At 51.5% G+C, this 64387-nt stretch overlaps 5 protein-coding genes across 6 annotated transcripts in view; 2 read left to right on the top strand and 3 right to left on the bottom strand.

Annotated features, from left to right (window-relative positions):
• The first annotated feature begins 7333 nt into the window (after positions 1-7333).
• On the top strand, positions 7334-9414 carry H2BC26 (H2B clustered histone 26). The gene has a single exon (XM_044778092.2). It carries the CDS (start codon positions 8051-8053, stop codon positions 8429-8431), a length of 381 nt encoding a protein of 126 aa, XP_044634027.1. The 5' UTR covers positions 7334-8050; the 3' UTR covers positions 8432-9414.
• H2AC25 (H2A clustered histone 25) lies at positions 7347-7739 on the bottom strand. Its single transcript, XM_070517998.1, has one exon. It carries the CDS (start codon positions 7737-7739, stop codon positions 7347-7349), a length of 393 nt encoding a protein of 130 aa, XP_070374099.1.
• Positions 9415-12427: 3013 nt separating the features above from the next.
• On the bottom strand, positions 12428-13184 carry LOC106821823 (H2B.U histone 2). Its single transcript, XM_044778090.2, has one exon. The coding sequence runs from the start codon at positions 12854-12856 to the stop codon at positions 12476-12478; it is 381 nt and encodes a 126-aa protein (XP_044634025.2). The 5' UTR covers positions 12857-13184; the 3' UTR covers positions 12428-12475.
• A 9356-nt stretch (positions 13185-22540) lies between these two features.
• On the top strand, positions 22541-32094 carry RNF187 (ring finger protein 187). The gene is made up of 5 exons (XM_070517348.1): positions 22541-22551; positions 29070-29763; positions 30751-30843; positions 31054-31275; positions 31809-32094. Exons 1-5 carry the CDS (start codon positions 22541-22543, stop codon positions 31809-31811), a joined length of 1023 nt encoding a protein of 340 aa, XP_070373449.1. The 3' UTR covers positions 31812-32094.
• Positions 32095-63447: 31353 nt separating this feature from the next.
• The window catches only part of LOC106821828 (putative butyrophilin-like protein 10), a 9491-nt gene continuing 8551 nt past the window's right edge, over positions 63448-64387 (bottom strand). For both annotated transcript variants that reach the window (XM_070518194.1, XM_044778086.2), the window contains one exon: positions 63448-64204. In XM_070518194.1, the coding sequence (XP_070374295.1) occupies positions 63690-64204 (515 nt within the window). In that variant the 3' untranslated portion in view covers positions 63448-63689. The remainder of the gene's footprint in view (positions 64205-64387) is intronic.

The following is a 64387-nucleotide window of genomic DNA, read 5'->3' as shown; positions in this document are numbered from 1 at the left end:
GGTTCTGGGCACGGGGGCTGCCTTCAAGGGCTTGTGACCACATAGCTAAAGCTTTTCTGGCTAGAAATGTGACATCTAAAGATAGAATTTTACAAATAGGAGGATGGTGAGTGTATCACACACAGACGTGCGCCCCACTCCAGAGTGTTCATTAGCCGTCAGACTCGAGAACCTGAAGTCCGGCACACCTGTATGGGCGCCTGCTGGGCTGTGCCATTCTAAGCGCGCATGTCCTTGGGAATCAAGCCGGACAGGTTTTCTCCTCTGGTCGGGGAGACCTGAGAATCACCCCCAATATCCAGCGCTGGGAGAGGTGGAAATGGAGGGGTTCCACAGCAGTAGCGTGTCAGGCTCATCTGCCTGGGGGCAGCCTCGGACGCCTCTCAGTGGGGGACGCTGGAGGCTAAGGTGCCCTCCAAGCTCACCACAGTCATGGCGCAGAAGGGTTCACAGGCCCGTTAGAAAGCTCAAACCACGGGGTTTATTAAGTCGACTTAAACCTCGCAGCAGGTAGGAAAAGATGAGCGAGGTGACAAACTTAGGAAGGGTGTCAGGGGAGGAAAGGCAGCATGCCTGATCCTGATGCACGTGTTGGTGGTTCGGCAGCTCCCTGTTGCCTTGGCTCCCCGCTGATGGCAGGATGACTAGGACCCGGGCCAAGGCTGGGGGTGTGGGCCAATGCGCACCGGTGCAACCTCACAGCACAGGATGTCCTGTGCAGAGCCCAGCAGTGGCTGACTAAGACCTTATGGAAATTGAGTGCCTTGGGGGGGTCCTGAATGCTAAGTGCCTGTTGCATATACTGGCTGATCCTGAATATTTAGTGCTTTTTATATACTTACTGATCCTGAATATGTAACGCCTCTGGTACACTTAGCGAGCAGATCACTGAGTGTCCGGATGCCTCACATTGACCTGGGTCTTGGCCTTCCTACTCTTCTGTCTTAAGACCCACTTGCTCTTTTAAATTTATCTTCAAACATGATAGGAAACTCACCCCCCGACCACCGCCCTCCACCTTTTCTTCTTATCTTCTGTAGCAGAATTTAGTATTCTAAAACAATAGAACCAATGCCCACTCCCGGAGGTGGCTGCCGGGTGGAGGCCTGGAGAGAGTGATGGCCGAGGGGGCTCCGCATTGGCCCATTCAAGAACCGAGTGTGCTTCTTCCCTATGGAGTTTTCAGAGTCCCTTATGTGTTCTAGATTCTAGTCCTTATTTCAGATAGATGGTTTGCAAATATCTTCTTCCAATCTGTAGCTTGTCCTTTCATCCTCATCTCATGGGCTTTTGCCGAGCAAAAGCTTTTAATATTCATGAGATCAAGTTACCAGTGTTTCCTTTTACGAATCATGCTTTAGGGCTCGCTCAAGTCCAAGCGCTCTTTGCCTAGCCCTGGATTCTGAAGATTTTCTCCTATGTTTTTCCTAAAAGTTTTATAATTTTATGTTGTATATTTAAGTCCGTTATTTGAGTTAATTTTCACAAAGTGTGAGATTTAGCTCGAGGTTCATTTTCTGCGGACATCCCATTGTTCCAACACCACTTGTTAAAGGTTCTCCTTCCTCCGTTGAATTGCCTTTGCTCCCGTCAAAGATCAGTTGGGCAGATTCGTGTGGGTCTGTTACTGGGTCTCTGTTCTGTCCTGTTCATCCGTGTGTCTGTCCGTCTGCGATACCCACTGCCCTGACTTCTGAGGCTGTATAGCAAGGTTTAACGTCGGGTAGAGTGATTCTTCCCGCTTTATTCTTCTTCTTCAAGACCATTTTAGCTACTCTGGGGCCTGTGCCCTTCCACGTGAGTTTTAGAACAAGCTTGTCTGTGCCTACAAGAGGCCTTGCTGGACTGTGATAGGAATTCCGTTAAACCTGTGGGTCAGTGTGGGGAGAACGGGCATCTTTGCTATGTTGAGTCTTCCAATCCATGAACATGGTATGTTTCTCCATTTATTTAGATCATCTGTGATTTCTTTAACCATCATTTTGTAATTTTCAGCAGACAAATTCTGTACATGTTTTGTTAGATTTATACCAGTTTTATTTTCTTTGGAATGATTTGACATGGTATTGTGTTTTTAATTTTGGTTTTTACATGTTCATTGTTTATGTATAGAAATGTAATTGATGTTTGTGTTGATCTCATACCCTGACACCTCACTGAATTCACTTATTGGTTCTAGGAGTTGTTTCAGAGATTCCTTGGTATGTTCTATGTAGAAATCATATCATCTGCAAATAAAGATAGTTTCATTTTTTCTCTTCCAATCTATATGCCTCATCTTCCTTCCCTCTCCACTCTCCATGACCTCTCTCTCTCTCATTTTTCTTTTTTTCTTTTTTGCCTTATTGCAACAGCTAGAACTTCCAACACTGCATTGAATGAGTGGTGAGGTAGACATCATTTCCTTGTTCCTGATCTTAGAGGGAAAGTGTCCGATCTTTCACCATGAACTGTGTTCTCAGGTGCAGGATTTTGCACATGCTCTTTATCAGGTTGAGGGAATTCTCCTCTGTTTCTGGTTTGTCCAGATTATTTATTTTTAAACCATGAGTGGGTGTTGGATTTTCTCAAATGCTTCTTCTGCATCAATGGAGATGATTACATGATTCTCCTTTCCTTCTACCTGTTGATATGGCTGATTCCATTGACTGATTTTATTCTCAAGCAAGGGAATTAAGTTTTTGAGAATCTCACATACGTTTTAGTGTGGGCAGCGGGAGATTGGTAGGGAGGCTGCTGAAGTAGTTCAGGTAAGAAATGATGGTGCATGAGGTTCCCACGGCTGCTGTGACAAATCACCAAAGCTGGGGAGCCTAAAACAGCAGACATGTATCTCTCCCGAGTCAGGGGCCCAGAGGTCCAAGGTCAAGGTGTGGGCAGGCTGTGTGCACCCTCTGGAGGCTGCAGGGGAGGGTCTTTCCTGCCTCTCCCACCTCCCAGTGCTCCAGGTGTCCCTGGGCTTGTGACTGCGTCAATCTCTGCTTCTGCCATCACTTGGCTCTCTTGTGTCTTCTCTTATGAGGACTTGTCATTGGATTTAGGCCTGCACTAATCCAAGATGACCTCCTCTTCCCAAGATCCTTAATTTAGTTACACCTTCAAAGACCTTTTTTCCAAATGAGGTACAGTCACAGGTTCTGGGCATTAGAACGTGGATATGTTTCTTGGGGGGAAGGGGGAACCATCCTGCAGCCCATGACAAGTGTCATCCAGGACTAGGATGACGGCGGGTGTCACGGGGAGAGGGACCTGCCCTCCTGACTTCTGCCCACTTGCTGTTGGTCTCCCTGTGGGCAATCATGGGAAGGAACGGTTGAAGGAAAGCTTCCATTCATCTGTTTATTTTATTTACTTGAGTCACCAGTGCACGGTGGGACCACTTACCAGCTAGGGAAGACTGGGGAGGTGGCCGTGTGGGGGGTGTGCCCTGCACCCACAGTACAGTCAGGGACGTCGGAGCCTGGCACTCCAGGGGAGCCTGGCACTCCAGGAAGACGTCGCTGTGGATGACCTTGGACCTCACTAAAAGCCTGGCCTGGATGAGGGCAGAGCAGATGAAGCCTCCGATGGAGCCACGGACCCGAGGCAGAGGGCAGCGTGACCCTTGTGGTTGGTTCCTTGAATCCGGAGCAGAGGCTGTTCCCCATAGCATGTGGGAGGAGCGACAGTGTGCAGGCCAGGCCTCAGGGCTCCTGGGGATTCTTCGTCTTCTTGGGACCATGTAAGGAAGTCTGAATCAGTCATGGAAAGAGACTGTGAGGAGAAAGAGGCACCCAGATGTGTGAGAGAAGATGCCAGGTCAGCACCTTCTCAGGGACCTCCCACCCACCTGTGACTGATCTGCTGCTGACCCCCAGCTGACCAACTGACCCCCACTCTAACCAACTGCCCTATCAGCTGATCCATCCCTGAACTCCAGCTCACCCCAAATGCCCATGAGCCAGCCTTCAGCATATTCACTGACCACCAGCTTCCCTGGGGGCCCGCAGACCCATGATCCGGGATGTTTCAAGCTGATCCATCGTCCTGCAGGAGAGAACTGTAGGGACATGACCAAAGGAGGCCCACCCAGGGCTGGGGGAGCAGGGGACAGAGCAGAGGCGATGGGGGCGGCCTCAAGGCCCAAGGGCAGCGCCCACAGGGGAGGCTGGAGGAGAGAAGCACCAGGACCTGGTGTCCCTGGAGCCCTGAAGACCTGCTAGGGACAGAGCCGACCAGGAGAGAGGGAGGGAAGAAGGCAGGGAAGCGCACCGAGGTGAGGATGCAGTTGAGAGAGTTTGTTGCGCTGGCCTGGGAGGAAGCAGAGCCTTTCTGAGGCTTGGTGAGCAATAGGGGCACGAGGTTGATTCTGACGACCAGGGCAGGGCCTCCATGTGACAGGGCAGCATGGGGACAACAGCTCAGCCCAGCCCATACCGCACGGCACTCGGAACCGGTGACCCAGTCCTCCATGAGGAGTGTCACCTAATGCTCTAGCTCAGGGTCTCAGAGAGCACAGAACTGAGGGGATCCATTTGCTTTTTCACTTGGGAGATTCTCCAACATGTTGGAGAGCTTATGGGAACTGACGCAGTGGGGAGGAAAGACTAGACGTGGGGCAGGGGCTGGGGACAGACCCAAGCCCAGGAGAACGGAGTGTGGGATGTGCTGCAGTGGGCAAGGGAAAGACCACAGAGCTCCGCAGAAGCAGGCAGAGCGACACCTGGCGGCCAGCCAAAGGGACTCCACGCCTGTCTTCCCACGTGGTCTCAGAGGGATGCTGCTGTGGGGGAAGGCAGCCCGGTCTACCTCATCTTCCGCCTACTGGATAAAAGCGATGAAGCCACTGAGACTCCTCCTGCTCTTCCTCTTTTTGGTGTGTATCCGTGTATTAGATTGAGATTTCTCTTTAAGTCGAGGTGAAGTTCACATAACATAAAATCACCATTCTAAAGTGAAGAATTCAGTGTGGCGTTCAGAATGCTGTGCAACCATTCTCTCTCTCTGGTTCCAAAACATTATCACCCCAAAAGGAACCCTTGTACCTGTTAAGCAGTTACTGCTCATGTCCCCCCACCAGCCCCTGGCAACCACTAATCTGCTTTCTCTCTCTGGATTTGCCTATTCTGGACGTTTCGTATAATGGAGTCATAACATGCGGCCTTTTGTGTCTGGCTTCTTTCACTTAGCAGTGTTTTTGAGGTTTATCTATCTCGTAGGCTGTGTCAAGCTTCATTCCTTTTTGTGGCTGAATCATATTCCATCGTATGGATAGACCACATTTAGTCTATTGATCCACCTGTTATGGATGTTTGAGCTGTTTCTGCCTTGGGAGCTATGAAAAGGCTGCTGTGAGTGTGAGTGTACGAGCATCTGAGCCCTTGCCTTCAGGCCTCTGGGGTACAGACCTGGGAGTGGAATTGCTGGGCCACGTGGAGCTTTCTTCTTTAAGCACGAGTCTGACGGGCTTTCTCCCGCAGAGGCAGGCAACTCTGGACGCTGCATCGCTTTTCTGAACCTGATAACCCCTGACAGATGAGATTTTAGACAAGAGCCGTCCAATGCACTTTCTGCAATGATGGAGACCGACATCTGTGCAGTCCAATGTGACAGCCACTGACCACGTGTGGCTAATGCTCCTGAAAAACTGCATCTTTGGACTTAATTTTTTTGGGTACACTTATCAAGTTGAAAATTAAATATTTCCTGTGGTTATGGCTGTATAAGGGACAGCTGAGCCTAGAGGAGACCAATGAGGGGCTGCTCCCTCCTAACACCCAGGGTGAGGAATTAAAACTCTGAAGCTCCATGGTGGTACTTGGGTTACCTGAGCCCTCTACCCCTGAAAAACCTTTCTTCTTAAATACCAACTGAGGAATTTGAACACATACACTCATCTACCTCAGTATTAACGCAGACACAGATTTCAGGTGGAATTGAAGGCCGTCTCTGGAAACATAATGGCCGGATGTACAGAAGGCTCCATGATGTCTGCACAGTCCTCATAGTGCGGTCACTGAATGGAGCCCACTGGAAAATGTGGGTCCTGCTGTCTGCCTACACTGCAGGGAGACCCGCGTTTTCATCCACATGGACAGCGCAGTTCCTATCAAGTTTTGGTGCAAATAGTTTCACAGCGCTACGACATTTTCTAAGGCCCAGGAGATCCGTGGTTAGCTCCAGATGGTGTCCAAGGATCCCTGGTTTGAGTAGACTTAGTTTTCCTGTTATATTCCCGAACTGTCTTATTCGTCAGTATGTGTGGTTATAAGAAAAAATTAATGAAAATAGTAAGGATAACGATGACAAGAATAACTAACACATACTTAGCTCTTATTTTGTGCCAGGCGTTATTTTTTAAGGGATTACCATGGATTAACCATTTAATTTCTCCTTCCCCATGCAGCAGGTGTTGTTAAAGTTCTCATTTCTCAGCTGATTTTGCCAGGAGCATGTCTGCAACTCTCCAACCCTACTTTATAACAGAACATGGAGTTCACAATCATCTTAAAACCCTACATATATACTACTTAATCTGGTTCTGACAATATTCATTTGAAATTTACTGAATTCACAGTTTTCTTTATCAAAGTACAAGCTATTTTACTAATTTTATCAATTTAAGGAGCTCTTTAATGTTTGACAGACCCAAATCAAACATATTGAATTCCTTTAATGACGATCTTATTTACAACTGAATTTCCTTGAAAAGTTTACAATTCCTTTAAAAACATAGTTTGATTCTTTTTAAATATTGAAAACCTAGCACACAAACCCATCCCAAGACTTTGTAAGAATTTCCAACCCAATAAATTAGATCATTGAATTCCAATGGACCTCATGTTCTCTTCAAAGCTTTGCAATTTTGTCTCTCAAGCACTCATACATTTTAGCTGTACATCATTAGATTTATATACCGAAATTTCAAATGGCAAATTTTGTCAAGATTAGAAGTATTTACAATATTCCGTTAATCGCCCCGGTTGTTTCTGAAATACAAGATGCCTAAACGTAACCGAGTGATTTGAAGAGCCCAAGATAACCTGTCCCCGGCTATAATAAGGATACCTTCGGGATCAGTGGGATCAGAACCCCAGGAAAGATTTGGGGGTGTTTCAAGGAAGGAGTAGACACGTGTCGCAGGAGCGTTGCCTGGATCGAACGAACAGGCAGGCCGGCCCCCCTCCGCTTCGGCGCACGCCCATCACGGTGGGGCCGGGCTCCCCGTGCGCCCGGACTGCAGCCGGCGCACACAGGAGCGGGCTCAGCGCAGCTCTTTCCTCGAAGCTGTGGGTGGCTCTGAAAAGAGCCTTTGGTGTCACGGGTGCCCGGGGGCGCACGGCCGTTCCTGGCCGGCCGCCGCGACCTCACTTGCCCTTCGCCTTGTGGTGGCTCTCCGTCTTCTTGGGCAGCAGCACGGCCTGGATGTTGGGCAGGACGCCGCCCTGCGCGATGGTCACGCGGCCCAGCAGCTTGTTGAGCTCCTCGTCGTTGCGGATGGCCAGCTGCAGGTGGCGCGGGATGATGCGCGTCTTCTTGTTGTCGCGCGCCGCGTTGCCCGCCAGCTCCAGAATCTCGGCTGTCAGGTACTCGAGCACCGCCGCCAGGTAGACCGGCGCGCCGGCGCCCACGCGCTCCGAATAGTTGCCTTTACGGAGCAGCCGGTGCACGCGCCCCACGGGGAACTGCAAGCCCGCGCGCGAAGACCGCGACTTGGCTTTCGCGCGCGCTTTGCCGCCCTGCTTACCACGGCCCGACATTTTCGAGCAGCAAGCGAACAGAGAAAAGACCCAAAAACCAAAACGCGAAGTGACAAAATCAGCCGGCCCGTGAGCCCTTATATATGATCCGGAGGTAGGCGAGCCAGCACCGTCCCATTGGATGTCGACGGTAACCAATCAGAATAGGAAGCCGGCATCCCCTAATTTGCATATGCCTTTCCCAGTGATGACGTTACACTACACTTGACCCTATCAGAAATTAGACACTCCTAATCCTTCATTTGAATATAAGACTTATAAATAGAGTTGCTCAGAGGTTGGGCTCTTTTTATTTAGAGAGATTCGCCATCATGCCTGACCCGTCCAAATCGGCTCCCGCGCCGAAGAAGGGCTCTAAAAAGGCCGTCACCAAAGCGCAGAAGAAGGACGGCAAGAAGCGCAAGCGCAGTCGCAAGGAGAGCTACTCCATCTACGTGTACAAGGTGCTGAAGCAGGTCCACCCCGACACCGGCATCTCGTCCAAGGCCATGGGCATCATGAACTCGTTCGTCAACGACATTTTCGAGCGCATCGCCAGCGAGGCCTCCCGCCTGGCCCACTACAACAAGCGCTCGACCATCACGTCCCGCGAGGTGCAGACGGCCGTGCGCCTGCTGCTGCCCGGCGAGCTGGCCAAGCACGCCGTGTCCGAGGGCACCAAGGCCGTCACCAAGTACACCAGCTCCAAGTGAGGCGCGCCGCGCGCCCCGGAACCCAAAGGCTCTTTTCAGAGCCACCCACACGATCGAGAAAGGGTTCGAACACGATGGAATGTTGTGTAAGCCCGGTTTCGTAAGCGCACTAGCGGTTCCCGGATTAGCGGGAGGGGCCCCGGCGGAACCGTGTGCGCGCGCTCGGGTGTACGAGACAGAAAGGCAAGAACGCTGACTGCTCTCCATAGAGACCGGGGACAAAAACTGGGGCGACAATGGAGCACTTTGCGTCCGCCCAGCACTATTAACGCAACACCAGGCGAAGTAGCTGTCAGCTCAAAGGGTTTTTGGCGGATGGAAAGTGCATTTCCGGCGCTTGCGCGCGTGACTCCGTTCAAGGCCCGGAGTGTTTCCGCGTGGCGTGCGCCGTGTGGGTAAGGGGGCGCGGATCATCTACGCCAGAGAGACCTCGTACCACTGCCCCCACACCCGTGTCCCTGACGGGGGAGCCCGGAGGTGCACCAGAGGACGCGCCTGCTGAGGCCCCGGGTGTTGGCGCGCAGCTTCGGTGGTGGCGCCTGGCGCTGCATCCCTGCCTAGACTAGACATTTTTATTTTCGAGCAATGAACGTTTCCAAAAAAATGTTTACGTGGAGGGATCCTGCAATGGCAGGATGTTTTGAAACGGAAAAGGAAACGGAAGCTCGGTGAAAACGCAGCGCCTTGTGCGTGCAGCATGTAATAAGCCGCCCCCTGGTGTGGGTAGCTTTAAGTCTGGGCCGATTGGGGGGGTGATCAATTTACGAAAAGAAGAATTTCTTTTCCCCAAATGAATTAGCTTTTCCCCCGTTAAGCCACATAAGTTTTTTATGAAGCTGTAGTGACGCACATTTGTCTTTCTTTGAATTCATGGTGTTTATTGGGAAAGTCATCTTGGCTCAGGGAAAGCTCTTCGGAATGAAAACTCTTAGCTCTGGAAAGGACATTGCCTGCTTTTTTCTTGGCTTGTTTTTTGTTTGTAAGAGATCCCTAATAACCGCTTCCTTGAGCCGTTTTGTGAATTAGATGTATTGAGAGGTGTCATGGTCTCAGGCAAGGAACAGATGTTCAATAAAAGATAATCGTGCTTTTGCAAATCGTCTGTCCAAAGGAAGCTAGTCGCGTGCCAGGCTGGGTGGGCGCGGCTGCGGAGGAAACGTCCCCTGCCCCCAGCGTCTTCGGCAAGGCGGCTGGAAACCCCCATTCCTTTTCCCTCGTTGGGTCCGCTCTAAAAGAATTTTTTAAACTTTATTCAGACTTGGTATCTAAAATATTTTTATCGTTAATTGAAATAGTTGCAAGGATGCAAATCCCAATATAAGACGCTTTAAAAACAAAATGATCAGATTAATCTTGTAAAGGTATCTTTTGGAATATCAATTTACTACCATAATTTATAAAATACGTGATCACGTTTCTCGTTAACGATGAGGTATTTTAGATGATTTTTTTCTCCCTTAACTCATATTTCCATTCCACTATTGCCTTAGAATTTCATGCTAATATAAGATTTACTCTTTAGTTAAGTGTTTTATCTACCACTTTTCTTTACAAAAGAAGTATGTAAATTGAAATTTAAAAGTACTTGTAGGTAACAAAGTCAGTGTTTAAAAAATCCTGTGGACGGCACACAATTGTTGAAAGCAAAAGCTTTGATAGATAATTATCAAACGAAAAACTTTAGTGAAATCTGCCGATTTTAATGAAATGGGTGGTGGTCCCTCCCTGCCTTCCTGTCTGACTCCCTTAGTTCATGCATCCATGGGCGTTTACAGTGGTGGTGTGCTTACAAGGACAGCAGTATACAATGATAGCATGCTCTGTCTTTGTTTTGTTTTCTAGATCTACGCTCTGAAACATTTCCAAAAATGAGAATGTAGAAATGGAAATCTTGTCATAGCTGTTTTACTCAGTTCTTTGCCTTCCTAGTTATCCAAAAATTAAACAGTGATCTGTCATCAAAAGTCAGCAACCTTAATCCTCTCAAGATACATACTATTTTCTGAACTGTAGAATCCAGTTCTCTCCTCTATGAAGCAGGGGTCTGTTTGCTGGCTGGGTCCAAGCCCTGAGCCTCTTAAATTGGGAGTGAATATCTTAATGATCACTCGCCACGTGAAATTTGTCTCTCAGTTCCACGAGGTTCTCTGCCTTAACGAGCTTAAAACAAGTTTAATACAAGGAAACTGTCTCTAGCCGAGTGAGTGGAATAGATTGTGCTAGCGGAGGTGACAAGACTGCTTAGTACCAAAAATGAAATGACGTAAAATGAACGTTACAATTCCCAAATACAATAATATAAAAATAAGTTTTGTTGTGTAGTAATGCAAAACATTAATTTCTCAGTCCTTTTGACTTCTCTGGGACACAATTAGCTTGAAGTAAACAAAAAAAAACGTTGCCTCTATTTGCTGAACAGTGGCGTTGAGGCTGCACAGGCAGCCCCAGCCTGTTTTCTGGGACCGAAGCTGTTAAGGAAGAGGCAAGAAGGTGACACAGGCCCTGCCATTGAGATTTTATGATCAAGAAAATTGGGACATACACAGAACCCATGTCTATAATGTTACAACTGAAAAAGGTGTTCAGTTGAAGGTTAAATGAAGGCAGTTCACCAGGCATCTGAGAATAGAGACAAAGGTAACTAGGATGCATCACAATGGAAATATTGAGTCAGAAATAACTAAGGTAAATGGTTAAACTAAAGACCTGGAAGGAACTGGGGGGATATTTTGCAGGTATACAATCTGAAATGCATTTGAGAGACTGCACCCCACTTGACCTAGAAATTTCAAGCCAAATTATGGCCTAAACCAAAGACTATGAAAGGGAGAAAAACTGTCCTTTTAAGAAGTAACTGCAAGTGCTAGACGATGAATTTACTACGTTGACAGTAAGAGGTTAAACTGCCGAATGCGTGGCAGTCACTGCAGATGGTGCGCGCCCTGAGGCCGCGGAAGTGAAACAGCCCCTGCCCAGCTGTGGGAACCCAGCCTCCGATGCCGCTCCCAGAAGGCGTTTTGGCTCTTGGAGACTGGGCTGCTCTCGGAGGCGTCCTCAGTGGTTTGGGAGTCACCAGCACCGTGGGACACCGCCTGGTCCCCCGTCAGGCCTGCACGCCTCATTTATGATGGGTCATCCATTATGCATACTGTGGTATGACTCACTGTTTTAAAAAGGTGCTACGTTTGTTTTATTTTTCCCTCTCCCCAAAGCCCCCAGCACGTAGCTGTACGATGTTCTGGTCGTGCTGTGCGGAGCGTCACCTCGGCCCGGCCTGATTAGCCTGCCGCGACGGCACCCAGGATCCGAACCAAGGAAACCCCAGGCCGCCGAAGCAGAGCACGTGAACTTCGCTGCTCTGCCACAGGGCCGGCCCCCATTGACTAAAAGTGAGCTTAGAAAGTATATAGTTTCCGGGTAAAACATCACAATCTTCTGATCTGAGAGATTGTAGCTGAGAATGAGGGAGGAGACCGGTGTCTGCGCGGTGGCCGTCTTGATTTTTCAAGCAAGAACGCGTACTGCCCACGAGGGGCTGCTTAGACTCAATGCTGCTAAAACGCTTCTCGCAGGAAGCTCCCGCGGCCGCCCTGTGGCAAAGGCGAGGAGGACGCCCTAGGGGGCTGCGCGCCAACACCGGGGCCTCCCCGAGCACCACGGCCACACACGAGTCCCGACCCACGAGGGGACACGATAAGGGGGAGGCGGCACGAGGCCTTCCTGGAGAGGGCGCGCCGGCACCCGCACGGCGCTCGCCCCGCGCAGACCCGCAGGCCCCGTGTGGCGCACGCCCGCAAGCGCCGGGCCCGCGCCTTGTCCGGCTTCCGGCCGGGCCGAGGCTCACCCCGCGGGCCTCGCGGGTCGTACGCCGCTGGGTAAACCGCTTAGCTTGATCGCGGGACTCGCGTCCCCGTCACGCACGCCCGTCTCCCCCACAGCACCCACCCAACAGCCCGTCACAGCCAGACTACGTGGGACGCTCCTTTCTGAACAAGGGAGGTGGCTCTGAAAAGAGCCTTTGGGTTCCGGGGCGCGCGGCGCGCCTCACTTGGAGCTGGTGTACTTGGTGACGGCCTTGGTGCCCTCGGACACGGCGTGCTTGGCCAGCTCGCCGGGCAGCAGCAGGCGCACGGCCGTCTGCACCTCGCGGGACGTGATGGTCGAGCGCTTGTTGTAGTGCGCCAGGCGGGAGGCCTCGCTGGCGATGCGCTCGAAGATGTCGTTGACGAACGAGTTCATGATGCCCATGGCCTTGGACGAGATGCCGGTGTCGGGGTGGACCTGCTTCAGCACCTTGTACACGTAGATGGAGTAGCTCTCCTTGCGGCCGCGCTTACGTTTCTTGCCGTCCTTCTTCTGCGCCTTGCTAATAGCCTTTTTGGAGCCCTTTTTGGGCGCCGGCGCTGAACGGGAGGGCTCTGGCATAGTGACGGATAGACAGGGTGACGCAGCCTAACGGGAGCGAGACGAGTGGAACGTATCACGGGCACCACTATTTATCATCTCCATATTCAAATGAAGGCTCCAAAGCTGTACAATCCTATTGGATAGCCAGCCCGCGCGCCGCCGGGACCGCGAAAAGTTTATGTAAATAGTGGATCCCGGCTCTTCTTTCCTATTGGACAATAGTCCAACCAATCCGAAGGCGCGTCTGCTGCGCGCACGGAGTCAAGCAGAGCATCTTTGTTCAAACCCTTTGTTGTAACGGGAGAGGTGTCTTCGTTTATTCCTGTCTGGACGGATCGAAAACAGGAAATAAAAACCGGTTTTAAGCCCACGTCTCGGTCTTTTTTGGCTAGGAGGCAAATACAGGGGTCATTTCTTTCTGACGCCAAGAAGTAGGGAGGGAAAGTTGATGCTTATTCAGCAGAAGAATGGGATGGGAGATTCCAACTGCCTTAACCATTTATTTCCAATATTTTTTCCCCCAAAAGCCAAGGAGATAAATTTCTCTTAGATTCGAGAGTAAATGCCAAAGACTCGTTAGGAAGGAGAGAAACTTGTACTAAAAATATATTAAGGTGCTTATATTGGAAGGGTAGCAACGGGGCCGGCTTAACTGGAGGGAGGAATTGCGTGGGTTTCAAAGGAAACACTAATCCTTCTTATCCTTATTAATGCCTACGGGACAGAGCCCTCTGAGGTGACAGCCATATGCTGAGTGCTTGACATGGATGATCTCATGTAGTCTCATGTCTCCAAGGGTTCGATACTATTATTCCCTAAGTACTCTTCAGAACACAGGCTTATGGAACTGTTAAAAGAGAAACTAAGGTATATCAAACATTTTAAAAGCTTATTTGAGCAAAGTTTGATTCGAATGGGGCAGCATCCAATCTAATAGATAGAAAGGCGCTCTGAGAAGCCGTACAAAATGAGACTTTTATAGGCAGAAGGAAGCAGGAACAAGGAAGTTATACTAGGCAAAAAAGCAGGTTGCTTATTGCCAGGTTACTTTCCTTCAGGGAACAGCAGGGGTCTATCAGGCAGGTTACCTACCTAGTGCTGTGATTCCTGATTGACTGGTCAGGATTCCAATCTGGGAGAGCAGGAACTGTAATTAATAAGTCTTGGTTTGGTGACTTGGGGCCTTGCTTAAGTGATTCCGTTTGGGGACTGCTGTCTTGTTTTCAACAGAAGTCACCAGTTCCCAAGTTGTCTCCCCTATTAAGCTAATTCCTATGCACACAGGGTTAAATTCCCTTATTATTCTAACTCGCAAAGCAAATATAAGGTGTTGTGAACTCACATTTCTCACTTATTTCAGCATCACCTGGCAAGTTCATTAAAAATGCTGCATCTTGGGCCCTGCCTCAAACGTATTGAGTCAGAATCTGCATTTTTAAAAGATTGGTAGCCATGTCACGGTTTACGAAACTCTGGACTGGAGGTCATTCACCTGGCGGCTTGAACCAGCCAGAGCATTATCCAAACAGGCCAGGGAACAACAGCGCCCCCAAAAGACAAAATGGCTCACTGTGTTCAGGTCAGTTAGTAAGGTGCTTTCAAGATACCAAGACCAGCATACATTTGAAGAAGCTGAAACGGGCTACTTTTTTCCCTGGAAGGTTTGGGAATGAGGAAGATCAGGGAGGAGAGATGCGCCAGGGCCTCAACCCTTCAGATAGCCTGTGCTGGGCCCCCTCCCTCCTCTGCCCCTCCATTTCTGTAAAATGAGGATATCAATGCCTGCGTGATGGGGTGCTGAGAGTCAACGGGTGGGAAGCAGCTGGCAGGGTGCAGGCATGTATTTAGTGCTTCAGTCCTGTTGGCCCCCTTTTGTCCTCTCCTCAGAACTGACCCAGCAACAACCGGGGCTGCCTCAGCTGGGCTGCCTCTGTGCCCACGGCACATAAATACGGAGCATGAGCCTTTCTCTCTCCCACCAGAACATAGACTAAGCTGTAATCTCCAGGGCAAGAAATGTGTCTTCCATTTCTGAATCTCCAGGGTGAACACAGAGCTTGTCACATAGCAGAGGCCCAGTCAGTGTTTGTTGAATGAAGAAACCTGTACGCTGAGGCCGCGCCCTGTACATGCGAGTCCATCTTCTGAAGGCCATCGGGCATCTTGAGATTGCAGGTCCCCTGAGCCGCTTTGGACATGCTCAGCATTAGCCATTTTATCTGTTTACTTTAAAAATATGTAGTTTATCTAACAAACATTTCTATAGAGCTCGTTATGAACTAGGTAACCACTTAATAAGTACTTAACTCAATGTAGTGCTCATAACGGCCCTCCCAGGTGCGCGCTGTCAGCTCCATCTCAGACGAATAGCAAGGGCGGAGGCAAACGTGTCCCAAGGGAAGCAGCTGGTGAAGTGGGAGCTGGCGCTGGAAGTCTGGCCGCTTGGCACCAGCTCCACACTAACCACGACCTAGATTTTTTAACATTTGGATATTGAATCTCATTTAAAAGACAGACTAATATTTATCATGTGGTGTGTAGAAGAGAAACATTAACAAAATAAAAATGCATTGCTCTGTGTTTAAGTTTCTGAGGAAAAAAAAAAAGTCAGAAATCTTAAGATTTCTACCGAAGAAGAAAGATGAAAGTACTGGAGATGAAATTGTGCTCAACTCCACAATTGCTGATTCTGTTTCTTAAGAAAAGTCTTTGAATACAAGCACCTTCAGGAAATAGACAAAAGCTTTCTTCTGGATCATTTATTCAACCCGTTTTTGTAACCATTACTGTTTTTTTATACCGGAGACTTAATGACCAATGCATAAAAATGATTGATCTCGCTCCAGCAGCACCATTGGAAGCAGTCTGAAGCTTATCTTGCACAGGAGATCTTGATTTTACTCAAAGCAAAAGTCTCTCCTTTCGCCTGTAGATCTCCTTGGCATAGACCTCTCTGACCACAAGCTACCTTCTGTTCTTACAATTCGCCATGCTCAGCGTGGCTTTCTGTCTCAACTGAGGCTCACTGGCAGAAGATATTGAAGCTGTTAACACATTTGTAATGTCAGGGAGGAAAGATTTTCCCTCTACCCTCCTGGGTTCAATAGCTAGGTCTATGAAAGAAACTGACAACAGGCAGGTTAACAGGAAAAAAAGAATCCCAGTTTATTCATGTTTAATATTGCATGCATGAGGACATCACAGGGGGAAAAAGTGAATATCCCAAAAGCGATGGGATTTCAGAGCTTAGATCTGTTTTCATAGGGGGAGTAGGGGGGAATGTAGGCCTCTCAGGGAGAGTAAATGACTTCAGGAAAGATGACTGTGCCCTTAGGAGACCAGCCAGGAGGCATGACATTTGTGACCGAGTCTGGGTGTGCCCTTCTAGTCTGCCTCCAGTGACGAGTCAGTCTCTCTGGTTGAGGAGACTCCCAGGAGGGACTGATGGCAGCCGAGTTCCTCTGGAGGACCTGTCTTTAGGCAGACAGGATTTCAGAGAAAGCCTCTTCCAGCATTTGCTGTTTGTCAAGTGCCTTCAGCCCCAAATAATCAACACAACAACATGGCGTATTTTGGGGCGGCCTGTCCTGAACTCCTTCAGCAGCAAAGGTATTCATCCCAGACATCTGTCATAGGAAATCTGTGACCGAGGAGCTTGAGGTTTGGGTAGGACGCGGTATGGATGTGTCACATGATCAGTGACATGATTTGCAGGGCCCGGAGCAAAATGAAAATGTGACTGCCTTGTCCAAAAACTATTAAGAATTCCTAGAAGACCACAGCAGAGCACTGAATGGAGCACGGGGGCATTCTCAGGGCAGCCCCGCTGTCTGGCCCGGTTCCAGCCCATGGCACTGGCCCTGGCTGCCCCTCGGCCTGCAGGCCCCATGCAGGAGGAGGGAGTGCTGGCTGTTTGTGCACACACAGTCCCCTCACCCTGCCTTGGTGCTGCCAGCCTCTGGAGAAGCTGGTTCTCCCACCAGGTCCTGGTGAGGTTTCTTGGCTTCCTTGTGGCATGGGAAGGCTTGGAAGAAAAGGTGGGGTGGGATAGGAGGAGAGCGTTTCTGGGAATGGCTTCAGGTAAGTTCTAAGGCGCTAAGATTTGGAAATTGCTCTGCTCCCACACAGAGGCCGGTCACTGCCAGGAAATCAGGATCAGAATTAATGGACTGAATGTTTATGTCCCCCATCCCCAAATTCACATGTTGAAAACCCTAATCCCCACCGTGACAGTATTTGGAGGTGGGGCCTTTGGGAGGTGATTGGAGTTAGATGAGGTCATGAGGGTGGCCCCATGGGGGGTTAGCGTCCTCATAAGATGAGGAGGAAAGAACTTGCTTTTTCTCTCTTTTTCTCTGTTCCACTTGAGCACACAGTGAGAAGGTGGCTGCCTGAATCTGGAAGAGTGCTCTCACCAGAACCTGACCGTGCTGGCTCCTTGACCTTGGACTTCCAGCCTCCATAACTGTGAGTAGCTATCTGTGGTGCTTGTCAGAGTGGCCCGAGCTGACTGAGGCAGCTGTCTTGGTATAAAGACCAACATCATGTATTGACAGATGGCACACTATAGGGCAAACTGAGGTTCTCCTTGTGAGAAAGAAAGGAAGGAAGAAAGGAGGGGGACAAGGAGGGAGGAAGAAAAGGGAAGGCGAAGAGTGGGGTAGAGAAAGTCAAAGAGCAGAAAAGGAAAGATGGTGGCTGGCAGCTCAGCCTCACATTGCTGTCTCGCTCTCTCTCTCTCTCTTTTTTTTTTACTACAGTGGAATCAGTTCTATTATACTAGCTATTATTCAAATCAAATCACTCAGTCTATAAAAGAGAATCCAGGTGGGGCTGGGAGTAACAGCCTGAAAGAGTAATTGTTAAATGAATTTAGATGATAAAAGAAACAAAAAAACCCAAAATCAAAACTTTTTTTTTCTTAATGGTTGTAGAGTGCAGTGCCTGGTGCTGGTAGCGAGTCCATAAAAACAATGAATGAGCAATTGCGTGAAATGAGCAGTTTATCCTCCCTGGTTTCTCTGCAGCACGATGACGCCATCCTTTTCCACGAGCACGTGCAGGGAGCTCTCTCCTCACTCAGCCAAGAAACCAGGTCTCTTTAAAATTCTCAGAAACGAGCATTTCCTATAAATGAAACATTGCAGTGACAAACACAGAGATGTTGGGTTTTTCCTCCCTCCGTGGAAGCTGATTCTCTCCATATGGGGGCAGCTAAGGTAACGCTGCGCACACAGCCTGCTGGGAGGGAGGGAGGAATCTGCCTGGAGGCAGCACCCTGCAGATTCGCAAAGCACACCTCAAAAGCTTCCTGAGGATGAGTTTTAATCCTTGGGGTTCAGCCAGAGGAAGGTGGGCGGGTCAAATTACCGGGCGTGTTATGGAGCTTTGCAGAGAAAAGGCAAATGCTTGCAGGACTGAGAAGAGAAAGACGGCTTGGCCAGCCATAGTCCTCCAGCACAGCTTCCGGCGCGCTCCCTCCGGACAAAGGCCGTCTTCTTGCCGCCACCCGAGATGCCCCGCGTGGCGGGGGCCGGGTACCCCTTCTCTCCAATGCCCTGCCCTCCGCTGCGCCCGCACCCAGGGCCCCTGGACCCACGTGCGCAGGACCCGAGATAGGCAGGTGTTGGCCTTCGTTCTGCCCAAGGTCACCGGGTCGCTTTCCGGGGTGATCTTTTCCAAGCGACCGTTTCCATTTTATTTCGGCAACTAGAAAAGACGAGGTCTGCAGTGAAATCCCAGAGGCAGGTGTGAAGGGAGGGCAGGCGACCACAGCTGGGGCGGTGAGACAGGACGGTGAAAACAAGTGTGAGAAACAGCAGCGCGCACGGCGATGGCCGCACAGCCTGCGGACTTGGTGAGCGCCTTCCCGTCTCGGCGCCCAGGCAGGACATGCTCACCCCTGGGTCCTGAGCGGCCCGGCCACCCTGGGAGGGACCGCGCGCGCCCGGGCTGGGGTCTGTGCGGCGCAGAACGCTCCGGAGGCCGCGCCCGAGCTACGGGCGGTTCTGGTCACATGTTCTTCGACCAGAGTGACCCCCCACCACGTGTATACCGTTTACTTCTCTTACTTACTGTCCAGGTATAGTGATTAAAGTATCTTAAGGAGCGTTGAGAGTAAATGTAGCAGCTTCCAGCAGTGTTGGAGGAGATATAAACAGAAAACACATGGATCTGAAAACGAGACTTAAGGAGATTTTATAACAGGAGTATTTCTTTACATTTCGTATTTTTATATTTTCAGGAGCGGTGGTCTGGACCTGGGAAAGCAGAGCTGTGGGGATGGGGGGAGGGGGACGGGGGGGGCGGACCGCCGGCCTCTCCCCCGACACATCCGGGGACACGCCAGGCCCGCCCCGGGCTTTATTCAAGGACCCCCGCGCCCCGCCCCCAAGCCGCCGCATTCCTGCGTCACACGCGTGTCAGGAAATCACGAGGACACGAAAGACAAGGGGAGGAAACATTAAGGCAGAAATGTGCATAAAACAACAGATTCCGAACTCAGAAACCAAACGGAGGGGCGCCGCACAGGCCGTGGAATAACAGGAAAATGGAAAACTCGAGAAGGCGCCTCAGCCAATCGGTTTCTCCTGAGGAACGGTTTGGATTGAGTTTGAACCAATCGAGACGGGTCCTTTCGAAAAAGACACCAGAGGCTGCTGCTCCTTCTGGTCCAGCGCGGGCGGTCCCTGGACCGTGCCGGCCAGTGGGGGTCTGCGCCCCCCGACACCCCTCTGCGTTCGGGCACTCCCGCGCTCTTGTACTCCTCATCGCCCCTGCGTCCCCGCGCCCCTGCGCTGCTGTAGGCCTCGAGCCCCTCTGCCCGCCCACCCGCGCTGCGCTCCTTGCGCCCCCGGCGCCCCATCGCCCACGACTCCAGAGCGAGGCGGCCTGGAGGGGTTCTGTGGCCCCTGGCCTGTGCACCATCCATTCTCCTCGAGCCCCGCGCATCCCCGTCGCGCCCAGGGACCCCCAGCGCGCGCACCGCATCCGCGGGGAGTCGGCCAGAGAGGGCAGCCCGGGCTCTGGACTGGCTCTTCCCAGAGCCGCCCGCAGTGTCAACTGACTTGGAGTTTCTTTCTCGACGCTCTTGGCTGTTCTTTCGTCATCTTGGCAGGCCCAGAATTTTGGGAGAGGTGGGGCTTTTCCGGCACGTTTAGGAGGGAGAGAGTCGTGGACAGGGTGGGGATGATGGTTTCGCGTTTGGAATTCTACATCCATAAATCAGGCGCAGACAGGGAAATAGGGTCGCCACCAGGTCTCCTTAAAGGCTCCTTCGAGCCGATTCCAGAGACCCCGGCCGCGTCTTCTGGTATTATCTGCACTTCAGATTCTCTACCTAGCACCCTTCCTGAGTCCTGTGCTGGGACTGCAAATAAATTCTAAAATCTAAGCACAAATTACCTTTCTGGAGAAGTAAGTCTCCTGCAATTTCCCCAAAGCAGGAATGGGCTCAGGAAATGGTTTTCGGGGGGGGCTGAGGTGCAGTGGCCAGTGACCGGGCCCAGTGGCCTTTGGTTGGCAGAGTACCCACACCTGCATGGGTTTCCCAAATGGCACATGCGACTATCTGCCTGTTTCCCTGCTCCTTACTCCACTTCTCCTCACCTGTAGTAACACCTTTCCCTGAATTTTTCCCTATTATACAGATTTTGGGGGGGGGGGGGCAATCATTTTGCAAAATGTGCTTCTGATAAGAGAGATTTATCTGGTTGTTCTTAGGGCTTCCCTTCAGATTTTCGAGGGCCGCGCTAATCCTTTTCCCTGGTTGTGTAACTCCCGGCGCCTGCACACACCCTGTGTAACTCAACCTTGCCACTGTGGACTGATCTTCACTTTTATTCCACGGCTTTGTTTTTCCACAACGAATGTTTGGTTTTGCCTTTAGAAGTAAGCAGTTTTAATGCTATTTGCAACTTCCTCGGAATTTAGAAAGGAGAGGGGTGCTGCTGCTCCTGGAAAAATGGCAGATAACCTGTTCTTACCAGGATGGGCTGAATGAAGGCACCAGGCCGTGTCTGAAGGGATTTAAAAAGCAGTCACAAAGGCCCAAACGTGAGCTTCTGTCCACTCCACGTCTCTGTCTGGGATGGCACTATACACAGACAGCCCAGGTGATGGCACCTGTGCTCCAGCCTCAGTTCCCATCCATGACCACATTGCTCCTCCTGGTTCCGTGGGTCGGCCAGCACCCCAGGACAGCTTTGGTGCAGTTCCCATAGGGGCAGGGATTTGGGATGAGCCCCCCAGGATCCGCAAGAACATCCATCTTTGCTCTTGGCCTCTCTACAACCAGTCCACTTTTCTGCATCTGGGCATTGAGACATTCCGGAACCTGGTCACATCCCCCTCCGACATAAGCCCTTGCTCTGCACATGGCCACCGGACAATCACCCTAAATCTCAACCTTGCAGCCCAGCCACACCCCTGCCACCTCTGGCTCTGGGCCTTGTCTCACTGTTTTAAAATATAGGGATTTTAGTAGTAGTAGTAGTGTTCAGGCATGGTGAGACTAACAGATCAGGACATGACTGTTATTGAAAAGATAGCTGTTGTCCTCACAGATCCCAAAGGAGGGGACAGCCACACCAAGCAGGGCCACGTGGAGTAGCCCTCAGTCTGTCAGGAGGCAGGGGAGTGAGGGGAAACCTTGGGCAAGGCCTTTGCTGTGGTTTCTGCGGAAAGGTGAGGTTAAGGCAAATAGGCTCAGGATTGGCTAGTTTGAGTAATTTCAGCAGGCTCTGGGCCGTAGGGGCTGTCCCCAGCTGTCTGGAACCTGCCCTGGGGCGACGAGGACGGGGGACAGTGGCCCAGAGTGTGAGGGGAGACGGTGGATGTGGGCTCTGCATCGGCGGGCTCGCACTCGAAGGGCGTGCTCTCGGTGAGCTGTTTCCTGCCTGCAGGAATTGGCCAGCTGTGGGAGGGGCAGTCCCTGCAGGGTCCGCCCCTGGCGTCAGAGGGTCAGGATGCACAAGAAAGAAGGCGTGGTCACTGTAGCTGCCCCGCCCCTTCTCCCGGGAGCGCCCCTACTCTCCTCGCCGGGCTGCTCGTGCGGGTGCCCTGTCTACGTCTCCGGGTCCTCCTTCTCCTGTTCTTTACGTCCGTCCAGATGGCCCCGCACTCTGGGAAAGTGAACCTGGAGGTCCATAATAATACCAGCTCACCCGGCAACCCTGACCCGGGCTCCGGGCAGCTGAGGAGAGACTAGGTGGTCCGCCCGCGGCAGGCAGCCGAGGAGCGTGGTTCTGCAGGGGCCTCAACAATCAGAATCGGAGGGCTGAGCTCAGGACACACCGCTGACGTCCTGCCCTAGAAAGAGGCCCCTTTCCTAGAACTGAGCTGTCAACTTGTATCTCCCTCCTGTGTCCCATCTCCAGGGAGATGACTATCAGGGACATGGCTCAGTGTGCGATCCTTGGAGTGTGCAAGAACCCAAATTCCCAAAGTTGAGCCAGGAAGGAAGCGCCCTGGTGCTCTTTCCCTCGCCGGGCGTCGGGGAGTGTTGTGGGCTGATTGTGCCCCTCCCCAACTCGCATGTTGGATCCCCGATGCCCAGGACCCCAGAATGGAGCTGGACTTGGAGGCTGGGCCTTTAAAGAGGTGATGAAGGTAAAATGAGGTCACTGGGCTGGGCCCTGACCCCACGTGACTGGTGTCCTCATAAGAAAAGGAGATGAAGACAGACATGTGGAGGAACGACTGATGGGGGCTCGGTGAGTCGAGGAGTCAAAACAAAGATTTCTTGGACTCTCGAGGTCTGGCAGTAGTGCTCTTTCATTCAGAGAATAGCATGGAGTAGCGTGGGGACAGGACCCACGGGCAGTGAAGAGCTGCAGGCATGGGGACAGGACCCATGGGCAGTGAGAGCAAGCATGCAATTAGGGTAGGGCTAAATTTAAGACATAGGTATGTGAGTTATCTCTTTACAAGACAAAGGAAAGATTATGTAAAAAAGTCCTTAAAATGGTATCAGTGTAGGTGGGGTCTGGTTATTGGGTAGTCCTATAACTTTAGGTAAGAATCAAATCGGATCAGGTCAGGACATCCTGTGCTTCCTGGAGGATGATATAGATAGGCATGTACGGCAGTCACCTTGAGCTTCTCTCCCTGGGCAGCCTTGATCCTCATCAATGACCCTGTGAGGACATGGGGAGAAGATGGCCATCTACACACGCAGGAGAGGCCTCAGGAGGACCCAGCCCTGCTCACGCCTGGATCTCTGACCTCCAGCCTCCAGAGTGGGAGACAATGAACACTGTGGGTTGAGCCCCCCTGTGGTGTTTGTTACGCAGCCCGAGCTCACTGAGACGAGATATTGCAAGTTTTGGATGGAACTGCGAGAGGTGGATCTTGAGTTTGAGGAATGTGCAGAGTTGGAAGCAGGCTCTTGAGTTCACGTCCACACTCTAGTCGACAACCAGGTTACAGCTGACAACCCCATCATGTGATCTGAGCCGAGATGCTATTGTAGGGGAGGAGGACATTTCCTCTCCCCAAATGTGGGTTCGTCTGGCCGGAGAACGAATTAAATTCACATGAGACAGAATAGCAAGAGAAAATTAAACAAAGCTTTATGAGGAACCATGGCCCGGGGCCTTTCTTCCCGAAGGAAGAAAGGGCACCAAAGAAGTGGGGTGCACATAGTGGTTATATACCCCCAAACAGGGTGTTTCACTTGTGATTGAAATGTCCCTCCCACAATAGTCACAAGATTGCCCCGTCAGCACAGCGCTTGATGGACACAGCAGGTAGTGGTCTGCTATCTCAGAGGGCGTAGCAGGAGGCATGTCTATCGTCTGGAGCTGGGCTGTCACAGGTGAGCTCAGCAATCAGTTCCTAGCCTAAGGAAAGATGCTTAATCCTTAAAGAAATGCCAACGTTGGGAGGGGGAGGGGAGTCAGTTACAGGAGGTTACCAGAGAAGCACAATAAAATGCAGATTTTAAGTCCTCGCCTTTGGTATTGATTAAGAGTTTTTAGAGAGAAGGTCATCTCCTTTCTTCTTCCTGGTACAGAGAGGGAGACACCTTTTACAGATAGAGATTTACCTTACAAATGTAAATGTGTCCTAACAAAGGGCAAGTTCCATTCCTCTGAGCCTCCTTCCCTGTCCCAGTTTATCAAAAGCAATCTGCCTCAAATAATCCTGATGCCAAAGAGACATATGTTGGGGTGGCCAATTTCAGGTCCCCACACTATCGTCCACTTCCTCAGGGCCCTATTCTCTACTTCCTTGGGGCCCTATCGATCATTCCGTCAGGACCCTGGGAAAGAAACTCCAATTTGCTTGGGTCGGGATAATGTAATAGTTTTAGACTTACTTATATGTAAATATATATAGTGGCTCAAAGTCTTAGAATTATTATTACTAGTATTGATTTAAGTTTAGAAATACCATCAGTATGTTTGGGTTTTTACTTTTATTTACTTTTTTTTTTGAGGAAGATTAGCCCTGAGCTCGCTGCTGCCAATCCTCCTCTTTTTGCTGAGGAAGACTGGCCCTGAGGTAACATCCATGCCCATCTTCCTCTACTTTATACATGGGACGCCTGCCACAGCATGGCTTTTGCCGAGCGGTGCCATGTCTGCACCCGGGATCCGAACCATCGAACCACAGGCCACAGAGAAGCAGAACGTGTGCACTTAACCTCTGCCCCACGGGGTCGGCCCCAGGGTTTTTAGGATTTAAATTATTTCACAGTTTTGACATCTAAAATGTCTAAAAGATTAGCATTATAATTGCAATTAAAATGTAAAATTGAGTAATTGGTTTTGATGTGATTTTGAAGTTGAAAACCTAGAACATTGTCCAAAGTTTGTTATAACACTGGAATGTTCAAGGAAACTTAACATTCGCCATTTGTAAGTTTAATCATTAGTTTTAGGAGTCGGCAGGCTCCTGGGGAGGGCAGGGATTGCAGCCAGCACACCTTCCAGGTGCTTCCTGGCAGCGATTTGGACCCCGGCCTGGCTCCTGGGCTGTGGGGTGCGGGTGGTAGTGGCAGTTACCTGAGATGTCTCCTGAGAGGTCCTCTGCATGTCCATCTGGCTCCTCAGCCCAGCAGGTGACCCCAAGGCCTTCCAGTGTCCTCTTAATCATCTCCCCTTTTTCTTCCCCTGGCCCCTGGCTGATACATGACTCTGTGCAGTCCAGTCCTGCCCAGAATTCACTGTCTCTGGCTGGTGCTAGGCCCAGCCCCCAACGAGAGGTCTGACTGCTTGGTACTCAAGCCCTTTCTCTGGTCATGGCCATGACGTCAGTGACCAGCACAACACCCACTCTGGACTTTGGTTGAGGCATTCAAAGAGAGGGGCTCTTGTTTGTAAAAGGATTGACTCCAATTCCAGTGTGGAGTGGGGTGTGTTTCTCCACAGCACCAAACAATTCTGCATCTCCAGCGGGGGTCCCACCATTCAACTCCATTCTGACACTACCAACCTGAGGTGGCGTCAGATCCCACAAGTTAAGGGCTCAGTCCTACAAGACCGCCTCTCCTTCAGATGCCAGGTATCACCTGTGCACCTGACCACTGGCTCCAGATCAGAGACTCCCCGACCCCTCCCCGGTTGGACAAGTTTGCTGGAGCTGCTCACAGAACTCAGGAAACATTTTGCTTGCCAGATTGCCTGTTTCTTGTAAGAGCATATAACTCAGAACCGCCAGTGCAGAGACGCACAGGGCAGGTCCAGGAAAGGGCCCCGCACTCCCAGGCCCTCTCCGAGCACACTGCCCTCCTCCAGGCACCTCCACGTGCCCACCAACCCACAAGCTCTCGGAACCATCCTTTTGGGTCTTCTGGAGGCTCCATCACACAGGCTGATCAAATCATGGGCCACTGGTGATCCAGAAGTTCCAGCCCCTCCCCGCTCCGGGGGTCCAGGGTGGGACTGAAAGCTCCAGCCTCTAATCACGTGTTTGGTTCCCCTGGCGACCAGCCCCATCCTCAGGGGCTGTCCAGAATCACCTTGTTAGTGTAAGCTGAGGTGTGGGTGACAGGGGCTGGTTGTGACTGTCAAGACCCCTTTATGGCTCTCATCACAGGAGAGTCCAGGGAGCTCCGTGCCAGGAACAGGACGAGACCGAATATATGCTTCTTATTATAAATCACAATATCGCAACCACAATGAATTCAAATTTACTTCCTAGTAAAGTTGTATTTCTTAGTCCTAGTTCTGCCTTTTAAGAGCTATGAAAATTAATTACTTTCAATTTCTTTTCCAGGTGCCAGACAGGAAATTTCCATGGAATCAAATCTTAACCTGACCACCCTCGTATCTTCAATTGTTTCCCCTACACACATCACTGAGGGTCTCTTTACCAACCCTTTCGGTACACCCTGGTTTGTGAGAATAAAACTTAAAATAGGGTAACCCGAAATGCAATAAAACACACACATCAAATACACAAGGCAAATGTGGAATTACAAATTCCTCTAATTAAAACTCTAGGGGAAGAAAAAACATTTTCCTCTGTCCGTCTTAGGTTCATTGGCTGGGGCCCCGTAAATTAGTGACAAAAAAATAGATTAACAAGAGAAAAACGGTTTATTAGTGTGTGTAGCACACATCAGGGAGGAGAAAACTCAGTGGTGAGTATCTCGAAGGGGTGGTTAGAACTTGGGCTTCTAGAGCATCTTAACAAAGAATAAATGTACAGAGAAGCGACAAGACAAAGAAAAAGGGTTTGAGGCTTCCAAGGGTGGTAAACTGTGGGAAGGTAAATATTTGGGTGAAGTTAATGGACAATAAAGGTTATTAGTGCAGGTCCATTTTGGCACTGACTTTCTCCTTCGTGACCATAAAACTTCCCCCAAGAGGGCATTTATGGCAATTCTCATTTCTCAGAAGTTTCTGCTTTTGGTCAGATAAGGGGAGCCCCGGGTAGATCTTTCCGTATCTGTTGATTCTCACTTGCTTCCAGCTCCAAATGTCTATGCTGAAGGGGGACATTTTGGAGTGGCGGATTCTGATACCCTTCAGAATCCTTACCTTCTATTCTGGTGGTCTGCATTTTGGTTGCCTTTAAAAAAACTTTATCAAACTCTTATATTCTCTGTAAGAGAACTTTTTCAGAGTTGCCAATTTAATCCCTGAACATTTTATATCAATCCAATTAAAATACAAGTTTGAGAGAAAGAAAGATGGTTTAGAACCCAATAAATTTGGAGTTCTGCCCTTTTGTGGTGAGGCATTTTCTGACTTATTCAAAGCGATGGGAATTCAAGAGCACCAAGATACCCAGAGACCAGCAAGCATCTTATTGTCCTGTGGGTTTTTATTAAATATAATTCCGAGCAATAATCCAGACCACCACTAGCTCCGATTCTGCCTCTGACATGAAAGTGGGAGTCTTCAGTTTTCTGGATGGTTCGAGAGGCAGATGAGGGAGAGCATGCGCCTCTCCCCCGCCCCCCCCCCAACCTTGTCCTCTAACAGCACCTGCTAAATCTCTCACCTGGAGGGTGCAGAGAAGGGTGTGGAAGAGGAGGCTGGGGGAGAAGTGCAGGGTGACTCCTCTCAACCCGCCTTGGGAAGTGCAGATGCTGCACAACTCGGATTCTGCTGGCATTAAGGAAGAAGGACGGTGTGATATCACGATTGGAACCTCCGCTCCACAGCCATGCCCTCAGATGCACAGGTGACACCTGGACCTGGGATTCCGTCTGAAGTGGGGCGAGTCTTGGAAGACTGACCCCAACCTGGGATGCGATCTCCAGGCTAGCAAGGTCAGTGCTGAGTTAAATCGTAGGACACCCAGTGGTATCGTAGAGAATCGCCTGGTGTGGGGAACAAACTCCACAATGTACTTGGGAGAGGGAATAGGGCTATGAAACGTTTGCTGTTCCTCATTTCCACAAGTCTCTTGTGCACTCATTTTCAGATTGATGGCTACTACAATTTGCTGAGCCAGTCCCCTACCATTGGAACTTTAAGGTTTTTGGTTTTTTCCAGAGTGATATGACAAACATTTCTCCGAACCAAACCAAAAAACGCTTTATTTCCGTTTTGGGTTATTTTTATAGAACACATTTTGAGAAAAGGAATTCCAAAGGTAATGAAAAATCTGCAGGTCCTTAATACATATTGTTACATTGCCTCCCAGAAACAGTATCTGCAAAATCAGGTTTTTGGGGTCTGCTAACTCAATAGGGGGAAAAAAGTCTCATTTGTGTCCCTGTTTCTTAACAACCGGTCAGAGTGTCTATTTTTTCTCACGTCTACTTGGCATTTGTGTTTTTTCTGTGGACAGAGAAATCACATCGGTGGGGGCACGTATTTTTCCATTGTACTTTTCTGTACCAAATTTGATGAACCCTTTGTGTATTTGTGGCTGAAATTTCTCTAGTTTGCCGTTAGTGATTGTGCCTGGTTATGTTTCCCTCTCACAGGATTAATGGAGTTTACTCAAGTGACTTTTTCTTTTCTTTTTTTTTTTTTTTTACTTTTCTCTAGACCACGTTCCTAGTTTACCCAAAAAATCATCCAGCGCTTTCCTCCTTCTGACCACCACCGCACTGGACAAGCCGCAGCTCTCCAGCCACGCTTCCGACTGCCCATTTAGTGCATTTCCAAGCATATACCAGATTTTTAAAAACTCCCACAAAACCGGAAAGCAATACCTCGGAAAATGTTGAACTTGTATGGAATAACAGATACATTTTTTAAAAAATTTAAAAATCACGTAGTGCCAAATTACAGTGAACTTTTTTTACCTGCGCGATTGTTTCCAAAATAAAAAACAGATCGGTCCTCCCCGAGACCTTTTTTTTCCCCAAAGAAAAGCTAACAAACGTCCTGCGGCCATGGCTGCGGGTCTCCTCGGACACCTCCGCTCGGAGTCAAGGGGCGCTTCCCGGCCTCCGGAACCCCGCGCCCGGCCGCGAGGGGCCGTGGACTCCAGGCCCGCGCCCCGCTGCGGGACGGAGGCTCGCGGGGCGGCCCCCGCGGGAGGCCCAGTCAGGGCGAGCGCGCGCCACAGGCCCGCCCGCAGGCCCACGCGGGGCGGTCGGCGCGGAGGCGCACGCGCAGGAGGCCCGCGCCGCCGGCCTCAGCCCCGCCCGCCCCGCGTGGACGTTGCGCCGCGGGGGGCTGTGTGCGTGTGCGAGCGCTGCTCGGGTCCTGGCAGCTTCCACAAAAGACTTTTAAAATGGACTCTCCAAATAATAAACCTTTGTTTCCCACTCGCCCTCCAGTCATTTATGGGGGAAAGGCCAGTCCCTGTAAGATTTCAGGGTGCGAGGACGCGGAGCGGCAGACGGGCGGCAGCGAGAAGCGCCCCGCTGCCAGGACCCGGGCGCGTGGGGCGCCCGCTGCCAGGACCTTGGCTGGGGTACACCGCTGCCAGGACCCTGCGTGGTGGAGCGCGCTGCTGCCAGGACCCTGCGTGGGGCCCCAACGTCCCTGTCGCCATCCTTGTTCCGTGCCCGCTCCTGTGCGCACTCTCCGTCCCGGTCCCCGCGGCCCCGTCCCCGGCGCTCCGCCGCCCCGCGCCCGGCCCCCGCCCGCGCCCTCCCCGAGGGCCCCGCCGCCGCCGCCCTGGCGCTCCCCGCGGGCCCCGCCGAGGCCGCCTGCGCCCTGTGCCAGCGCGCGCCCCGAGAGCCGGTGCGCGCCGACTGCGGCCACCGCTTCTGCCGGGCGTGCGTGGTGCGCTTCTGGGCCGAGGAGGACGGGCCCTTCCCGTGCCCTGAGTGCGCCGACGACTGCTGGCAGCGCGCCGTGGAGCCCGGCCGCCCGCCGCTCAGCCGCCGCCTGCTGGCGCTCGAGGAGGCGGCCGCGGCGCCCGCGCGCGACGGCCCGGCCTCCGAGGCGGCGCTGCAGCTCCTGTGCCGCGCCGACGGGGGCCCGCTGTGCGCCGCCTGCCGCATGGCCGCGGGGCCCGAGCCGCCCGAATGGGAGCCGCGCTGGAGGAAGGCGCTGCGCGGCAAGGTGCGGGGCCCTCCCCACCCCCATCCGCATCTGCAACCCCAACCCCGGATCCCCGCCCCGGACGGCGCCCTTGTCACCGCTCCCCCCATCTCTTCCTCCTCCCCGAGTTACCCTCTTGGGACCGTCCTGTCTCTTCCCCCACCCGCCTAGGCGTTCTGCTGCCGACGCCGCCCCCCCCATACCACTCCCCCGGCGCCTCACTCCCGCGCCCCCAGATATAACGTCACCCTGCGTCCCCCCGCCCCCGGGTTCAGTCCTGGGGACGAGGTCTGAGGCCGTCAGCCCCTCGGTCTGCCAAGGCGCGAGCCCCCACAACTCCGCCGTCTCACCCGCTGTCGGCCGTCCCGGGGTTCCCCCACCCACTCCGTTCTGGAATCTTCTCCGTTGTGCTCTCGGGCCGTTGCATGGGGCACCTAACCCTGGGTCAAAGCCTTCCATGTTAGAGAGATCGCGGGGACTTTGAGACCTGCCTGTGTTGGGTGGGGGGAGGGCACAGTGATAGCCTTTGGTCCCAAAACAATCCGTGTGGCGGTTGAGGATTCCTTTGTCGGGGTGGGTCCTGCGGTCCTTGCTTGAGCACTGGGGCTGGAGCAGGTGGCGGGGCACTGCAGCTTGGGTTCTCCTGCTGGTAGATGCCACCCATCCGGTCACTGCACAGCAACTGGACAGGCCCTTGGTGTGGCCGTGCTCACCCCAAAAGAGCCACTCTCCATCTCTTGGCTGGTGCCAGTAACACGGGATCTGAGGGAACTGTCTTGCCTCGTTACTTGGTTAGAGCCTTAGCACAGGTTTTTCTGTCAGACTTGATGGAGAGAGCTTAGTGGGTTTGTTAAGACCCCCCTAGTGCCTTCAGTGTGTTTCCACAGTGTCAGCAGGCCAAGACCACCTGCTGGGGCCTGACTTCTGCTCAGACTGTTAGCAGACTGGGCTGAGGGGGCCCCAACCTTCAGATGGGGCCCCCACCGCGTAACCAGCGTTTCTCTCTAGGAGAACAAGGGGTCTGTGGAGATCATGAGGAAGGATCTGAATGATGCACGGGACCTGCACGGCCAGGCTGAGTCTGCTGCCGCCGTGTGGAAGGCAAGTGGGGGTGGGCTTGGGGTCTGGGGTCCGCCTGTCAAGGTGACATTGGTGTGTGCCCTGACCCTCTCTGTCAGGGTCTCAGTTCACAGCTGAGTGCTTTGCAGTAAACTCAACTCTCCTCCCCAAGCTGGGCAGTGGTGGGGTGGGGGTCTCAGGGTGTTGCCCGAGGACACAGGTGTCCCTCCCTGCTGCCCACCCGCCCTGCAGGGACATGTGATGGACCGCAGGAAGAAGGCTCTGACGGACTACAGGAAGCTTCGGGCCTTCTTTGCTGAGGAGGAAGAGCGCTTCCTCCAGGAGGCAGAGAAAGAGGAGGGGTCCCTGGAGGATGAGGACGCGGACCCGGCGGAGAGGTTCAGGTCCCTGCTGCAGGCCGTGTCGGAGCTGGAGAGGAGGCACCGCAACCTGGGCCTCAGCATGCTGCTCCAGGTGGGCACCCCATCCCATCCTGGTGGTCAGGGAGGGCAGATGGGCACCGGTGTGAGAAGTGGCAGGGGGAAGCTCACCAAGAGAGAAAGTTAAAGGTCACCACCTTAATTTATTTGGGGCTGAGTTTCAGGAATGAGTAATCCAGGAGATTTTCTGGCCTCCCCGTGGGGGAGACTGTTTGCTGAGAGGAGGGTCTTGTACCCCAATATTAAAGCACTGGCCACTGTCCCGCCCTGGGGCTCCACAGGCAGGAGCAGGCCGTGGGTTCCAGCAGTGGCGGGCACCCCCAGAGGGGTGGGACTGGGTTCTGTGGACTGCAGTGTCTGATCCCGGGGCCAGCAGCCCTGTCCTTCAGTCCTTGGGGAGGACTGATGTCATCTCACTTTTGGCACAGCTGGTTGATCAGCTCCGAGTGTTGGGGACACACCTGCGGCTGGTGGAGCTGGGGCGTCCATCGCCTGGGTTCCAGGATAGCAGCCGCCTGTCTCTCTTCCTCTCTCTCTCTCTCTCTCCCTCTCTCTTTCTCCATGCAGTGATCCACCGGGCTCCAGGCAGAGGACACTCACTCCACCCATGGCCCACAGCAGCTCCTTCATCCACCTCCTTCCGGACCCATAGTGCCCTTCACCCTTCGCTCCCTGAGGGTCTTCACCTAGGTGTGGACGCCCACCTGGGATTGTTCAGATCGCGACTCTCGGCAGAGTGTCCCTTTCCTCCGGGTGTTCATGTTTCCAGGCTGTGAATATTTCACCTCAGAGCCCCGTGTCGGGGAGGTTAACCTGAGTGTGTTCCTCTCTTCATAAAGCTCTTGTTACTGCTGCTGAGTCTTGTCAGATCTGCCTGGGGTCTCTCTGGCTCTCGATCGTGGTCGCCAGGCAGCCTGGGTTGTCTGGGTTGTCTGGGAGGTCTGTGTGTCCCAGCACTGTATCCTCATGGTTCTGTCCCTCTCCTCCCTGTGCGTCCACTCGTCTGTTTTCTTGTCCCTCCATCACCCGTTCCTCGGATACTGGCAGTTGTCTGTCTTGGCACCCACTCGTCTTAAATGCCACCCACGACCGCCATTCTGCTGGACATGCGCACCAGGCCTGCAGAGCCCTGCCCATGCATCAGGCATGCCGGTTAGGGTTAAATTTGGGGTAAGCGTCAAAGGAAAGGAAGGTCCAGGGTGCCCCAGTGGGTCAGACCTGTCACTCCTGCTCGAGGCCCCCGACAGCATGTCCCCCCCACAAACCTACACTACAGCTTGAAGTCTGTCCTCAGAAACGGCCCCTTGGGGTCCCCCTGAGGTCTGTGCGTCCCAGCACTGTATCCTCGTGGTTCTGTCCCTCTCCTCCCTGTGCGTCCACTCGTCTGTTTTCTTGTCCCTCCATCACCCGTTCCTCGGATACTGGCAGTTTCTTAGCATCATCATCCATCCGCCCCTTGCTGATGGGAGCGTTTTTCCTGGGGTGAGGGGTCACCCCCAGGCCTCACTGGAGGTTTGTGTCGCTGTGCTTCTGGCATCCCTTTCTCTTTCCTCCACTAGACAAATTTAGCAAAACCTGTGACTTAGTGGTAGCGTTGTTTAGATTAGTTCAAGTAACAGGCATGCTGCACAGAGACGGGGCCAGGGATCCAAGAATATAGACACAGACAGATGTTCAGGATGGTGGGGCTGCAAGTTGCCCCTAACGTGCAGCTCTGTGACCAATGTCCATTTTTAGATGAAGCTGCAGCTGTCAGAGTCACCGGACTTTGGGGCTGCCCTCATCTCACTACCCCAGGCAGGGGCTTCTGTAGGTGGGCCGGCTCTCTGATGAGCCCCCACCCAAGTGAGCAGGGGACTGCCTGCCTCCTTCCCCTTTCAGTCAGCTGAGTGGAGACCAGTGGGCAGCCAGCGCCGGGGCACAGCCCGGAAAAGTGATACCCATGGGTCCGGGTGCTGGGGCGAAATGGGAGGGACGCCTGCATGGATGCTCTTTCTTGCTGATGGAGTGTCGGTGGCCATCTCGCCTGCTCCCACACACACCGTCTATGTGAGAGTGATGAGCAGAGAGTGGGAAAACCTGCTTGGTTGTGTAGGAAAGAGTGACAAGTTAATCATCTCAGCGAGCCATGTGACCTTGGCCTAGTAAGCCTTATAAATAACCCTGTCCCTGATGTGGTGGGGACACAGGAGGGAGCTGCTGGGCTTGTGTCCCACAGGCCAGAAACGCCTCCAGCACGAATGGCCTTCAAGTCCAGCGAGGCCCTGCTGCCCACTCAGCAGCTCTGAATGTCTGGTTCACAGAGGCCTTTGTCACCAATGCTTCTTTTAATGCCCCCATCTAGAACAGAAGGCTTTCTGTTAGCTCATGATGTTAGCTCAGGACACACCACCCCAAAATGTGGCACCTTGGTCTTGTTTGCAGCCTCGGGAGGTTGGAGGAGACCTGGATCCCTGTTACTGAGGAAGCAGAAAGGCAGATATTTGGGATGCCACCACGGGAGCTGTCCATCAGAACTGGTTCTGGAAGACGTGGACAAGGGGGCACCCTGCCTAGATGTGCACAGCAGACATGCGGAGAACTCTAGGGAGAGGCTGGGCTGCCTCCAGTGTCCTAGTAGCAGGCCAGCTTCTGAGGGTGTAAGCTGCAGGGGAGGATGGGGCGGGCTGCAGGGTTATCACCGGTCCTGAGGACGGGGCTACACTCTGCAGACGAGTGCACTGATGCCCACCCTCTTCACTGTTGGTGGTTGGTGGTGAATGTCCCCCAGCTCTGCTCTCCATGGGAGACTGGAGTCCTGGAACACAAGAACCACCCACAGTGGTTTGATAGGGTGCTGCACTCTTCTGCCACCAGCAGGCAGGCTGGGGTCACTAGGTGCTTCAAATGGTTTCCTCAGGTGAGATGGTTGATCTTATAAAAATGCCTCTTCTTGGGGGCTGGCCCCGTTGCTGAGTGGTTAGGTTCGCGCACTCCGCTGCAGGCAGCCCAGTGTGTCGTTGGTTTGAATCCTGGGCATGGACATGGCACTGCTTGTCAGACCATGCTGAGGTGGCGTCCCACATGCCACAACTACAAGGACCCACCATGAAGAACATACAACTATGTACTGGGGGGCTTTGGGGAGAAAAAGGAAAAAGTAAAATCTTTAAAAAAAGAAAATGCCTCTTCTACTCAACCCAGTGTCCCATGGCCAGAGTAATACAGACAGACGAAGCAGTAGAAGAAATTTGTAGTGTCGAGACCAACGTGGTTCATACCAAGACTGCAAGGAACTCCCACAAATCAAGAAAAGCCTAAAGCAGCTGGAGTGGTGGACGAGCAGTTGCAGAGGAGGAGCCAGGCAGCTCAGAAGCCAAGGTGGAGGTGCTCAAACTTGGAGCTTTTGTTTTGTTTTTTGGGTTTTTTGATTAGCTTTTTTTTCCCCTTTGCTGGGAAAGATTCACCCAGAGCTAACGTTTGTTGCCAATCTTCCTTTTTTTCCCCTCCCCAAAGCCACGTTACATATATGTATATTTTAGTTGTAAGTCCTAGTTCTTCTATGTGAGCCACCGCCACAGCATGGCAACTGACAGATGAGTGGTGTGTTCCACAATTGGGAAGCAAACCCAAGGTGGGTTGGGCCGCCAACGTGGAGCTCACTGAACTTAACCACTAGGCCATCAGGGCTGGCATTTACTCAAACTCTGTTTTTGGAGCAAGGGAAATCATACAACCATAGGAGCAAGGACTTTGCTGCACTGTTGGATCTGTGGAGATGGGCAAGCTTCCCCGCCCCCACACTGCTGTTGAGTTCTGCAGCAGTGGCTGCCAGATGTCATCAGATTGAGGGCATGGTGAGCCTGGACCCAGCAACCCCACTCCCAGGTCTTCAGTTCCAAAGGTGTCCTCTCCAGGCCCACAAGATGATGCACACACAGGAGCAGGCTGCACCACCGAGGGGCTGGCAGGGCCCATGGCCCTCAGTGGGGGAGGTAGGAGATCAAGTGGGGGATGGAGGACACGGAGAACACCACAGCCCTGCCACAGAGAGGTACAGGGAGTCATATTGGGGTTTAGGGTGCCGTGCTGAGCCACAAAAATAAGACAGTGAAGTACAAAACAGCATTCTTGCCTTAAATTTAAAATGTGGACACAGCAATTCGTGGTTCCAAGAACACACTGATAAATGGGGTACTTGCCTGTAGGGCGGAGAATGAGGGGTAAATGGAATACCAACAGAGCAGGAGAAGAACCAAGATGCCAGGCAGTTGCATCTTGGGGTGCACGGCCCGGAGGGGGGACGCCTTGGTTGTCCTGGGGAAGAAAGTCAGGCTCCAAGATACTTTAAGTTACTTTGGGTTTTCTGTAAGGAGGGGTTAGCTGGTTCTGTAACTAGCTCTTTCTCAAACCTGGGTGTCCGGATGTGTGTGTGGAGGGAACCTTAGAAGTTTTTGCAGGTTAAAGCGATACGCATTGGGAAAACGCTGGGAGCCCGGACAATAAACAAGGAATACTTTCCTATTCTAATGTGCACGCACAGTGCCCTCTTACACTCTCTGGCAACGTGACATCATTGAGATAGTGGGGACTCTCCCCGCGACCCCCACCTTGAGACTCAGGAGGCTGTGCCCTCCCACCTCGAGTGTCTTCTTTCTCGGTCTTAGACTCGCGGTCCTGCAGGGATCCCAGCGACAGCAGTTCGGAAGCCCCCTGCCCTGGACATCCCCCCACCCCCTCAGATGTGGGAGGAGCGGAAGCAGCTGTTCCCACGCGGGTCGGGTGGGCAGGTGCGAACACGCAGGGCCTAGCGTTTTCTCAGGGGAAGGCAGGTGCCCTGGAGGGGATGAAGGGCCACAAACTAGGTGACAGCAGAAGTTACTCGGGAAGCGAGGTTCCCACACGTTCCCATCGCGCAGAGGAAAGCGGTAAAGCGGCTCCCTCCCCGCCTCACCTTCGCAGTCAGACGGCTCAGAGCTGCGGTGCCGGTGCCGGTTTTCTAACCGGAACCTTACTCACTTTGGAGATAGATAATTTGTCAGACAAAGACCCCGAAGTCCTTTTTTTTCTTGTGAAAAAAGAGATCATCTTTTGGACTCCCGGGTTTTATTAAACCTCCGTTCCTGAAGAGGGATGTGCTAGTGAGCCACTTCTACTCGACAAGTGTTTATAGAACCATTTGGAAATGAAAAAATGTCAATTAAAACATTGTCATCAACACAACAAACGACCGAGTACATCAACCGGTCAAACTTAAACCCTCACAAGACACGGTAACAACCTCCTAAGGACAGTTTTGCACAAATAGAAGTAGGCAGATTTAAACAAAAATCAGAAAACCGACCACGTCGGTCCTAGACGTAGACTCCTCAGGTCTCCTATTTGGCAGAAGACTATCCTCTTGCCTAAGTTCTCAACCCCACACGTTTGGTCTAAGAATGGCGTCTCTCCCTCCACGCGGCACGGCTCCTAGTGGCCTCTGCGCGCAGACTCCTTTCTTCAGTTAATCTTAAAGGCTGTGCTCTCCGCCAGCCTGCACAACTCCACTCTCGTCTCCCGACAGCGAGCGGGTCTGCGGGGACTGCCCCGGGCCCCGGCCCCGGCCCCGGCCGGCCGAGCGCAGGCTGACCGCCCCCCTGCGGAGAGCTGGGGCGCAGCGCCCCGCCACCTCCGGGGTCCGGCGCACAGCAGTAAGGCGACGCTCTCGAGCAAGGCCAGCCCGTCCCGGGCTCGGTGTTTCTTCGGCCCCTGGAGACCCCGTCCCGGCCGCAGCCCCGTGGGGGCCCACAAGCCCCCCCGGCCGCCGGTGCCACCAGCCTCGGAGGAAACCAGAGCGTGCACGGGGACCTGAGGAGTGTGGACGAGCCGAAACGCCTATTGCTTTCCCTTCCGGGGATAGGACTATCTCCAAGAACGTGTGCCCCGAGCACAGGGAGGACAGCACCGCGCTCTCCGGGCCCGCGCCGTATGCAGATGAAGCGATTTCCCGGGTCTCGTCTGATTGGAGAAGCCTCAGGATTTGCCGTCGCAGAACAGCCAATGGGGCTCCCGGGATGCAGGGCACCTTCATCCCATTGGTGGTCCAGCATGCAGCGGGGCGCTCCCCGAGTATAAAGGCCGGCTCTCCCTTCTCCTTGTGCCTGCCTCGGAGATGCTTGGCTGCTGGAAGTAGGCCGTTAAGGTGGCAGCGACCAGCAGCTCAGGGCAGCGTCCTGCTGGACGTCCAGGCCATGCTGCTGCGAGAGCAAAGGCGCTTTTCAGAGCCACCCACACGGCCAAGAGAAGAGCTGCTGGCACGTGTCCTTTCCTCTATCCTTGTATTTCCAAGACTTTGTGTATCTTAAGTCTGAAAGCTGAGACTGGCACACAAACTGCAACAGCAGTGACAATGGCCCTTCGGTAGGAGAGAAATATGCCTCACTATTGGTGCACAGCAGGCGCTCGAGTTGGGCCACAGTGGTCGGTGCTCAGTCGTCCGCCAGAATGCTGTATTGAGTTGGGGTCACACATGGGCACGTTCGTTGTAGCAGCGGTATGGAATAGGTATGCCGGGGCACCCACCAAGGAATGCTCTCTGAAGCATGGGCCCACGCGGTCAGCAGCACGCACCCAGTCCTGAGCAAAAATCACTCCAGGAAAAGAGCTGGGCTTAGTGCCAGATTCTACCCAGACTCCATCCTTCTGGTTCACATAGGCCTTTCTCACCAGTGCTGCTTGTAATGCTCCCATCTAGAACAGAAAGCTTTCTGTTAGCTCATGACGCAGTTCAGGACACACTACCCCAAAATGTGGCACCTTGCCACATCAAGTATGTTAAGCTGAAGCAATCTGAGGAAACAGCAGAAGCTCTCTGATCTCCTTGGCCCTTGCACTCCTCTCCTGAAGCAGGTCACAAAACCCTCTTGTGAGAGCTTCCCTCTCTGTAGTCCGAAGAAAAGAGGATCCTCATCGTGGAAGACAAGAATGCCCAGAACCTGAATGGGCCTCGCTCTTCCCCCCTGTTCACTTCACCAACCTCATGCTCCTGAAGCTGTCCTGTTCCTCTAACTGCCCCCTCTTCAAACCCAGCATAAAATACTCAGGTCTGTCTCTTTGGGTCTTCATTTCCTTACAAAGGATTCTCTGTCTCCTAAAACATATTAAATAAATGTGTCTGCTTTTCGCCTGTTCATCTGTCTTTGTCAGTTTAATTTTAAGACCCAGCCAGAGACCCTAACAGGGTGGAGAAAAACCTTTTCCTCCCCTTCACTCACTTGCCTTCTTCTCCCACGTTGTGTTGTAAACTGCACAACCCAGAACCCTAACTAGGTAGGGCTCCTGGTCTCTCGAAGTGGCCATGGCCTCAAATGAAGTCTGGCACAACTGACCCCAGACGTGAGACCTAATCCAGTCTCCCAGAGTCTGGCCCGGCACCACCTGTGGAGTCAGCATGCCCCAGTCGGGATGAGGGAGGCAAAGAGAAGAGAGAGAACGGAGACACTGCAAAACGTGTGAGCTTCCAGGATGGTCTTTTGTGCAGAAGCTGCTGGCCAGTGACCTTCCTCTGTACTGCTGACCTCCAGTCCCCCGTCACTCAATCCTGGCTCTTCCACAGTCTTCCCCTCACCTGGGACCCATGTTGGCTAATTCCAAACTTAGACAGAGATTGAGAAGTCTGTAGGTGCCTGTTAACTGATGCCTGGAGTGAGTTAAGAAAACCAGGAACATGGGTCAACTCACCAGCCTGTGAAAAAGCGGGCTTTTGAAAACACAAATTGTTCTGGGGCTTCGTTCCAGCAGCTTCCCTCTGGGTTCCTGGGCCCCTCATGCTTTGGCTGCTCTTGTTCTCCGGCCAGATGCCCCTTCTGAACCCTGGCAGGAGGAACCTGGTCCTGAAATTTTCTGAAAGGTTTGAGTTGACCTGTGTTTCAACTGCAGGCTGCCGACTGCCGTGCCCAGGTAGGTTTTGGCTAATCTTTTTAACAGTTGCTTTCTAATTTTTTTCCTGCATGACTTTTTTACCCAGCTGCCACTGGTCCCGGTTTTGCATCCTACATTTCTTCCCATCATAGTGTAATGCTATTGCCTTCCATATGAATTGAGGTTCATTGTTTCCAGAACACTTTTGCAAATATTTATGCTTTCCAAAGGCATTGTGAAGTGACACCTCTGCACATTTTATAAGAGGCCATCGGAGCTCAGAGACGTTATGTGACTCATTACAGTGGCGGAGCCTAGTGGGTGACACATATTGACTGAGCCTGTTTGTGGTGGGTCCGCTGCTAAGAGTTCTTAGCCCATAGGCCTGGCCACTGCTGGGTGTTTTTTATGCATTAATCCTCCAACCACCTTACACACTAGGATGGTAGAGCCACGGACTCTCATCTAGCAGACATGGTTATGGGTCCTCATGGGAGATTTGACAAGAGAGTGGAATCTCTGGGAAGGTGTCTGGGCTGGACAGGAGATATCAGGGGCTCCTGCCACACACGTGCACAGAATCCCAAAGGACTGTGGCTCCTGACACGCTCAAGCTGTTGCCAGTCCAGGGAGAAGTGCCTAGTAGACAGGAAGATGTAGTTGGACCAACCAGTGTGTCTCCAGTTCCTCCACTTGGTGGGCAGGGCCGGTCAGCGTTTCCCAAGAGGATGGCTCGGTCGGAAAGGCTGAGGGCAAGCAGATGCTGGCCAGGACACTGCTGACCACAGCAGGTCCTGCTAGTACAAAATGCAGAAAGCACCATGGGGAGGACATGGGAAAACGGCCACCCAACCACAGTGCATGGAAAACCGGGAGATATGCGGCTACAGAGCCCCAAGGCATCTACCTGGATGGAAGAAGGATTTACAGCCAATAGACCATCCTGTAAATGTCCCCGACGAGCTGATCCTTCTTGTAGTGTGTGTGTATGTGTGAGTGTGTTTTAACTGAGGTGTAATTCATATACTTAAGTTAAGCATTTTAAAATGAACAACTCAGTGGCATTTAGCACATTCACAATGCGGTGCAACCACCACCTCTATCTCCTTCCAAAACATTTTCGTCACTCAAAGAAGAGACCCCCCCAAACCCATGAGCAGTCACACCCCATTCCCCCTGCCCCAAACTCCAGACAACCACTAATCTGCATTCTGTCTCTATGGATTCGCCTGTTCTGGATGTTTCATATAAATGGGATTATACACTATGTGGCCTTTTGTGTGGGGCTTCTGTCATTGAGCAAAATGTTTTTGAGAGTGTAGGGGAGGAAAAATTTTACCTTCCTCCTCTTAGGGTCTCCACCTGGGCCTGAGAATTAGATTGACATAAGACAGATTAACAGGAAAAAAACCCAGACATTTTTACATGTACACAGAAGCCCTCAGAAGGAAATGAAGACCCACAGAAGTGGCAAAATCTAAATGCTTTTATACCAGGTTGAACCAAGAGAGTGCAATTGTGGAAAAGTAACTAAAATACATGGAGAGACCAAAGGAAGATGCGAATTTTGTAACATGGTCTGTGCAGAATCCTCCTTGGTCTTAACTTACCATCCTTGATGATAAAAATGTTTCTTTTCTCCTGGTACAGGTTGGGTATCTTTCACATAGGAGTTTTAACTCCTGTCTTCAGGAAGAAAAAAGAGAGACTGGAATGCCCTTCTTGCATCTGCTATTTTTTTTAATTGTCTCTATTTCAAAATAATCCTTTGGCCAAAGTGGTAATTCATTTTTCCCAATTAGGACACTTTTGAAAGTGAAAGCAGTGTGATTATTAATGACATTAATAAACAAGTTAATAGTGATTACTAATAATACTATGGACAAATAGTTAATAACATTACAGAAGGGAGCAGCCAGCGTGTGCTGGGGCCACACCAGCAAAATCCAGCAGGGAAAGACTCTCCTGCTGTACCCTTCCCCAGCCAGCAGTCTTAGCTTTCTACAAGGACAGGACCAAAGGGCAAGGACAGCACCAAAGGGCAAGGACAGCAACGACCTCGGAGATTTCCTCTTCCATGTTCCTTCAAAGGGAAACCCTGACCTACAGCTTAGCAGGTGCTGCTTGGTGAAAATCAAGCTTACTCCTGTCAGTAAGCAACAATGCTGGCCTCTGCTCCCTTCACCGCTCTTATCAGGCTGTCTCAGTCGGCTCAGCCTATGTAACAAATACCAAAGACCAGTCTGCTGAAACCACAGACATCTATTTCTCACAGTTTTGGAGGCTGGATGTCTGAGATCAAGGCACCAGCAGATTTGATGTCTGGTGAGGACCTGCTTCCTGGTGTCCAGTGAAGTTCATTTGTGGACACGCCTGTTCCCCTTGCTGACCTGAGGGGTCAGTGGCAGTCTCCCACAGCAACTGGCCATTACTTAGTGGACTGAATTTGGATAAGAAGAAGGGCCCAGCAAAGGAAACCATCAACAAAACAAAAAGGCAACCCACCAACTGGGAGAAAGTATTTGCAAATCATCTATCTGACAAGGGATTAATTTCCAAAATGTATAAAGAACTCATACAACTCAACAAAAAAAAAACCAACCACTCGATCAAAAAATGGGCAGATGATACAAATAGACACTTTTCCAAAGAAGATACACAGATGGCCAACAGGCACATGAAAAGATGTTCAACATCACTAATTATTAGGGAAATACAAATTAAAACTACCATGAGATACCACCTCACACCCATCAGAAAGACCATAATTAAGACAAGAAACAAGTGTTGGAGAGGGTGTGGAGAAAAGGGAACCCTCATACACTGCAGGTGAGAGTGCAAACCGGTGCAGCCACTATGGGAAACAGTATGGAGATTTCTCAGAAAATTAAAAATAGAAATACCACACGACCTAGCTATCCCACTACCAGGCATTTATCCAAAGAACTTGAAATCAACAATTCAAAGAGATTTATGCATCCGTATGTTCATTGCATTTTCCACAATAGCCAAGACGTGGAAGCAACTCCACTGCCCATCAATGGATGAACGGATACAGAAAATCTGATACACACACACCCCCTGAAATACTACTCAGCCATAAAAAAGACAAAAATGTGCCATTTGTGACCACATGGATGGACCTTGATGGTATTATGTTAAGCAAAATAAGCTAGACAGAGAAAGACAAACACTGATTTCATTCATATGTGGAAGATAAACAATCAAATACATGGACAGAGAGAACAGATTGCTGGTTACCAGAGGGGAAGGGATTGGGGGGAGGGCAAATGGGGTAAAGGTGCACATGTGTATGGTGAAGGATAAAAACTAGACTGCGGGTGGTGAACATGATGCAGTCTATACAGAAACTAAAATCTAGCGATGTACACCTGAAATTGCAGTGTTATAAACCAACGTGACCTCAAATAAAATCATCAAATTAAAAAAAAAAAAAGAGGTCTAGGCTTTTGCACACAGTGGAAAATTATTCAGCCACAAAGAGAAAAGAAATCGTGACACATGCTACATCCTGGAGGAACCCTGAGGACATAATGCTGAGTGAAATAAGCCAGTCAACAAAAGGCAAACACTGTGATTCTGCTTATGTGAGGTCCCTAGAGTCAGATTCAGAGACAGAAAATAGAATGGTGGTTGCCAGCTCCTGGGTGGAGGGGCACAGGGAGTTATAGTTTAATGGGGACAGAGTTTCAATTTGGGAAGATGAGAAAACTCTGGAAATGGATGGCAGTGATGGTTGCACAATATTGCAAATGTACTTAATGCTGCTGGACTGTACACTTAAAAAGGATTAAAAAGGTAAACCTATATATATTTCACCACAATAAAATACAAGCGGTATGCTGTGCTTTGCTCTATACCACAAAACTAGCTTTTCAAACTTCTTCACCATGACCCATGTCTTGGGTTCCCTTGGAAGCCGATTCTGAAGTGTATGCAGGTGGTTCCCAGGGACCTTGTGGGCACAGCATGGGAGGAGCTCTGGCTGGAAGTGTCACATCTCCCCAAGCTCAGGGGCTGGACGGCTCTACAGAGCTGGCCCACATGCGAGAAGCCACTCTAGTCCACGCCATACAACAAAAGTTCCTGTGGCATCTTTCCTTTCTGCATTTGAACCATTTTTTTCTATTATATTTCATTAAGAAAAAAAACATGCTGGTCACTCCACTAAATGGATTTGAGAAGCTACTGATAGTTTGGCTCTACAGTCTGGGAAGTTCTCCATGAGGCAGGTGGGCAAGGAGGGAACACTGGACAGCCCAGAACATTCAGTCTCATCCCATTGTTTTGCTCCGTAGTCAGTCTCACTGGCTCGTGCACCAGAAGCAGCTCTCAAATGCGGCCTAACCATGCGAAGGCAATCAGGAGCGTGTCAGGGAGAAAGGTGCTCCCTCCTGAGGCTCCAGGGGAGGATCCTTCCTGCCCCTCCCAGCTTCTGACGCCCCAGGTATCCCTGGCCTTGTCAACCTGTTCTCTGCGCCTGTTGTCACATGCTCATATTCCTATGTCTGATTCCAATCTCCCTCTCCTTTCTCTTGTAATACCTGTCACTGGATTCAGGGCCCACCCTAAACTCAGGCTGATCTCTTCTTGAAATCCTTAATCACCTATGAAGACCCTTTTTCCAAATAAAGCTACATTCCTTGTTCATGGACAGGGCATACTGGGGGAGGTCACCATTCAACCCACCATGCTACTATATTAGCTCCAGTCCTCTGGAACATCTTTTCAGAAGGAATGCTTTTTGAGAAGGAATGCATCTAAATATGGCTTGCCAGATGGAAAGAGCAAAGTGGTGCTGTTGCAGGAGAGCATAGCAACATTACTGCAAGGCTTAAGCTTAGCAGCAAGAACATATTACAAAATGAGTGACTGAGAAATATGCAATCTGCTGATTCTCATAAGTTACTATGCTAGATTGTTTGTGCTTTGGAATCAAAGGCCAGAGGGTAGTATCTTATCAATGAAGGCAAGGGGCTTAAGAATGCTGGGTCCTTGCAGGAACGGAACGCAGTATGCTGTCTGCATAACTTGCGAGATTGATTGTTCCCAGGATGCTCCCTAAGAGAACAGCCTCACGTAGGGCTGGGGTACACTGAAAGGGGGAAGACTAGAACTGTGGAGCTTTGAGTTGCATATTCCTGCTGGCATGAGTTCCTGCTGTTTGTACTTCTTGGCCCGCAAATACGTGGCAATCAGAGGGATGTCACCTCAGTCCTTGAGGCTGATGGTCCCGTCCCATTAAATAGCAGCGTGTTGTCTCTATTATATAGACTGTGTTCTATTAATTCTGTTCACCCCTTCAGCTGGCTGCCACATGGTGGTCTTGGCAGCATGGTGCCACACGAGCTGCTGCTTCTCCATCTGATGCTCTTCCTTTCCTGCTCCCACAGCCCCCAAACCAAGCCTGAGAACTCTCCACCCTGAGCAAGTACCTTGGAGACCATGGTTGGATGGAGAAAGCTGACCAACCACGAGGATCAGTCTCCACCGTAAACACTGCAGCCATGGGAGCTCCAGGGACCGTGCCCTTCCTGGAGCCTTCCAGATGAAGGGCCTCCAGCTCTGGGTCTGGGATGCACCTCACGCTGCTGGGGTTGCCCTCACTCTCTAATATGTAGTCCTACCAGGGGCATTCTGGTTGGGGTTTCATTTCTTCTCACTTCACTTCCTTCATTCCTCTATTCTACATGTGTCGGGGGTACCACGTAAACACTGATGAGTGACTGCCCCCCATGCCTGCTCATCCTCCAGGTGACAGAATCTTTCTCCACCCTTCACGGCAAGTTTCTTAAACTTTCAGATGCATGAAGATGGCATTTTGAGCACTCTTACTATGGGATGAATTGTCCTCCCAAATTCATGTTGGATCCCCAACCCCTGGGATCTGGATCTCAGAAATGTCTGCTGTTTAAGCTGCCCCATCTGTGGTGCCTGTTACACAGCCTGAGCTAACACAAAAACTAATAAAAATAAATTCCTGCCCCTCTCCCACGGAACTGACTTCCAAGGTCTGAGGTGGGGCCCAGGTTCCCCTGCAACTCACTTGAAGAAATACCGTGTTCCAGCTTAGTCTCACAGAAAAGTAGCCGTCTCAGGATAACGTAGTGCTTCTCAGCCTTTACCTCATCATTTGCCCGAGGCTGTCTAGACATTTTTTCTAACTGCCCTCATCCCCATGAAATTTTCACACCACAGACACAGCAGGTATCTGTTTATATGCTAGGCCTTCAGAGGGCTCCAAATCCCTGTGTACCTAAGATGTTTTCAGCCCTAGGAACCAATTTTCACCCCGTGAGAGAGATACAGCCCCTGTTGAGAACGCATGGGATAGAAAAATAGCTGTATTTTTCTCCCGAGAAAAGAGCTGCTTGAAAGCATCGCATCTGTGAGATGGGGAGCTCCATTTCCTCCCGCTCACGTGTTTGATGTCCGTCTTGGAGACATCTCAGGACCTGTTCTGGGATCCCACGGAGCAGCACCACTGGCAGCAGGGGGACGCAGGGGAGGGATGCATGGATTTGGGGGTCTGAGAGCTCTGGCTCTGAGCTAGCCGCGAAGCCCGGCTGTCTTGGATTCTTTGTATCTCGTGCCCACCTGCAAGACTGTTACGAAGCTACAATGAACAACTAGGGCTCTGCCACTTAGAGTGAAGGGGTGGCGATTTCATCAACTCACAGGCAGAGCGGTTACACGTACTTGTTGGGTCATTTTGGGATCTCTAGATTCCTTCCACACCGTAAGGAAACTCTGCCTTGGGTTTGTATGAAGAGAAATTTGCTGTCTTCTGGCCTAAGGGTGGTGGATCAAAGCCTGCTTGGGAAGCAACTCCTCACATGCAATGTCCACTGGGCTACAACAATCCTTCAAGACCACTGCTCAAAGCCCTCACCATCTTTGAAGACCTGCTGGCAGCCAGGCTCACGAGTTCTGCCTTCTGTGGAGTGAGCCAGCTGATCTGCCTGCAACAGAGAGGGCAGGGCAGGTGCAGCGCAGGGCAGGGCAGGGCAGCAGCAGGAAGCCTCCTGTGTTTGGATGCAAGTCCATCAGCCTGTTCAATTTAACCGAGAACAGATTTCTCCATTCCCACGAGAGAGACAGACAGACAAACAGACGTGGAGAGAGACTGATTTAAAGGATTGGCTCATGTGACTGTGGGGCTGGTGGAGTTTACCTGCAGGGCAGACCAGCAGGCTGGGGACCCAGGGAAGAGTCAATGTTGCAACTTGAGCCCAAAGGTGTCTGCTGAAGTCCCTCATCCTCAGAGAGCCTTAGTCTTTGCTCTTTAGGCCTTCAACTGACTGGGTGAGGCCCACCCACATTGGGGGGAATCATCTACTTTCCTCATCGCCCACTGATTTACACATTAACCTCATCTTAAAAAGTGCCTGTACACCACCACCTAGATTGGTGTTTGATCAAATCTACAGGCACCATGTTCTGGCCAGGATGACACAAGAAACTGTCTGAAAGGCTGAAAAGGTCAACAGGCTGAAAGATCTCAGTATTCAAAAAGTTGACAAAACGAGGAGAAAGAAGGGCCAGACCCCAGGTCTCCTTGCCACATTCCATCACTGCCTCACAAAAGCAACACAAAACAGTACATTGAAAAAGAAGAGAAAGCAGCAAGACACATTCTGACAGAAGCGGCAGGACAGATGTCACACAGGGCCAGGAGCCCAGACTCCGGGCTGGAGGCGGACCTGCTGCTGGGTGCCTCCCCCAGGCCGGTCCCTGCAGGGGCTGTTGCTGGTCCAATGAGGGAGAGGACGGAGCCTCCTGCAGGCCCCCACCCCGCATGCCCGTCCTCCAGACTCTGGACCTGGTGTCCCAGGCAGGGAGAGCAAGCGGGCCCCTGGGCCAGAACTGCAGCGATCGTGGCCAGACTTCCAAAGTCTGCAGTGAGCTCGGAGACGCACTGTCCTAGGGGGCTCCCCCCGGGCATCTTATCACCCCAGGGCTGGAACACTACTGGCTGGAAACTACACAACTCCCGTCATAGGAGGGGCTGGAGATGGACTCACAGGCCGGATAACTGCGAGGAAACCAGGGAACGCCTTAGCTTTCCAGCCGCGGACAGAAAGGCTACCCACGCGCACTGGACTCACACGGACACAAGCACTCAACATCCCGGCGCAGTCAAGAAGTTCCACGGATAATGGTGTGAAGGAAGACAAAACTGTTCCCCGCCGATTACCCAGACCAAGTGTCTTTTGTACTTCGGCTTGAAGCTTGCAGTCTTCAAGATCGGTGGCAGCGGCTTGGAAGCGCCCCCCCTTGCCCCTTGCTGCTCAGCTGCTCCTGCCGGAGGAACGCCGGCCGGGCAGGCCTACTGGGCTGGGCCCCCGCCGACCGCCTCAGAGGCAGCCTCACCGCTGACAGACGCACGTCCACAAACGTTTTTTCTTATTTACTTTTCTGGTCAAGAGCCAACACTCACGGCCGCTCACAACATCCTGCTCGATTCCTTCCCAAACAGCAGGAACAAGCTGTTTCTGACACCCGCCCTGACAGGACAGCTGCCCCCTCGTCGGACCCGCCGCTGCCCGCGTCCTCTCCCAGCGCCTCACTAACACGCTGTGCGCCCCGTCGCCCTCCGCACACACCCTGCAGGCTTTCCGGTGGCCTCGCAGGCACAGCACTCCTCTCCGTGAACGGAAGGCTGATTTGCCTCACTGTTCTTAACGCTAGCCAGTCAGCACACTCGACGGAACGCCGTATTTCACATCAGAACTCCGTCCCGTGAGTACAGTTTGCACGCTTACACGAACAATAAGGCAGACGTTGGGACTTAGCGTACTGACTGCGGGATAAAGAAACGGAGAAGAGCTGGAAAAACACCTCATCGGTTACAGCGGTTTTTCCGCGGTTCTGCTCCGGCCAACGCAGACGGCAGCCGTGGACTCGCCGCGGGACCCCGGCCGCAGCCGGCTGTCGGGCCGGCAGACCTGCGTCGCGGCGGGACCCGCTCGTCAGTCTTGAACCAGCCCCCCGCTGACGCGCCCTTCGCTGCGGCTGCTTCCCGCACAGGAAGCTCCGCGAGCTCTCGGGCCAGCCAGCCCGCCCGGGCGCCCTCAGCGCATGCGCGACACTCTTGCTCTGTGGCCGGTTCGCGGGAAACCGAGACTAACCCTAGTCTGAACCGTGATCGCCGCAGGCAAACGGACGACGGACTGCGGATAGACGCTCTGCAACAGGCGACACTTACGGGCAATAACCCTCCGTCGCCTGATCCCCCCGGGAGCCCGCGACTTCCTATCAGGAGACAGCGAGCTCGCACGCCGCGACACAGCGGGAAAAATTTCCCGCGCAAAATAAAAAGTCCCGCGTGGACAGGACGCGAAAGGGAGGCCGCCGCAAGAACAGCGCAGCACCGGCGCCTCCACGCCGGCCTCCTGCACCGCGCCGACCACTCGGCCCGCCCGCGCTCCTGCCGGGGAGCCCGCCCCAGCGACAAACCCGACCGTCACCCTCACACGGCGGCCCACACGTGTCTGCACAGCTCGCCCGCCGTCACCGAGGCGGCGCCTGCTGTTTTCTCTCCTCATCCGTTTCCTCCCAGCTCTCCGCGGGAACCCGGCGCCGCCCTCCCGCCCGTCCCCAGGCCGACTGCACCCCGCCGCCCGGGCCCGGCCACGCGAGACCGCGTGCGCCCAGCGTCTCGGGGCAGAGGCGGTACAAGAGGCGGCGGAGGAACAGGCCCCGCGCTGCCTTCCCCGGCCCTCGCGGCACCCAGATCAGAAACCCCATCTCGCCTTCGACCCAATCCTCTCCCGTGGGGCGCGGTCTCGCGGCGCCTGTGGGCAGAGCACCCGCGCGCCACCTGGAGAAGAACGCTCGCTCAGGAGGAAGCCGGACAGCCCAGCACGCCCTCCGTCCCGGCGTCCCCAGTCCTCCTCCACATCCGCGCCTGGGACTGTGGGCCCGGCCTTGGCTGGAGGCTCGGCACTCGCCCCTTCTCTCCCCCGGCTCAGACCTTCGCCAGCCGGAGCGGCTTCACTTTCGCGTTCGGGACACAGACGCCTCGGAACTGACGTGAGGCACGTGGCACGGTGACCGCTCCTCCATTAACTTCCCCCACAAGAGTCGCCGCGCGTTCCTCAGACCACGCAGCCGCAGCCGGAGCCCCGACCCCTGCGGCCGCCCGCCCTCACGCCCACGGGACGCGCCGCCACCGTGACCAGCCCGCCAACGCCTCGAGCGAACACAGGAGCCCCCGCCCCAACCTGAGCTCCTCCTCGTGCGCAGGGCCCCTCAAACGCGAACGAGCGATGGCAACAGCCTCCGCTCCTCCACCCGCGCGGAGCCGTGTCCACCCCCACCGCCCCTCCCTGCTCCGGGTCGAGTCCGAAAAGGCCGCCGTCGCTGCCAGTAGAGGACGCTGCTTGAAAGCCCCGTCGCACTACCGCAAACCAGCAGCGTTCCCGGAGTGATAGCATAACCCGCCCTCCCGAGCCCAGCTCTCCTGCTCCGTCCCCGTGTCGCACCGCAGCCCCGGCGAGGACGGGCGCGGGCCGCAGAGGCGCTCAAGCCTAACCCTAGACGGGGACAGTGCCTGGCTCGGCCAGAGAACTGGCACGCGTAGCCACAGAAACCCCCACTGGAGAAGCTACTTTTCTGCCATTGAGTAAAACCAGACTTGGCTCTCCGCTAACGAGCCACCACGGACGCAACACGCCAACACGACTCTTCCAGAAAGAACCCGTCCCTCAGCAACAGAAACACAGTGAACAACAAGCCGTCAACAACGGGCTCGCTCTTCCCTCGGGATGCAGTCTGCAGCAGCCCTGAAAAGGGCCGTTGGCGGGAACGGACGGTGGAGACCCGGCAGCCGGCCGCGCAGACGCCCAGCCCGAAGCGTGCGCCGTGGAGGCCAACACGCACTCCGACTCCGCGCGTAAGTCGAGGCCGCACGCGCTCGGCGACGTTGGAGACGGGAGAACGCTGTCCACGCCCGTCCGAAAGAACATGGCGGCGGCAAAATCGACGAGCAATAATCGACCTTCTGACCGTCATCACACAGGACTCTCACCCGCTTTCCAAAACACCGCCTCCAAAAAATACAACGACAAATGACTGCCGCACATCGCGTGTGCTCACCGTGTTTTATTAGCAGCTATCGGACCAGACTGAAAGCCTCAAACTTAAGGTCCGAATTTCCCGACTAAACACCATCCTTTAGATTTGGCGCCCTCTCTGGAGGAGAGTGGTACTACAGCATGTTCTGTGCTCTTGGATTCACCCAGACTCAGAAAACTGTAGACAGTAAGAAATGAAAATGACATACCAGTTATGGTTCATATATTTTTTTAAAGATTTTGTTTTTCCTTTTTCTCCCCAAAGCCCCCCGGTACATAGTTGTGTATTTTTAGTTGTGGGCCCTTCCAGTTGTGGCATGTGGGACACCGCCTCAGCATGGCCTGACGAGCGGTGCCATGTCCGTGCCCAGGATTCGAACTGGCGAAACTCCAGGCCGCCAAAGCCGAGCACGCGAACTTAACTACTCAGCCACTGGGGAAGCCCCAGTTTTTGTTCATATTTTAACTTACATTTCAATTAAGAAAAACAAAGTAATACTCTTCTTTCTGTAGAGTAACATCTTTTGTTAACAAATCGATTTCTAAAGTTTAGCCAGGGGACGAAATTTGGGGGCGACGTCAGCGAGTGACACATCACATGTTCTTTACAGATGCATGTGGCCTCACCCAGCACCAGCGCAGTCCTTTCAGCCGTGGCCAGCCCTTCGCTCCCAAGAAAGGGAAGCCAAGCGTCATCACCTCTGTCCAAATCTTGCTTGCGGTGACTGACTCCCACAGAAGTCATCAGGACATAAGGAGACACCGTAAACAGCTTTCCAAAGGCGTGAAATCAGGGAATTCTCCGCATGAAAGATGACAGGAGTGGAGCCATATTAAAATAGAGCCACAGCAGCCATTTCAGAAGAATTGCCGTTCACGTCTTGTTTTCTTTATCTTCCGAACTGAACCAAATTGCCAAGATTCCAAGAAGTCAGCAAGGACAAGAATATCCTGTCTGGAAGGACTGATGGAACTGCACGTTGCTGATGACTGAATCTCAACCAATCAAGGAAGTATAAGTCTAGCCTTTTGCCTGATGACAGAAGCTCAAGCCAATCTATGAAGTACAAACCTAGCCTTACCTCATCCAGCACCAGTGAACTCTTCTTTAATACAACTCACCCATCCTCCCCTTTCCCATAAAACCCTAAGCTCCTTTCTTGTCTGTAAACCGAAATCGGGTCACTATTTGGGTTTCTACCTGAATCTGTGCTCCCTGAATTGTAATTCTTTGATCTCAAATAAACGCTTTGCCTCTTAAACTGGTTTCTGTTTTTGTAGGTTGACATCTGCAATGAGTACTTAGTAAAATGTTTGGGGGGAAATGGTGTTGACTTCCTTCTTTCCCTTCACTTTGGAGCCAATAAAAGCAGTGGCACATTTCTGCTGATCTCTCACTGTGCCTACCGTCCGAAAGAAAGAGAGAGGGAGGGAGAGATGTTCCACAACCTTCTGGAGCTGGAGGTGGCTGGGGGGTGGGAGGAAAGAGAATCTGGGTAGACAACTGCATTTGCCTGCTGGCTAGTTGAGGCTCCTGATTCCTTCCCGCCAACTCACCCCTGTCACTCTGTCCAGTGAGAGGCTTCCAAAGGTGAGAGAAAGTCCCCCACCTCCAAATTCTCCTGTGCATTTTTTTGTTTTGTATCATGTCCTCATTTGAGAGTCCTATTAAGAAAATTCTGTCATTTTGTGAGTTGCCGGGATGAATGGTTAGACAAGATGGAGAGACAAGAAGATTTGGGAAGTTTTTGTTTGTTTTGCATGACTGCTCAAAGCTCAGATCGGCCTACATAAGTGAGACCTAAGGTCCCTTCTCAAGGTGAGATCCACAGTGGCAGCAGCGCCATCAGATGCCCCTGCTAGGAACTGGCTGTTTGTGTCCCTCCAAATTCACATGTCAAAGCCCTAGCTCCCAGTGAGACAGTGTGAGGAGTGGGATCTTTGAGAGGTAATGACCTTTAGACTGGGTCATGAGGGTGAAGCTCCCATGATGGGATTTAGAGTCCTTGTTGATCAATAAATGGAAAGCAATAGGGTATATTGGAGTATATGAGGAAGACATTTCGTGTAAAACTAATTTGGCCTGACCTTGTTTTTCCAAAAGGGCCTGATATGGCCTGTTGAGCATGCATTGTACATCTACTTTAAGCATTTGCTATGTCCCAAAGACAAGAATGACTCCCTTAAAGATAGGGATGTAGCTTTCACCCATATCGGCATTTCCTTAAGGACAAGCATCTCTTCCTGGAAACCAACGATTAATTACCAACCTGCTGTGCTCACTTTGTCACCACTGACCTGCTGACCACTGACCTGCTGTGCCAGCTAAGCATTTTGTGACAGTAGTGAAGAGATATTCCTGTCATATGTGATGTAGGCTCTTTGTTCCAAGATGGCATATAACCACTCTGTACACCCCACTCCTTTGGTGTGCTTCCTTTTTTGGGGAAGGAAGGCCCAAGCTATAGTCCTCCAAGCTGGGTCGTAATGAATTCATCCCAATTTTGATTTATAGATTGATTATGGATTATTTGTGTCAGCATTATAAAAGTCAGGAGAGAGCTTGCTCTTTCTTTCTCTCTCTGCTGTGTGAGGACACGGTGAGAAGGCAGGTGTCTATAAATTGAGTAGTGAGCCGTCCCCAGAACCAGACCGTGCTGGCACCCTGATTTTGGACTTCCAATCTCCAGAACGTGAGAAATAAATTTCTGTGTTTAAGCAGCCCAGTCTGTGGTATTTTCTTATGACCACCCAAGCTGACTAAGACATCCCCAAGCCGGAGGACCTTGCCTCTGTCAGGTCCTGGAGAACTGACTGGGCTAAGAGTGCAACCAGCTGGGGCCACAGGCCACGTGGAAGTCACCTGGGTCGGCAGGAAATTCCTTCTGCCCAACCTTACCTTCAGCCTTCATGGGGTGAGAACCATCTGAGATCACCCCATCTGGCCACTCTCCGATGCGGGGAGTCCTTCTGCTGCCTCCTGGAGAAGAAATCCTGGCAGAATGCTCCCAGGGGCAGGGGCTCACCACCTCACAGGTCAGCCCTCCCATTGTCAGGTGGTAATTTGTAATTCTACACATTAGAAAAGTTTCCCTTGTTCCAAGTTTTAGGATCCAGATACTCATTTGTTCCACCAAGTTGTCAATTCTAAGTGTCAGGTGCTATTTCAACCTCGTCACTCATAGGAGCTCGTTTCACCCTCTCAACAGCCCTACAGAACACACGATGTTGAATATAGACCCTTTTACAGACGTGGAAGCCACACAAGACGTTAAAGATTGATCTCAAGGCACGCGGCTCGTAGGCAGCCCCCAGCAGCCTGGCTTCAGGCACTGCTCCTGGTTTGCACTGGGGTGAAGGCCCAAGGACGTGAGGACTCGCAGCGGGCTCTGTATCCCAGTCCCAATCTCACTGTTAGTCCACCTTCCTCCCAGCTGCACCATCTGGGTTAGCTCTCCTCTTTAGGGTCAAAAGCAAGAGTGACAGTCCTAACCAGTGTCAGTTAAATATGAGAAGATGTATCAACTTTAACTTTGAAAATGCATCTAGCATCAGGAATCATGCATACACTGGCAAAGAAAAATCACGACTTATTGGGATGTTTATGCCCCAGACAGGGACCCAAAAGAGAACTCCAGATGTGTGGTAAAACTGTAAAAGAGAAACCTCACAGGCCAGTTAAACAGACAAAGACTTTATTCAAGACTATTGCAATAGCGGAGAGAGAGAATGCAACTCTGAATACGAGTGAGGGCTTACAGCCCACAGGCAGGCAGAACGAGGGAGATGATGGAAAATTACCCTCAGGACCTTGGCTAGGGATCGGGGTGGGGGGATTTTTGCTAAACTGGCTTAACTGAATTCTTGCTAAAAATTGATTGGGCTGGCCAAGGATGAGGTCTCATTGAGAACAGAGCTCAGAGGAGCCTGACTAAAGGTGCTCTCCTCAAAAAAGTCAACTCACGCTGGCCCATCCCTGACTCTAGAGATTCAAAACAACAATAGACATTCAAAGACGAAGGAGAAAGAACAGGTGGTCCCAGCCCAAAGGCTCTCCTGATGGGAAGGTCAGGTTGACGTAGTGATCATTAGAAGATATTGTTTTAGGTGCCGTGTTGGATAGCCATCATTTTCATGTCTTGGTTTGAAGGTTACAAATGTTGAACTCCAGTAGCAGTAAGAATTCCATCTGGAGATAGAGGAGTTTTCCTTTGATTCCATCAATATCATCAATACCATGTGATAAAGGAAAGTCCGCAGGTTCATGGCACGATGCTGATGCAACCAAGACAGAAATAACTTTTCAGAGTTTGGAGGTGTTTCCAAGTATCTACAAAACTTCCTTTCTAAATAAAGGAGGGAGAACTTTGCAGACAGGGAGGATCAGGAAGCACAGACCTGCCCTCCCGATGAGGGCAGGCAACTTCGAATCTCCGGGCACAGCTCTGCCGTGGCTGGCCTGCGAGGTTGTGTGTGTGGCCCGTAGACAGAGAGACTGCAGTCCTAAGCAGTGTATCGCAGGCCTGATCCTCACTGCGATCTGCAGGATCGACGTGTGCAAAGGTTGTTTGTAGAGATCTGCAAGAACCGTATTTTAAATCACATATGAAAGTGTCTGTGGTTTCCACGGATGACAAGATCACAGGGGCTGCAAATCTTACTGTGGAGTGTCACTTACATCATCACCAAAGAAACGCTAAATTTTTATTACAGGTTAGTGAAAATGAAAAGTTTACTTTTTTCTCCTCCAAGTTCACAGATGCGTGGAATTAATAACTCGTGCATTGAACTGTGAAGGAGAAGGTGGCAGGAGATGCGCCCAGAGCTGCCAGGAAGGGTCTCAGGGCCACGTCCAGGGACTTTAACTCCTTCGTGGTCAGCAGGACATGCCGTTCAACAGTGTCAAATGAGAAAGTGATGGCTCAGATTTGGGTTTTAGACTCTGTGGAAGGGGGATTTGAGGGGTATACAGTTGGAGACAGAGAGATGAGCAAGGAGACTATTTTAGAAATTGAGTTGAGAAAAGATGGGACTTGAACTGGGGTAGTGACACGGAAGGAGGTTTGAATATATAGTTTGTATATTTAAGCATTATGTTTACACATGTGTCTATAGTGATTTATAAATGGTGCATTTAATATTTATATATACCCATGTTCTTTGGAGATAAAACGAGTGGGGTTGGTCATTTATTTGATGTGGTGAATGTATGAGAGAGAGAAAGGAGGCAAGAAAGACTCCTGGCTTTTTAGCTTGAGTGACTGAGTTCACAGTAATGACCCAAAACAGCAGATATAAAATGTACGATTGGGGTCAGCCCGGTGGTGCAGTGGTTAAGCGCATAGGTTCTGCTTTGGCGGCCTGGGGTTTGCCAGTTTGGATCCCGCGTGGGGACATGGCATCGCTTGGCAAGCCATGCTGTGGTAGGCGTCCCACATATAAAAGTAGAGGAAGATGGACACAGATGTTAGCTCAGGGCCAGTCTTCCTCAACATAAAAAAGGAGGAGGATTGGCAGCAGTTAGCTCAGGGCTAATCTTCCTCAAAACAAAAGAAAACAAACAAACAAACAAAAAGTGCAACTGATTTGAGGCATGTTGGGCTGGTGGTGGTGGGGGGGTGCTACTGTACACTCCCAAGGTAAAAATACATTAGGTGATGAAGAGGTGACTGAACAAAGAAAACATGGATGGAATGAAGTTGCTTAGAAGAACATGCAAGTTAATAAAAGAATAAGCAAAGTTTCCACACAGGAGCAGGACGAGGAGGACACCAGCAGTTGACAGTAATGAGGAGCCAGTACCAGAAAGTGGAAAAAAGGAATGTTATGGGCCTCAAAGAAATGGGGTTTCCTGCCCCACGTGTGAGTGTTGGGTTATTTCATGGGGAGGGAGCCATGTTGGAATACGGAGGAATGAGGAGGACCCCCTCCCCCCCCACCGCCTGCTGGTCATGGATGGGCACACAGGGCACGGGCACAGAGAAGGCACATCCTTAGATCTGCAAAATTCTAACTCACACCTTCTCTGAGTTGGAGATCCAACAGTTGACATTCAATAATGAGGGATGTCTCCACGTGGGTGATCACGACAATGACAAAATCATGACAACTGTATCAACTGAATTCTTACTATGATTCATACACGGTTTTACTCAGATTGTCTCATTTGATCTTCACAAGTGCCCAATGAGTAATTTCTAATTTCTTCTCCTTTTTTCCTGAAGAAGCTGCTAAGGCTCAGAGAGGTATGTGACTCGTCCAACATCACACAGTTAGTAAGGCAGTTGACTGGCAGAAAACAGCCTGTTTTCTTGGCCATCAGAATCAAAATGCCCCAAACGGACGTCCTCATCCTTCCTTCCCTTTTCTGTTGTCAACGTCACCCCAGATCCGGCTCTGTTCCTGGCTGACGGCAGCAGTCTCTAGTGGCTCACCCTGTGTTCTTCAACCACAGTCCTTCATGTCCCTGTTCAAGAAGTTAAAAGGCCTCTTTACTGGCCCAGGCTGTGTCTCCCACTAGAAGATTCTGGAAAACCAGGCTCAGGAGGTGTTTATTAGGCATCACACAAAGAAAAAACCTTGTAGTCAAATACATTTTGTTTTTGTTTTTTTCCAGCTTTACTGAGGTATGATTGTTACACAAAAAACTGTACATAATTAATTAAATGATTTGGTGAGTCTGGACATATGCACACGCCCATGAAGCCACCACCACAATCAAGGTAACAGACCAAGGTAATATCCATTACCTCCAGAAGTTTCCTTGGGTCCCTTTTGTTGTCCGCAGCCGCAAAGGGCAAGGAATGACAGGTACCGCCAAGGCTACTTGGTTGGTTAAGGAATCAAAGTTTATTGATAAAGGGAAACAGAACGAGGAGCGAGGATAAATGGGAATGACAAATTGGTACTTACAACCTCCACACCACAATCAGCCGGGGAAGTCCCAATAGTTTGTATGGCGGGTGGGAGTGCCGATTGTCCGGGTCTGAGGCAAAGTGTCCTTTCCTCAGTGAGACTTCCAATTGTTCTATGCTGTTATCCCTTTTATCCTAAGGTTTCTCTAGGTTCTGACTCAGGGTTTCAGACATTTGGATACTTTGAGTTATTTCTTCTTGTTCCCATGGATGGGAAGTTTCTAAAGTCCAGTCAGGTGCCCGTCGGGGTGGCCAGCCCAGACAAGGAACATGACGCAGGACATATTCTTTGTAACTTGCGCCTTAGAGTCAGGGCCGAAGTGGTCATCTTTGGCCCCAAGCCCAGACACATTCCTTCATGTAGGGACCAGGCCCAGTGTCCTTGGAAGGCGGGGAGGTCAAAGAACTCTGTACACCTTTGTTGTGTTGTTTTTTAATGGTGGTAACAACACAACATGAGATCTACCCTCTTAACAGATTTTTAAGTGCGCAGTTAGCTATATAAGTTGTATTATTAACCTTGGGCACTGTGTTTGACAACAGATCGCTGGAACCTACTCGTCTTGAATGACTGAGACTTTATACCCACTAGACAGCAACTCTCCTTTCCCCCTCCCCCATCCCCCGGTAACCACCATTCTACTATCTACTTCTACGTGTTTGACTATTTTCGATGCCTCACACAAGTGGAGTCATGCATATTTGTCCTTATGTGTCTCACTTTTTTCACTTAGCATAATGTCCTCAAGGTCCTTCCATGTTGTTGCAAATGTCAAGATTGCCTTCTTTTTTAAAGGCTGAATAATAACTCAATAGCAAAAAACTAATAACCAATTAAAAAATGGGCAGAGGATCTGACTAGACATTTTCCCGAAGACGACACACCAATGGCCAACAGAGACATGAAGAGATATCAACATCAGTAATCATCAGGGAAATGCAAATCAGAACCACAATGAGATATCACCTCACACCTGTCAGAATGGCTACTATTAAAGAGACAAGAGGTAACATGTGCTGGCCAGGATGTGGAGAAAAGGGAGCCCTTGTACACTGTTGGTGGGAATGTAAATTGTTACAGCCACTATGGAAAACAGTATGCAGGTTCCTCAAAAAGTTAAAAATAGAACTACTATATGATCCAGCAATTCCATTTCTGGGTGTATATCAGAAGAAAACAAAAATACTAATTCAAAAAGATGTATGCACCCCAAGTTCATCACAGCGTTATTCACAACAGCCAGACATGGAAACAACCTGAGTGTCCATTGATGAATTAATGGATAAAGAAGACATGGTATATATGTATATGCAATGGAATATTATCCAATCATAAAAAACGAGGAAACATGCTAAACGAGATAAGTCAAACAGAGAAAGACAAATACGATCTCATTTATATGTGGAATCTAAAAAAAACCCCACCAAACTCCTAGAAAAAGAGATCAGACTTGTGATTACCAGGGAAGGGGAGGGGCGGAGGGGAATTGGAGGCAGGTGCTCAAAGGCACCAACTTCCAGTTATCAGGTAATAAGTCCCGGGATGTGATGCACAGCGTGGTGACTGTAGCTCACGCTGCTGTGTGATATAGAGGAAGGTCGTCAAGAGAGCAGATCCTGAGTTCTCACCACAAGGAGAATTTTTTTCCTTTTTTTTGTATCTATATGAGGTGATGGATGTTAACCACATTTATTGTGATAATCATTTCACAATATTTGTAAATCAGATCATCACTCTGTAAACCTTAAACTTATACAGTGATGTAGGTCAATCATACCGCAATAAAACTGAAAGAAAAAATATGCAACTGCTTTTCCAGAAAATCTACATCAGAGAATTTATACCAAGGAAGACGCTCTGGAGCTGTGCAAAAATGTAGTGACTTGGCTGCTTATCATAGCAGTGTTCACAGCAGCAAAAATTGGACACAACAGAAATGCCAAGATGCTGCTTTTTTTTCTTTTGTGAGGAAGATTCACCTTGAGCTAACATCCATTGCCAACCTTCCCCCTTTTTTTTTGCTTGAGCAAGATTAGCTCTGAGCTAACATCTGTGCCAATCCTCCTCCACTTTCCACATGGGACGCCTCCACAGCGTGACTTGATGAGCAGTGTGTAGGTCCACACCTGCGAGCCCGGGGCCACCGAAGCAAAACGCATGGACCATTAACCACTCAGCCACAGGGCTGGCCTCCCGAGGTGCTCTTTAAACAGAGTCCAGCCACTCATACAGGGGATTGCACATGAGAAAATTGCTCAGGGCGTTCCACAACAGGAGGTGTGGTTTATTCCACGTTCCTAAGAGGATTTCAGGATCACACGCAGCACTGGGCACAGTCCCATTTTCCTGCAGAAACGAGAAGCCTGAACTCCACCTGCAGATGCGAACAGCGCCCTCCCTGGGTCTGCGTGATGTGCTTGTCCGTGGCTGACTTTCCTGCATTTATTAATCTTTCCTAAGTGCCCAGTAACTTACAGCTCTGTCTGCACAGACCAGGAGGGACTTGAGCATCTGGGTGGTGATGCGGGGTGGGACCCCTGTGGTGGCACTGCTCACTTGGGGACAGTGCAGGGAGCTGGACGGCCAGGGTCTGGGACACAAGTGCTCCGTTCCCTTCCACACCAGGTGCGTCCTCACACAGTCACTCATTTACCTTCAGAGACCTGCACACACACACACACACGCTTGTGCCCTGTCTTCACACACTCACACACTCACAGGCTGAGCTAATACAATAGGCAGCCGGTCCCCATGGTCTCGCCAGGTCGCCTAGTGGGGACAGCACAGCCAGAAGCCCCCTCTGGGTCTAGTGGGTTATTGAAACCCCAAGAAGACAAAATAGAAAAATCTAGGAAGACTAAGGAAGGCAATCCAAGTTGGATAACGAATGAAAAAAACACAAGTGGGAAGCAAAAAATAATAGGAAACAATTAAGCCAGGGATCAATAGTTTGATCATTATTTGTGTGAAGATTCTGATCAGTTTTCAACCACTGTCTGATGTATTGGCGGCATTTAGATGGCTTGTCAGGGCTTTGAAAAATTTAGATCTTAGGATATATTATGTATAATTTTAATTAGATTTTTATAAATTTTTGATTAAGTATATAACCAGTGTTTAAAGTTCAGAAAATATAGTTTGTAAGATTGAAAAGTTTTAATTTTTATACTTGTGCAAATAGTCTATTGAGTATTTACGTCAATTTGAGTACTGAGTATTTAGGAAAAAATTGATTATTGGGTATTTTTTAAATGATTGTTTAGTAAATTCACATTATTTTTTATAGTAAATTGACATTATTAATATATTAGCCATTAAGAAAAAAAGCAAAAAAAAAAAAAAAAAAGAATGAGTAGAGAATGACTATCCACACACAAACTTCCAGAACACTAAAGAATGTCAAAAATAGCAAACCAAAGGAAACAGGTAAAAATATATCTGCTTAACTTATTTACTTTTAAATTTAAAGTTATTTTAAAAATTAAAAGAAAACATATGGCTAATAAATCCAATATAGGATTTTTAACGACACCAAAACCACAAATCATAAAGGAAAAAATGAAAAAAATGGATCATGCCCTTGTCAATATGTAGTTAAGAATAGGAACCACTATTGTACACATGGGGCAGAATACCATAGTGTGCACGTTAAAGAGCTCGCGATTACATTTGTAAATTATTCCTCAATAAAGCTGAAATTAAAAAGAAAAGCAGAAGTGAAGCCACATAGATTCAACAGAGGGCTCACAAGCGTAAATACGGAACTGCCCTGAGCGCACGAGGAACCCCTGCAATTCCATATAAGACAACAGCCCCATAGAAGAAATGGGCAAAGGATTGGAGCCGGCAGTCGCGGGAGGAGAGAGAGGACGCCGCGAGCCGACGGAAGGATGCCCGTCCCCGTCAGCCGAGGGATACGAACCACAGCACGCGCAGCGCCCGCACACGCGCTGCAACCGCGAAAGTGGAGGAAGATGCTGGGGCCGAGGCATCACCCCTGCGGGCGAGGGTGCGGAGCACCTGGAACCCTCCAACCCGCTGGCGCGAACGCAACATGGTGCAGCCACTCTGGGGACCCGGTGGCAGTTCCTCAGGGGGTTCAGCATAACGTGCCCCTCACTCCTAGGGGTTTATCCAGGAGGAAGGAACGCACACGTCTGCACGAGCAGCGTGCCTGAGCGTTCGTGGGCCTCACTCGGAACAGCCAGCAGCTGGAAGCGACCCGAATCCGAGCCGGGGAGCAGAGGAGGTGCGCGTCGAAGACCCGTCAGCGATGAGGGGACGAGCGATGCTTATGATGTCAGTGTAATGTCCAGTGGAAAGTCACCAGCAAAGAGCACGTGCGAGTGATTCCATGTATTTGACGTTCTAGAACAGGAAACACTGCAGAGCGCGCCTGGGCGGGGTGGGGAGGAGGGACCAAATGGAACAGACTCGGGGAGGCCGGCGTGGAGGCAGTCCCTCTCCTGGTGGAGGTGTGGTTACCCCATTGTACACAATCTCCAGAGTTCCTCGAACTGTGCTGTGAAACCTGGCAGGTCTTATTACAGGTCAATGTGACCTTAATTAACAAAGAAGAGGCCTTTCCACTGCTTTCCTGGCCACTCCATCCACTGACCACTGTGGTGCTCCCAGCTCTGAACTCCTGGAACCCTAGGTGCTGGGACGCTATTATAACCTTCATCCCGGCTTCGTGTGAGGAACTGGACTCTGTGAAGCAGTCGTAGATTCCTGGGGTCCTCGTTTCCCATGTTCCTCCGTCAAGCCCTTCTATCTCAACTCCACACCCCCTGCGGCGAGCTGAATGAGACCTCAAAAAGATGAGTCCAAGTCCCCCCGCTACCTGTGATGGGCCCTTCTTTGGAAATGGGGTCTTGGCAGCTGCAGTTCAGGTAAGGGTCTGGAGGCGAGACGACCCTGGAGGAGGACAGGCCCTGAATCCAATGGCAGGTGTCCTGATCACAGAAAAGAGACGGACGTATGAGACCCAGAGACTCAGGAGACGGTCGTGTGACAATGGAGGCAGAGACTGGGGTGATGCGGCCACAAGCCCAGGAGTGCCCGGAGCACCAGGAGCTGGTAGAGGTGTAGAGCAGACTCTCCCTCAGGCTTCCAGAAGGACCAACACCGCCGACCCTTTGATTGTGGGCGCCTGGTCTCCAGAACTGTGAGAGAACAGGTCCTGGGTCTTAAGCCCCCAGTGCTGGTGCTCTGTTGGGGCAGCCCCAGGCACCACCACAGGCCCCCTGTGCTCTGCTGTGGGGTAGGGGCCCTGACCCAACGAAGCTCACATCAGCTGCTCCCCATTAGGTCTAGCAACGGGAAGCAAGGGGGAGCACGTAGGATGGGACAGTCCCCATCCTGTCCCTCTCAGGGCCACCAGGCTCCCAGCCCCAGACCCCAATTTGCGTTCTCCCAGCACCCGAGGAACCAGCCACACTGGGCCTCTGAGCAACATCCCAGCTCCTGGGCTCCTCCCAGCTTCCCTCTGCCCCCAGACACAGGGTGGAAGTGGCTCTGACAGCACGAGGCTGCCATCCCTCAGAGTTCCCTCCTTGTCCTCTGAGCCGTTGCATTCCCGGCACTTAAGGTCAAGTCTGTTCTCCCTGTCACACCGCCCCTGTGGTCTCCACCCACCTGGGCCCTGACCGACACCAAGGGCAGCCTGGGAGGTCTGGAGTCTGTGGCTTGGCCTCCACCTGGCCCTGGGCCAACCCTCCAGGGTGAGGGAGGGAGAGAGAGGGACCCAAGGTCGACCAGACATCTGGGGGTTGTGAGGAGATGGAGGGGGAGGAGGTGTTGGAGGGGGAGGGGGGATGAGGAAGAGGAGGGGAGGAGGTGGAAGGCTGGGGTTTATTGAGCTACTAGCACGTGCCTGGCTCTGGGGTCAATGTTTTACAAATGCCCCAAGCACGTTTCCCAGAGTCACCCAGTGGTGTATAATAACATGGAGGCTCAGTCAGCTTGGGCTGCGTAACAAACATCACAGCCTGGGGCTCAAACCACAGCGTTCATTGTCTCCCAGTCTGGAGGCTGGAAGTCAGAGGCCCAGGTGAGGGCAGGGCTGCTCCCTCCTGAGGCCTCTCCTGGGTGTGGAGATGGCTGTCTTCTTCATGTCCTCACATGGTCATCCCTCTGTGTGTGTCCGTGTCCTCCTCTCCTCTTCTTATAAGGACACCAGTCGTGTGGGATCAGGGCCGCCCCCCACTGACCTCATTTTATCCCCATCACCTCCTTAAATGCCCTGTCTCCACATACACTCCCTTTCTGAGGTCCTGGGGTTTGAGCTCCAACATATGAATTGGTGGGCGGGACACAATTCAGCCTATAATGTATTGTCATCATTTTACAGAAAATAAAGGTAAAATAGGATAATTCACAAAGTTGCACCCTTGTGAGGGGCCCCGCTGGGATATAGGAAATTGGATGCATCTCCCAAAGATCTGGGCTGGGCTGGGCTGGGCTGGAGAGGACATGGGTGCTGTTGGAGGAAGGTTCCTGTCCCTCTCTTGTCCCTGACCCTGGGGAGGGTCTGAGGCCTCAAGGGCCAATGTCCTCAGCAGATCGTCAGGGGGCTGGAGTCGTGTGTCCACAGGCAGAAGAACGGCCGCAGAGGGACTGAGCGAGAAAGTCCAGAGAATGTGCAGATGAGGCGTCTGTCATCCACGCTGTAGAAGGAGACCCTGCCAGCGTCACAGTCCAGGAGAATGCCCACCCGGTGCAGGGGCTGCGGAAGCTGGAGGCGAACCCTCGGGTAGGTGAGGGCCCAGTACTCCTTCTTGGACAATTCCACGGCCCAGACCCCATGCTGGGGTGCCTTGGCGACCCTTCCCTTCCGATTTAAGCTCTCCACACACACTCCAAGGACCCAGGCCTCCCTGCGCCCCACCTCGACCTCCCAGTAATGCCGCCCAGAGGAGAACCGCTCCCGGCCCAGCACGCAGGGGTCCAGATCGAATCTGCTGGGGTCATCAGGCAGCTCCAAGTCGAAGGGCAGTCGCATCACACTCTTCCCATCATCAAACAGCAAGAGTTTGGAGCTTGCAGTGTCAGGGTCGAGGGATGGGCTGACTGTGGGAAGAGAAGAGGGTCAGCTTTGGGGGTTCTGGCCCCTGACCCACACTCTTGCACAGAGGAACCCCAGGGCCTCTCCCTCACGTCTCTGGGGAGGTGGAGGCACAGCAGCCCTGCGAATCCCTGTGTTTCCCTATTTTCTGCCCAGGACCCCATGCACAAAGCCCGCCCCAGAGCAGG

This window comes from Equus asinus, chromosome 9, assembly GCF_041296235.1.
Source record: "Equus asinus isolate D_3611 breed Donkey chromosome 9, EquAss-T2T_v2, whole genome shotgun sequence".
In the NCBI taxonomy this organism is placed as follows: Eukaryota; Metazoa; Chordata; class Mammalia; order Perissodactyla; family Equidae; genus Equus; species Equus asinus.
Note: the sequence above shows the minus strand (reverse complement) of the source record. Positions and strands in the feature narration are given on the sequence as shown.

Bases quoted from the DNA above. Each gene is read 5' to 3' on its own strand.
- H2BC26 (XM_044778092.2), top strand. From the start codon at position 8,051: ATGCCTGACCCGTCCAAATCGGCTCCCGCGCCGAAGAAGGGCTCTAAA.
- LOC106821823 (XM_044778090.2), bottom strand. From the start codon at position 12,856: ATGCCAGAGCCCTCCCGTTCAGCGCCGGCGCCCAAAAAGGGCTCCAAA.
- H2AC25 (XM_070517998.1), bottom strand. From the start codon at position 7,739: ATGTCGGGCCGTGGTAAGCAGGGCGGCAAAGCGCGCGCGAAAGCCAAG.
- RNF187 (XM_070517348.1), top strand. The intron at 29,764-30,750 runs GTGCGGGGCCCT...GTTTCTCTCTAG, and splicing joins GGAAGGCGCTGCGCGGCAAG to GAGAACAAGGGGTCTGTGGA. The intron at 30,844-31,053 runs GCAAGTGGGGGT...CCCGCCCTGCAG, and splicing joins CTGCTGCCGCCGTGTGGAAG to GGACATGTGATGGACCGCAG.